Below are 72,089 nucleotides of genomic sequence, written 5' to 3' on the forward strand. Positions count from 1 at the left end.
AAATTCTATGCCCTGGGTTTTAGAACTAGTTCTATTGATACTAGCCATGGGATCTCATTCAAGTCATACTACATGACTTAATTTTTTCATCTATAAAAAAAATGGGAGTCAGATTAGATTTGCTCTAAGGTTTCATCTAAATCTAATATCCATCCTTTAGTTGTCCAAGATACCTAGAAACCCAATGAATATTTTATTCCCTTAAACAATCATATAACTATTTAATATTGCTGCCATTGTATACAGAAAGAATACTAAGAGGATTTAGACTGGTAAATTCCATAGGCCTGTCATTATTCACATATTTCATGTTAGGATTTATTGAAATGAATTATATTCAAGACAAAAGTAAAACAGAAGATTAACTGGAAATGTACTAAAATTAATTATGAGACTAGCAGAACCTTTGGTGTGCCAGGGTCATCCCCACAACAGCATGGGACATTAAAGTAGGATTTTAATAGAGATATAAAAAATAAGATAAATGCTTAAATAAATAAGATTTTTTTCTTTTTTGTCTGGGACCATAGAAATCCAATTCCTTCATTTTAGGAATTAAAACACTTGGCATATGTACCCTGAGAAATGTGAACTGTTCAAGATCACAGGACTATTAACTCATTTCTTAAATAATTCTCTCATTTTTTATTTCATTTTATATAACTTTTTCTAAAAAATATGCTCTGCTAAAGGTGTTTAAAACTTTCAGTCTAATAAATATGAAAGGTGAGCTCAAGTCTTAACTGTAAACAAGTATATATCTAATCTTGGGAATATGATGGCAGCTAAGTAAATTTTTGCACTGTTTAAAATTAGAAATAAAGCCAGCAGTTAATTCAAGAAAGTTGATTCTTTTCAGCAAGAATAAAAGGGGGAATTAGGGCTAAATTACAGTAGAATAGTAAAATATTTTACCTGATTATCGAAGGGGGAAACAATTTTTGTCACTGGGATTACTAGAAAATATTCTGTAGGTTCTCTCCCTAAGAGGAGAAACCACTTATCCAGAAGTGGGGAAATAAGTGAATCCCTGTCTAGAAAGTAGAAAAAAGATACATGTTCTCAACATTTGTCAGCTGGGAAAAACAATTCTTAACAAGAGTCAATAAATCTGAAGATGTATGCGGTGAAGGATTTAGGTCTTCGGGCCTTTATAGAATTTTTAAATGTAAAACTGGACCATGAAGGGCCGAACCAGCCAAACAGCAGAATTGCTTGAAGTTGCGAGGTCAAACAGAGATTTCTGAAGGCAATAATTTCCCAAAGGATTCAGGAAGGAAAGATTTCTGGGTAAAACTGAGAGCAGTTTCAGTAGTCATGAAAGTTTTAAGGACTAAAAAAGGAAGAGCCCATAGTTATTGGCACTTTGGAAAAACAGGATAGTTTTTCCCTAGCCATATCAAGTGAGTTAGGGATGAGGTATCCTAAGCTGGGTGATTATAGGAGAAAAGTGTTTGCTTGCCTAAACTATGCCACACCCCATAATTGAAAGGTAGAGAAGCAAATTATAGAGGGCTGAGAACAGCAGCCTTGACCAGCCAAGAAGGTTGCAAGGGGCAAAGAACTAAGTTAGTAACAATGTTAAGACCAGGAAAAAAGTGAACTGAGTCCAGAAATTACTAAAATAAACATCTTGGAGTTGATACTGAAGAAAAGGAATAACTATTAGGAATCTTTGTAATCTGTCAAACAATACTTGTTCTTATAACATTCACTACCACTGCTGCTGCCACTAAATCTGCTCTACATAGTTGCAGTAAGAATAAAATAAGATAATGTAAGGTGCTTTTTTAAATGTAAAGCTCTACGTAAATGTTAGATATGATCTTCCTTATAAAGTCCTTTTAGTAAGTCCTCTTTTAAATCATGTTTTGCTTTTGGAAAGAAAGAGAAGTAGAAGACAGAGGAAGTCCTTATGGTCTTTCCTGTGGAGGCTGACTACGGTTCAGTATATCCCAAAAAGCTAATGGAAATAGTGGCAGCTATAATCATCAGCTGAGACATCAATGAGCCAAAAGAAGAAAATAGGGTTATAGGATAAAGAATATTGCTATTGCCCCTATGACAATACAATTAGTCATTTTAAACAGTTGAAAATTAGTGAGAAAGATGACTCATATCCAAAGATCTATATTTCTTTTAAACTCTCTTCAATTGTAAATTTTATTTAAATATATTTGTTAATATTAGTTAATATTTATTTTTAGCTATTTTTAAATTTTAATAATATATAATAAGGTGAAAAAGCAAGCTAAATTTTCTCCCTCAGCTTATGCTATACAGAAGGCACCACAATCTACCTCTTCACACTTTGCTTGCTGGTGAGCTAAATAAACATTAAAGTGCCCCTCATTTTTTTCTGTAATTTACTTGCAAGTGACTTGGGGGGGAGGGAAATCATTTAATTCATATGCTTTTAAACCTGGGATCTGAAAACATTTAATAATATTTTTATAACTTTATTTCAATATAAATTGGCTTTCTTTATATTCTTATGTATCTCATACATTTAAAAACATTATTCTGAAAAAGATCTATGACACATAAAAGGCTTCCTGATCTAGCTCACTTCCCTCATTTTACAAATGAAAAAGTTGTAGCTCAATGAAGTTTAATCAAGGTCAAGAACCTGAACTGAATAGAAGAGACTAAATCTGGTAACAAGGGTCAAACTATACTTGAAGTACAAAGCCAAAAAAGGATCCACTTTATAGCACCTTTTTTCCCCAGGATCTCAGAGGGAAAAAAAATTACAAGTAACCCAAATGGCTCAAACTCCATGTACATTGGCTGCCCAAAAATTATCAACAATAACGAATATGATAGACTAGAGTTCCTGTTATAATGGAAGTTAGACTGTTTTCCTAAAATCCAAGGAAATTGTTCCCTAAGACTAAATTCCACTAGAAGGCCATGGTTCAAACTGCCTAACTATTGGCAGCTTTTTGGTATGTTCACTTCCAACTCATCTAAGGATATAAAAAGATCTATACAATTTGGTTAGCTATCCCTTATTTTTTTTTTTTTATTCTACTCTCACAGGCTATTTCTGTTCTAAAGAAAAACAGATGGGAGATAAGGATTTTTATTTGCCTGTCAAAAAGGTTACACATCCTAATTCCTCCTTCCAGGAAATGTGCCCTGTTTAGCAAACTAGATCAAATACTGGAATGAAGAAAATGATAAAATCAGTTAGATCTGGAAGAGACCTGAGAAGTCATCTAGTCTAAAACCCCTTCATTTGAGGAATTTTTTGGATTATTCCCCCAAAGTAACAAAGCTATTAAGGATTCAAATACAGAACTTCCTGACTTCAAGTCTATATCTATTCACAATATCATACTGCCTCTTCAAATAGTTTTAAAGCAAACTCTTTTTCAAAACCAAAAAATGACATAACTAGAAAGGAGGGTGATATATCCTATGAAATGGCTAAATTGGGGAAACTGAAGAAGAGGTGCTTTCCCCAGGTCATAAACTCCCATTTCTGCATCATTGGTGAAAAAAAAAAAAAATACTTCTCTGATCAGAAAGAGATATTGAGGTCATGACTCTAAGAAGTTATGTCAGGAATAAAGGAAGAGAGCAAAGGAACTCACAAGTATTGATGATCTCAGTCTTCTTAGAGAAATTAGAAGCTAAATTATTGAGAGTTTGAGCATGAGTACTTTTCAGAATAATGTTTTTAAATGCACGAGATACATAATATAAAAAAGCCAATTATATTGAAATAAAGTTATAAAAATATTATTAAATGTTTGCAGATCCCAGGTTTAAAAGCATATGAATTAAATGATTCCCCCCCCCCAAGTCACTTGCAAGTAAATTACAGAAAAAAATGAGGGGCACTTTGATGTTCCCCAGTGCAGCTGGGGAAAGGTCAAAAGGTTTGAATTACTACTTTTAGGAGTAAGCTAAATCTAGGGAGCTGAGTAGAGGGGTAAAGACTTGAGAATCAACAAAATAGCCCAGTTAATGTTATGTGACATGACTTTGCAATGGAAACTCTTATCAATGCTCCACAGTCCTGGTGTGAAAACAAGGAAATAACACAGTGCGGGTTACCTAAAGAAACTGCTTTGAATATCTGGAAACCGTTAGGTTAATAACTGATCAAACATTAAAAAGGCAGATTGTGGTTCTGGCTATATAAGGAGGCAAGGAAAATGAGAACTGGTCAAAATCTTTTTAATCCTGTATTCCTGATAGCTGATTCTTATCAAAAATACAAGTTATATATGTATGTGTGTGTGTGTGTGTGTATATACATGAATAAGCAAAAACCAAATGAATGTTAATCTGTATATTCACTAAAACAGCATGTTTTCAAGTTTAAAGACTAGCTCAAAAGACCTAAGAAATGTCATTTACTTAGAACATGGACAGAATGAATGGAACCTTAATTTTTACTGCTTTTACTTAATTTTATCTGCTTATCTATTAATATCCCCAGTAGTCCTCACTGCCCAAGTCTTCCATTCCAAAAGTTAAGGATATATATGTATATATAAAAACCATCTTTAAATCTAGAGGAGCAGGCTTTCATCTACATTTTCTGAGATCAGTCAGGAATTCAACCTTTCACTCCTTCCACCTTTTTCACATTCTAATTTCATTTGGCCCTTTACCCCACATTTTTGCTTTTAGGAATTACTAGAGTTTTAAAGAAAAGTCCTAACAGCACCAGTTGAGTAAATCTTCCAGAAAATTTTACTAACTTCTCCCAAAAGTTTTCACAAATAGAAGATAACTTCCAAATTACAGCCATCCCTTTTCCCATGCCCCATGTTGTCTTTCAATTAACTATAAAACATTTGGATAATAGGTATCCCAGACTCTTTTCTTTGGCTTATTAAACTCTCAGAGATCATCACTTTCCTTCTCTTTTCTCTTTTCTGAGACTGGAGTGAAAAAGGGGAAGAAAACCTGTCCATAAGCAAAAACTGATTCATTATGCTATCTTGTTCTATGTGTGTGTGCATATTACCTTAAATCTAATTGTTTTTCTTCTTTACTCCCTTTGAGAAAGGTCACTATAAATCTCCATTCAGGTGAGATCCTCCTTCCCTGAAGTGAACATATGCATATATAAGAATTTCTGTACTTATTCTCTTTTGAGACATCCTTGAGGAAAATTCTTCTATGTTTTTTTCTGACAAACTGAGTTGGTCCAAAGTGTAACAGAAAACCTATAAATACTGTTTATCTAAAAGAATGTTTTGGTAAAGATTACTCAAATAGGCATATACAAATTGAAAAAATTTGTATTGATGAACTTTTGAATTCTATATTCTCTAAATGCAATACATTTAGTTTTTTGTATTAGATGATATGTTTTTGTTTACATAAGTAAAGACAAGTGTATAGGAACAGAGATTAGATACATAGCTAGCTTTATACCTTGTGTGCTTCAGTGTCTATATCAGGGCTTTCCTGATTCCTACAATTGCTAGTGCCTTTTCCTCCTCCATTTAAAAAAAAAACATTTGTAATACACATACACACACATACAGATACATACAAAGGTGTAATATATGCATATATAGATATATGTGTGTATATCTACATAGGTGTTTTTCTCTTTTTTCCTCTGTTTTTTTTTAGCTCTTTGCAGTCTGACTTTCAACCTAATCATTCTATTTTTTTATATTTATTTGATACACAATTGCAAAATAAGAAAACAGAAAAATTACCAAAAAAAAAGAAAAAAAAGATGCCATGAGCCCTGCAGAACATCAGGGAGGATTCAAAATATATAAAAATAAATTTCCATTTCAAAAAAGCATAAATAATAATAAAAGATATTGTATTCATAACTGTACATCTTTGCTTCCTGGGAGGTTCTTTTGTTCTCTGCTCTGCGCTTTTTATTTTCTTTTTTTCCCCTTTCTTCCCTCCAATCTTATTCTAAATATCCCCTCCAAAGTTACCAAGGCTATCTTCTCTCTTCCCACTCTTACCATCTTTTAACCATGACTTAACTAATGATACTCTAAATGTTAATATTCTCATCCAAAGAATTAAGCAAACATTGGACACAGACTAGTACTAGAAGAATTGAATCATGAATCTTTATATACTCACTTCACTCTAAATGAATACAGAAGATAGAATGTAATTGTAGCAAATAAGTTTTACGAAGGAGGGGAGTGGGGAATTGAAACACAACTGCAAGGGTCAATAGTGAAAAAGTATCCTTGCATATGTTTTGAAAATAAAAAGTTTCAATTAAAAAAATAAAATATATAATAAAGTTAAATAAATAAAAAAGAAAAAACTAAAGACAAGCATCACACAGAGAGCAATGGAAAGAATACATGAGAGGTATGGGTAGGCTATAAACACATATAATTAACAAGAACTCTGAAGAACAGAAGCAAAGTAGATGAAATGAACAGAATCAAGAGGACATTATACACAGTAACAATAACATTACGTGATGCTCAGCTGTGATGGACTTGGCTCTTTTCAACAATGAGGTGATTCAAGAAAATTCCAATCCATTCATATCCAGAGAGAGAACTATGGAGACTGAACATGGATCAAAGGGTAGTATTTTTAACTTTTTATTGTTCTTTGTTTTTATCTTTCTCATGTGTCTTTTCCTTTTTGATCTTTCTTGCACAGCATGACAAATATGTAAATTTTTTTTAAACTGCATGTTTAACATATTTTGGATTGCTTATTATCTTGGGAGGTGGGGGGTGGGGGGAAAAAAGAGAAATAAAAATTTAGGACACAAGATTTTGCCAAGGTGAATGTTGAAAACTATCTTTGCAGCCTCATCTCCAAAATATATAGAGAATCGACTCTATAAGAAATCAAGCCATTTTTCAATTGATAAATGGTCAAAGAATATGGACAATTCTCAGATGAAGAAATTGAAACTATTTCTAGCTATATGAAAAGATGCTCCAAGTCATTATTAATCAGAGAAATGCAAATTGAGACAACTCTGAGATACCACTATACACCATTAGATTGGCTAGAATGACAGGGAAAGATAATGCAGAATGCTGGAGGGGATGTGGGAAAACAGGGACACTGATACATTGTTGGTGGAATTGTGAATACATCTAGCCATTCTAGAGAGCGATTTGGAACTATGCTCAAAAAGTTATCAAATTGTGCATACTCTTTGACCCTGCAGTGTTTCTATTGGGCTTATACCCCAAAGAGATTTTAAAGAAAGGAAAGGGGCTGGTATGTGCAAGAATATTTGTGGCAGCCCTCTTTGTGGTGGCCAGAAACTGGAAACTGAGTGGATGCCCATCAGTTGGAGAATGGCTGAATAAATTGTGGTTTATGAATATTATGGAATATTATTGTTCTGTAAGAAATGATCAGCAGGATGATTTCAGAAAGGCCTTTAGAGAATTACATAAACTAATGCTAAATGAAATGAGCAGCACCAGGAGATCATTATATACTTAAAGAACAATACTATATGATAATCAATTCTGATGGACGTGGCTCTCTTCACCAATGAAGATGAACCAAATCAGTTCCAATAGAGCAGTAATGAACTAAATCAGCTACACCCAGGGAAAGAACTCTGGAATATGACTATGAACCACTACATAGAATTCCCTATCCCTCTATTTTTGTCCGCCTGCATTTTTTATTTCCTTCACAGGCTAATTGTACTTTCAAAGTCTCTTTTTATACAGCAAATTAACTGTTTGGACATGTATACATATATTGTATTTAACTTATATTTTAACATATTTAACATGTATTGCTCAACCTGCCATCTGGGGGAAGAGGTGGAGGGAAGGAGGGGAAAAGTTGGAACAAAAGGATTTGTAATTGTCAATGCTGAAAATTTACCTATGCATATAACTTGTAAATAAAAAGCTATAAAAAAATATATTTTTAAAAAAATGACCTTTGCATGTATTTGGAAAAATAAAATATCAAATTTTCTTTTAAAAGAAAAAACAAAATAAAAAATGTAGAAATATCACTTCACAGATTATTTGGTCATCTCATATCATAGTGCTCACTGTATTTGCAAAAAAGATAATTGCAGCTTTGGACAGATTTCTTCATTATTTAAGCCTAAGATTTTTTATCTTTAAGATGGGGAAAAAGGAGGAAGAAATTGTACAAGACTTAGTAAGTTCTCCTAATTAAAAAAAAAAAAAATCAAATGAAGGTGGCCTAGCTGTACCAGATCTAAAACTGTATTATAAAGCAGTGGTCATCAAAACCATTTGGTACTGGCTAAGAAATAGACTAGTAGATCAGTGAACTAGGTAAGGCTCACAGGACAAAACAGTCAATAACTATAGCAATCTAGTGTTTGACAAACCCAAAGACCCCAACTTTTGGGGTAAGAATTTACTATTTGACAAAAACTGCTGGGAAAATTGGAAATTAGTATGGCAGAAACTAGGCATTGACCCACACCTAATACCATATTCCAAGATAAGGTCAAAATGGGTTCATGATCTAGACATAAAGAATAAGATTATAAATAAATTAGAACATAGACTAGTTTACCTCAGACCTATGGAGGAGGAAGGAATTTGTGACCAAAGAAGAACCAGAGTTCATTGTTGATCACAAAATAGATAATTTTGATTATATTAAGTTAAAAAGTTTTTATACAAACAAAACTAATGCAAACAGGATTAGAAGGGAAACTTTTTTTACATTCTGGGAATGTAACTGGGAAACTGGGAAAACATTTTTACATTCAAAAGTTCTGATAAAGCCCTCATTTCCAAATTATGTAGAGAAGGGACTCAAATTTATAAGAAATTAAGCCATTCTCCAATTGATAAATGGTCAAAGAATATGAACAATATTCAGATGAAGAAATTGAAACTATTTCTAGTCATATGAAAAGGTGCTCCCAATCATTATTGATCAGAGAAAGGCAAATTAAAACAACTCTGAGATACCACTACACACCTGTCAAATTGGCTAAGATAACAGGTAAAGATTATGATGAATGTTGGAGGGGTTGTGGGAAAACTTGATACTGATGCATTGTTGGTGAAACTGAACAGATCCAACAATTCTGGAGAGTAATTTGGAACTATGCTCAAAAACCCATCAAATTGTACATACCCTTTGATCCAGCGTTACTATTGGGCTTATATCCCAAAGAGATATTAAAGAAGGAAAAGGGACCTCAAAATGTTTGTGGCAGCCCTTTTTATAGTGGCTAGAAACTGGAAACTGAATGAATATGTCCATTAGTTGGAGAATGGCTGAATAAATTATGGTATATGAACATTATGGAATAGTATTGTTCTGTAAGAAATGACCAGCAGGATGATTTTAGAGAGGCCTTTAGAGAATTACATGAACTAATGCTAAGTGAAATGAGCAGAACCAGGAGATCATTATACATGGCTACAAGAAGACTATCTGATGATAAATTCTGATGAATGTGGTTCTTTTCAACAATTAAATAATTCAAACCAGTTCCAATTGTTTAGTAATGAAGAGAGTCAGCTACACCCAGAGAGAGAACTATGGGAAATGGACCACAACATAGCATTTCCACTCTTTTTGTTATTGTTTGCTAGCATTTTTGTTTTCCTTTTCAGTTTCTTTCTAGATCAGATTTTTCTTGTGCAGCAAGATAACTGTATAAATATGTATACATATATTAGATTTAACATATACTTTAACATATTCAACATATGTATTGGATTACCTGCCATCTAGGGGAGGAGGTTGGGGGGGAGGAGAAAAGTTGGAACAGAAGATTTTACAAGGGTCAATGTTGAAAAATTAGCCATGTATATGTTTTGTAAATAAAAAGCTATAATTAAAAAATATATATGTAAGTTCCCTTCCAATTCACACTTTCTGATTTAAAGTGAATTTTTATCTTTGCATATGAATCTGATTTTGTAATATACAGTACTTCAAATCAATTTATTTTGTCATAAATAATGAAATGACCAGTTTCAGAGGCAACTGAGAAGAACTGAAACAGGGCAAATGAATTGAAATAGAATAATTTGTACAATGATATTATAAAGGAAAACAGCTTTGAAAGATCTTAAAACTCTGATCAATGTAACTATAAATCATGAAAGTAGAAGACTAAAATGAAACAAGCCATTCACCTCCTGACAGAGGTGATAAACTTAAAAATAAAGATTGTAAACATGGCCAATGTGAGAATTTCTTTTGTTGAACTTTGTATACTTGTTTTGTTGTGGTTGTTCAATGGAGGGAGGAGAGAATGTGCAAATTATAGAGGCAGATTATAAACGCATTTAAAAATATAAAATTCCTATGTGCCAGCCATTGCATTGGGTAACAGGAAATCAAACCACCTCTGTCCCTTATAGAGCCATACTGGAAAAAAAGATAATGCATATAAGGTTTTCAATATTTTCAGTTTATGAATTGATGAAGAAATTCTCTTTAGAATTCAGTAAGAAATTCTAAAATATACATGTGTGTATATATGCATATATACATACATACACACATCTAAAACATATGTATTTTATCTATATCTATAGACATATGTACTTTGATACTCTTGTCTTAGATGCAATGGAACAGATGAGGATGAAATATGGCACAGGAATTAAGATAGTTCAAAGACTTGCAGCTATATAGATAACATCTCGTTATGAATACTATCTTTTGTTGAAGAATCAAAAGGCATGGGCTATTAAAAACATCACAAAAAATTAAATTAATTACATTTTAACAGAGGAAAAAATTACTGATATAAAAGTAACCAGTGACTTGTTAAAAGTCACACTTCAAAATTATCACAAATGTTAGAACAATTTTTTTTTAATTTGACATGTAAATAAAATAATTCCAAACTAGTTTAGTTAGTCAAGTTATTGACACAAAAAAAAGTCAAGTAAATAAGGAAAAGGATGTTAACACTGATTAAAATTTCATACAAATCTTTAACCTGTAAATCAGCAGCCACAGCAAGATCACTAAACCTAAAGTCTACCTTATTCAGCAAACATTTAATTTACTTTCCAAGTAGAAAAATATGACATCCAGGAATATGAGTTTAGAATAAAAGCTTATTTGTAAAATCTAATGGAGAAATATAGTGAAAATTTTTTAAATGTTATTACCTCATGAAACAGTGAAAGCAAAGAAGGAAAAAACCACAAAGTTCAGTTTAAGAATCAACTAAGCAAAATCATCCTGGGCACATTTAAGGATTAAATTGTAAAGACAATAAAGAGATGAAATATGGAAAAGTATGATGACCCCATTAGCACCCTGGATACCTTAGAATCAGCCGGAGTCAGGATAAGCAAAAGTTCTTGATCTTTATTCTTGGTCTTTAGAGGTAGGATTGAATTGGGTTGAAGCAGAATCTCTTCCACCTTCTTTTTTCATTTCCCATCCAGAAGTGACCCTCGCTAGTCTTACTCCACCCCCTAGTCCCTCCTACAATTCTCTGGCCCCAATTATCGAGCCAGCACAGGATAGTGGGACAGGCCATTTTCCAAGCATATACTAATAGAGTATTGTCCAATAAGTAATTAGCCTTAAGTGCTTGGCTGTCCAAGTGCATATGCTCAGTTTCAGCCCATTACAGAAAAGTTCTGTAAAAGATTATTTGTTCTTCTTAAATAACAAACTTTTCAGGAGTTATAACAAGAAACTGTGCTTAGACTCTAACATCAGTCCTTGATGTGATTATAGAATTAGTAATGGCACAAAAGAGAACAAAGAAGAGAAAACAAACTGGACCAGATCAACTGTACACAGGAGAAGTACTTATCCTTGCTAGAAGCAATATTATGAAGGTTTTAAAGGATTAATTCCCAAGCGTAAGGTGAGGATGAGACAAAATTGTCATCAAATTAATATAAAAATAAAATACCACATTATAAGTTGTAGATACATATGGATGTAAGATGTTTTGGTTAAAAAATATTTAATGGTGACCCTGCAGTGTACCAGAAGCTAACAGCCAGTCATCAACAAAAAAGATCTAAAATTTAATCATAAATACAAGTTCAAACATAATTTTAAAAAACTATACCTGCATCTTAAGTACAAATCAAAACAAGTTACAAATACTAATAAAATAAATCTTTTATTAAAATGAAAGTCTAGAAAATTTTTTTCATTTAAAACTAAGGTCACAACTAAAATAAACAACTTCAAAAAAAATTTCCATAACATGATTTAATTTTAAAACTATATAAATTTATAATACAAATGGTTTTATACTCAAACATTTTAATAACTTAACATTTTTGTTATCTAAGAAACTTAAGGATATATAAAATAATGAAATTTCATTACAAGAGATTATTTATTTTGGTCCTTTTGGAAAAACTAACTTGACATTGAAGTTTTGCGTTTTGTTTTGCGTTTTTTGCATGGCTCCAGGTATGAAACAGACTACAAGATGATAACTCCAACACATATAGCCACTGATTCTGTTTTAAAGTTCACTTTTTTCTTCCAATCCTTTTAAATGTCTCCAGTCATAATAGCAATGAATTCCTCCTGATTTACTGTGAAAGACAATACAACAATCAGAAGAATGATTAACTCATGACTTTTTAACAGGCTAAGAATAATATTATACAGATAAGTCAAAAAGCTATGTAATAAAGCTATGTAATATGCAAATTAAGAATAAAAATATTATTATTCTGTTAGCAAATCAAACACGCCTACTACCCCCCCCAAAAAAAAAATCCCGAGTATGAAATTCAAAATAAAATTTTGAGTCAAATGGATAAACAATAAAATCTCACTAGATATGCCCTATATAAATAGCAAGTATTATGTTTATTCAATTTAACTGGAGACAATTTACAAAAAGAATAAATTATAGGCTATATGAAAATCAATGAAGTTAAAGTAATAAAATATAGTAGAAATTAAACAAATGTTCAATAACTTACCTTTTAACAATGCTCTGCAATTTACAAGGCAGTTTCACATATATTACCTTATAATCAATGATCAGAGTTGGACCCAAGCTCATCAATTATCTATCTAAAACATGAATTCCCTTTAGGTAGGTAGGTGGTACAGTGAACTGAAGATTGGGCGTAAAAATCAGGAAGCCCTGAGTTGAAATCTAGTTGAACACACTTAACCTCTTTCAGCCTCAGTTTTCTCATCTGTAAAACAGGGATTAACAATACCATCTATTTCTCAGAGTTCTTGAGACTGGACAGTGCCTGCCATAGAGTAAATACTTAATATATGTTTTCTTTCTTCCCTTGTTCTTTACAATATCCCTCAATCCCAAGTGACTATATCCAGCTTCTGCTTGCATATGTCCAACAGTGAAAGAAAACTCTCTCCAGCTCATGATGTAATTCATTCCACTTTTGGCAGCTAAAATTGTTAATAACTTCATTCTTATACTGAAAAGCATTAGATTATAAAACTATTACATTATAAAACTCCTTGAAGTCAAGAGATAAGGATGATTTTTCACCTTGTAGTCCAAATTCCTAGTATACAGTAATTTTGCAAACCGTATGTGCTTACTAAGTTTGCTGAAATGAAATTTACCTACTTGTAATTTTTGGAAATAAAATTACATTGATATCATTTGTTTTTATAACATCATCATTTCCAAATTTATCTCCCAGGCATCTTCTATAACAAAAGGGAGAACATAACAAAAATCTAACCATTTATTACATATAGGGTTTCCACATCTATAACCTCCAATCTCTACAACAAAGAGCGGGGGATAGGGATGGGAGAGGAGAGAAGGTACTTCCTCATAGCTTTTTTTCAGAGTTGTTTGGTCTTTTTTTATAACATGACTAATTGTGGAATTATACATGACTAAACATGTATAAGCTATATGAAATTTCTTGCCTTCTCAATGGGGATGAGGTGGTAAGGAGGAGCGAGTTTAAAACTCAAAATGTTAAAAATAAATGTTAAAAATTGGTTTTACATGTAATGGGGGAGGGGAATCATAACTGAATAATTTTAAAAGAAAAGAAAAAAAGTCAAATGGTAGGCAAAATTTTAAAAAACCTTCTTTGGTTCCCTTTTAGTGTTGTTAATGTCCTAATAACTGTTTTTAATGATACAGCTTACTATTACTATATTACTATGCCCATTTTGAATATCTGTAGTATATAGAATAATATGTTGGTCTAAAACTCATTTCAACTGCATTATTTTCAAATTTCTCCAGTAATTCTTGTCAAATATTTAGTTCTTCAAGCATTTTGGAGTTTACTGAGCATTATGTAATTAAGTTCAATAAATTTTTATTCTTCCTTATCCACTTATTTTCCATCTTTTTTATTCAGTTTGCCTAGCACCTTAACAATTAAAGTCTGTTAAAATGAAAACTGCCTGTACCTGTAATTTTTAACCATTTTCCTTATTCTCTCATACTGCCTATGAAATAGAATATGCAGGTATTTGAAAATAAGGATTCAATTTCATAGGTAATGAAATAAAAATTAAGTAATTTGTTTCAAAGTTAAAGTGGGAGTACTAGTACTCTACTAAACCATGTTTCATTATCTGCTAGAAAAAAATACTGTTTTTAATAATTACACAAGAATTCATCTGTAATTAGTGCATTATATATATGTGAATATGCTAAAAGTGCTAAAATAATTCTGATTTCTTAAGAAAGCTTAATCATTCAATTTAAAATTTATGAATTATCATAATATTCAAACTATTCAGAGTTATATTGGAACCTATTGTGTATTTAGATTAGTGAGGTCCTAACTAATGAGATTTTTCCCTCCTAGATCACTAGATCCTAGGGTCTTCTCATGGCAAGGATTATACAACTCAATGAAACTCTCACCTATATCGTGACAGGCTACTCAAGATAGGTCATAGTAGAGAGTTTTGACAAAGCGCAATCCAAACGGTAAACCACTCCAGTACCTTAACCAAGAAAAACTCGTAGATAATAGTATTAAAATGATAAAAGACATGATACCAAAAGATGAGTCAGCCACTCAGGCAAAAAGTTGTCCAACAAGGGCAGCTAAGTGGTGCAATGAATAGAGTACTAGTCCTGAAGTCAGGAGGACTTGAGTTCAAATCTGGCCTCAGACATTTAACACTGCCCAGCTAGGTGACCCTGGGGCAAGTCACTTCACCTCAACTGCCTCAGAAAAAAAAAAAAAAAAGTTGTCCAACACATTACAGAGGAAGAATAAAGGATAACTACAAGTAACTCCAGTACTGATCAAAAGCTGGTCAAAGACAAAAAAGAGTTTCATTGAAGATGTGTCTGGTGACAAAATGATGTAAAGATCAATATTGCAGAGGAAGCAGGAATGTAATATGAATCAAGGTAAGTTGAATATGATCAAACAGAAGATGAAAAGATTAAACATCAACATCTCACAAATCAATGAACTTAGGATGGAAATGGGTGAATTTAAGAGACAACTATAGTAACAGGCAAGTTTGGCCTTGGAGTACAAAATGAAGCAAGCCAGAAACTAATAAGATTTTTTGTCAAGGTAACTTTGCTGGTCAGCCCTTTTTGCAGTGGTAAGGAACTAGATAGTAAGTGGATGCCCATCAGTTAGGAAATGGCTGAGTAAATTATATGATATATGAATGTAATGGAATACTATGAGCAGGCTGATTTTAGAAAATCTGGGGAAGTCTTCCATGAACTGATGCTAAGTAAAGTGAGCTCTCAGAGCTGACAGAACATTGTTCATAGCAACAATAAGATTATGTAATAATCAATTGTAATGAACCTGGCTTTTTTCAACAAGGAAGTGATTTAAGGCAATTCTAAAAGACTTGTGATGAAAAATGCCATCCAGAGAACTATGAAGACTGAATGTGGATGTATCAAAGCATAGCATTTTTACCTTTTTGTTGTTGCTTGCTTGGTTTTTTTTTTCTTTCTCATGTTTTTCCCCTTTTAATCTGATTTTTTCCTTTTTTGCACAGAATGATGAATATGGACATATGTTTAGAAGAACTACACATGTTTAACCTCTATCAGATTGCTTGCTATCTTAGGGAGGGGAAAGAAGGGAGGAGAGGAAGATAAATTTGAAACAAAGATTTGCAAAAGTGAATGTTCAAAACTATGTTTATATGTATTTGGAAAAATAAAATACTAATTTTTTTTAAAAATAGAAAGAGTTTAGTATTAGCTTAAATAAGCTTTACATCATAGATTAAGTTTTTGTTGGCTAGCTTAGGAACCAAAACATTTTATGGTCTTATTTGTATAAGATGTAATTTACATTCTAAACAAACAACTTAAACATTTGGAATATACACAAACAACAGAATAAGACACACAAACAAAAAGAATAATTTGATGGTCATAGCAAATACTCTTTTTCAACAACCCAAAAGGTAACTCCACACATAGATATCATCAGATGATCAATCTAGAAATCAGACTGATTATATATGCTTCATGACCAAAAGTATAAAAGCTCTAGACAATCAGATAAAAAAAGACCTGGAGCTAACTATAGCTCAAGAGCATAGGCTCCTTATTGCAAAATTCAGACTTAAATTGAAAAAAAAAAAAAAGTAAGGAAAACCATCAGTTCACATGGGTTTGATCTAATTAGCATTTTTTATGAACATGAAGATGGAGTGATAAATAGATTTAAAAGTATTAGATCTGGTAGAAACTATCCCTAAAGAACTCTAAACAGAGATTTGCAATATGTACAGGAGGCAGCAACTAAAAGCATTCCAAAGAAAAAGAAGAACAGGAAAGTAAAACAGTTATCTCATGAGGCTTTATAAAAGTGAAAGGCAAAGGAGAAAAAGAGATATCCAACTAAATGCAGAATTCCAAAGAGTATCAAAGAGAGATAAAGTTTCCTTAAATGAGCAATACAAAAAAAAAAAAAAAAAAAAAAACAGAAAATAACAGAATGGGAAAGACAAGAAATCTCTTCAGGAAAATCACAGACATCAAAGCAATGTTTCATGCAAAAATAGGCATGATAAAAAGCAAAAATGGTAGGGACTTAACAGAAGTAGAAACAATTAAGAACAGATGACAAAAATACACAAAAGAATTATACAAGAAAGATCTTAAGAGCAGTGATAATCACATTAATGTGATTACTGATCTAGAGCCAGATAGCCTAGAGAATGAAATCAAGGGGGTCTTAAAAGCAGAGTGCTAACAATAAGACAAGTGGAAGGGACAAAATCCAAATAAAGTATTTAAAATCCTGAAAGATGCTGCTGCTAAAGGGCTGTACTCAATATGCCACAAAATTTGGAAAACACAACAGTGACCACTGGGTTGGAAAAAACCAACTTATGCCCCAAAGATCTATATCAAAGAATGTTCAAATTGGCAAACAATTGAACTCATTTCACATGCGAGCAAAGTAATGCAACTCTGAGAGCCAGGCTTCAGCAATATGTGAATAGAGAATAATCAGCAGAATAGGCTGGTTTCCGAAGAAACAGAGGTACTAGAAACTAAACTGCAAGCACTTTTTGGATTATGCAGAAAGCAAAGAAGTTCCAGAAAAGCATCTACCTCTGCTTCACTGACTACACTAAAGCCTCTGACTATATGGATGACAACAAAATGTGGCTAGTCCTCAAAGAATCAAAGAAGTACCAGATCATCTTATTTCCTGGGGAACCTGTAGCAGGTCAAGAAAAATAGTTAGAACCAAACATGGAATAGTTGATTGATTGAAGACTGGAAAAGGAGTATTAAAAGGCTGTGTTGTGATATTATTTAACTTATATGCAGAATAGATTATGCAAAATGCCAAGGTAAATGAATCAAAAGCCTGAATTAAGGTTACTAGGGGAAAAATAGCCTCAGATAATATTACTCTGATGGCTGAAATGAAAATTTAAGAAACCTCTTGATGAGGGTGAAACAGGAGAATATAAAAACTGGCTTGAAATTTAACATTAAAAAAAAAAAAAAACTAAGATCTTGGCAACTAGTCCCATCACTTCCTGGCAAAGAGGGAGAAGAAATAGAAGCAGTGTCAGATTTTATATTCTTGGGCTCAAAGATGACTGCAGATGGCAACTACAGCCATGAAATTAAAAAATGCTTGCTCCTTGGAAGGAAAGCTATAGCAAATCTGGACAGCATACTAAAAAGCAGAGACATCACCTTGCCAACAAAGGTTCTTATAGTCAAAACTATGGTTTTTCCAGTAGCAATGTATGACAATGCAAGTTGAACTACAAGGAAAATTGAGTCCTGCAGAATCAATGCTTTCAAATTGTGGTGTTGGAAAATACTTTTGAGAGTCTCTTGGATGAAAGGAGATAAAATCAGTCAATGTTAAAAAAAAATTAATTCAGAATATTCACTAGAGGTCAATTCTGCAACTGAAGCTTACTCTGGTCACATAATGAGAAGACAGCATTCAATAGAAAAAACCCTGATGTTGGGAAAGTCTGAAGGCAAAAGAAAAGGAGATGGCAGAGACTGAGATGGATAGATGGTATTTTGGAAGCAATGAACATGAGCTTAAGCAGATTTTGTAAAATAATGGAGGATAAGAGAAGGGCCTGACATGTTATGATCCATAGGGTGAAGAAAAGTAGAACACAATTGAACAACAACAATTAATGAGATTTTATTATACTTTGTAAAAAACTGAATGATAGTATTGTTTGACAGGGATAGAAACAAGTGTTTTAATTAAAAAACTCTGGCCTTAACTAAAAACTAAGTTATTATAATCGAAAATTGAATAGAGAAATATAATAAAGTTATAATAGAAAAAAATAATAATGAGAAATGTAATAAAACAGAATACAGAAAAATAATTACAAAGTTTCCTGAATAACTAATCAGTTAACATTTTACTTGATTATCACAAAAGGCGGGTAGGTGGTGCAGTGGATAGAGCGCCAGTCCTGAAGTCAGGACCAGAGTTCAAGTCTGGCCTCAGACACTTAACACTTCCTAGCTTTGTGATCTTGGGCAAGTCATTTAACCCCAATTGCCTCAACAAAAAAAAAAAAAAAAAAAAGCAAAAAACCTGGAAAAGACTTCAGAATTCTAATCAATGCAACTGAACAGTCCTTACATCAGAGGAAAAAACCTCTCAGTTCTTGCAAAAAGGAGGCAGAATAGTGAGGAATGAAGTACATATTTTGAAAGATGGCCAATGAATTATTGGTATTGTTTGACCAAATTTATTTCTCATAAAGGAGGGTTCTAATAGGAGAGCATATATGAATAGTGACAATGATCTTAAAAAAAGGAACATCAATAAACTCAAAAAATTAATAACCACTGCAAAGATAATATAAAAATTAATCAAAGGCAATGTAAGTGAATCTATCTGTAAATAAAAATAAGACAACAATCTAGGAATAAGATGATAACAGCCTTACTAACTTTAACCAAAATTATCTGCTGTTAAAGAAAAATTCAGAAACAACCAATTTCATAGGATGTCAGAACTGAAAAGGACCTTTGAAATTATCTTTGTCCAATGTCTTCATTTACAAATAAGAAAACTAGTCCTGACCAATAAAATGATTTTCTCAAGATCACATAGTACAGTGGCAGAACCAGGAATAGAATCAATTCTTCTTTAAGACAAGTATTATTTCCAATACCCTACTGTCTATTTTTTTAAAAATCAGAAAAAGGAAGCCCATAAGAGTAAGATGGCAAATAAATTAAGTAGTTCATTCCCTATTGTTAGAATACTTGGTGTTTAATGAACCCTGAACAATAGGATGTAGTCTTTAAGGGCTTGCCACATCACAAATTATTCACAGCAATTATGGTATAGTAGAAACACAAGACCAGAGCCAAGAGACCCCCAGCCATAATCCCAGGATTAAGGAGAGAAGTAAAAACATCTAAAAGACATCATCCCTGAATTAAGGAACTAACAACCTAGTGGATGCCAACCTGGGTAGTATAAATTTAAACAGGGTAAAACAAACATTTAATGTGATGAAGAATATGATGAAAGTATTGTTTTACACTTCAAACAGATTTATGAATAATTTGTTCAGCAAATAAAAAGCAAAGCACAAATCCTTCCTTCCTCCTTTCAATTTTCCATAATTGAGAAATCTTAAGTATGTGGATTTTAAATCAGATTTAATATGGTAAGTTTTAAAATGATAAACATTTTCATAATGTGTTTAAAATATATTTTAAAGTGCATTTAAAACATTTTAACATATGAAGTGAACATAGGCAGCAAATTGGTAGTATGGTTGGAGCTTTTGATTCACAAAGACTTGAATCATACCTCAAGACTTACTAGCTGCGTGACCTTGGGTAAAGTCTGCCTCACGTTCCTTTTCTATTGAAATGGGATAAACAACAGTACCTACTTCAAATAATTATTTTGAGGAACATATAAAGATAATAAATGCAAAGCACTTTGAAAACATAAAGAGCAATATTTTAATTATATTTGCTAATGGCTGGCAAGATTTAGTGGTTTTCATTCCTCAGAGAAAACATACTTATTTCAAAATATCAAATATCAAAATATTAAAGATATTAAAGAAAAGTAACCCAAAAAGTAAATGCAATTTGATTACTACCAGAATCATCAATGTTATATTTATTTTTCTGATTTTATACCATTTTTATGTGAAAACTGCTTGCATTTCTAAATTTTCTTCCAACTTGCTAATATGCCAATGTTTCCCTTTTCTTTTAACTCGTTGCTAACCTACTAATGACTGATATTACTATTTTTCAGTGACCCAAAGCTTTATATAAATTCTAATTCGATCCTCACAACCATAATTAGAAAAAAAAATTAATAAGTGATGAAGAAATCCAAAATAGTTTAATGGATTGTAACTGAGTTACAGAATCTTCATTCTGTACTTTCATTTTATAGATAAGGATATTTTATTATGCCACAATTTTATTATGCCACAAATAATAACCAACAGTTACACCAAGAGACCTACTTGATTTCAACTTTAGTTTTTAAAAGATTAAATTCTCTTCAAGAGAAATGATACAGAAGCATGTTACACAATTTCCTGACAGAAGGATGAATGATGGACTCAAGCTGGAGAATTAAACGTATATTTTTGGACATGGCAAATGTGTGGATTTGTTTTCCTTGACTATGCTTATTTATTATAAGAAGTGTGTTTTTCTCTGTGTGGTGGGAGAGGCAAGCTAGCAACAAAGATACCTCCCTCAAAAGAAGAAAAGATGATCACTGAAGCAATTTTTTTAAATGCACAGAAGAAAAATGAAGTTCAAAAGGAAACAGAAACAAGGACAGCTTTAAAAATAACAGACTGCATTCATTATATACTTTTTAACAGCAAGCTTGAACATAAGAGATTTCTATTTTCACAAATAATCTTTTTCTATGTTGTTTTGCATATGGAAATGACTTTGGGGTGCATTCATTAAATTCAAAATATTTAAAAATAAAATTTTAAAAAGAATGACCTTTTCTATTTTATACAACTTTGGGGAGGGAGAAAGATTCTGTGTCAATATCATATATTTTATAATTATAACTTGCTACTATGTGCTAAAAACAGATTTTTTTGCTTTATTTCACTTAACTCCTCATTCACTATCTTCTTAACACCCTACAAAATAGGGGGAGAAACAACTATTTTTAAATTTCCCAATATGTTATACATTTTAAGAAATTTTTTAAGGATAGAGAAAATTGATGAAGAATATACAGAAAAACCAACAATTGATTTAAGTATTAGAAAATAAAATATGAGGAAAAATTTAAAAACTAGAATTTTACTTGCTAAAAAATGACTATCAACTTTATACACACACACACACACACACACACACACACACACACACACACGTATACATATGTACCATTATTACAAAAAGGATACTATCTAGATTTCTATCTACAAAAAAATGCACTAAATATACAATAAGAAAAATTCACATTAGATATTAAAAACCTGACTGTCGTCATGTCTGAAGATTTCTGAGAAGTAAACACACATATAAATTTGGATTCAGGTACCCATGTAAAAAGAAAGAACCAGACCATTCTCGTTCATGATGATATAAGTTCATTCTGGTAGGCAATAAGAATATATATCTAGCTGCCTTTTATGTTGTGACCAATGGCTTAGAAAAAGTAGAATTGATGCTATTTGGCTTTTAAGTCATACTAAATTCAAAGATTACAAGGGGCATGTTGGCAATTTAATTTTAAATATTTCATATAAAATCATAGCAGTCAAACCTACATTTAAAATTTTTAATGTTAACGCTGTCTTTTTTTTCCTAACCTTGCTGCAATTAAAGACTGAGTTGAAACTTGAGGCCATCTAATCTAACTTCTAACAACAAGAACACTAACTACAATATCCTACAAGCAGTCATTCAGAATTCACCTGAAGACTTCTAAAAAGGATATGGGAATGAGTGGGCAGGAAGATTCCTCCTCAAAATAACCCCACGCTCCATAAATAGACTGTTCCAATAATTAGAAAAGTTTTATACACATCAAATGAAAATCTGCCTCACTGCAAATTCCATCTACTATTTTTATTTTACCTTCTGAGTCCAAGCAAAGCAAGTCTCACCTACTTTGTACAATGAAAAACAGATAGCTCTCAATTCCTCATACCTCCACCAAGTCTCTTCTAGGCTAAAGAGACTTACAGAGTTCCTTCCACCAATTTTTGTAAGATATGGTCTCAAATAAATAAATGAATGTAGTTATGTAAAATAAAGTTCTAAATTATGTTTATGAAATTATATCTGTTAAAACATGACCAGTTTTAAAATCTAATTCAAGTGAGTCACTATCATTATATTTGAACCTTAAATAACTACTTTTTAATTTTAAAATTTGGTTTTTTTAATTCCATTGAAGAGTACAAGAATTGCATTTTATTTCCATTAAGGCCTGTGTACTGAAAACTAACATACTTTCAGAAGACAATGGCATGTGATTGAGAAATCTGAGTTTTTTCATGATGGGCATTATAGATGGGTTACAAAATAACCCAAATGAACATTAAGCAGCAAAGGCAAGATCACTAACAAAGCATATTGACTTCAAGCAATAAAGAAATGCTCCTCATGACAGCTCAGTTGGGTTGGACCTAAGCAAAGAATGGATGACAGCAGGATATCCAAGCAGCTGTTCTACAGTGAACTGAAATGAGATAATCACAAGCAGTGAGGGCAAAAGAAATGCTTCAAGGATGTACTGAAACAGCTTTAAGCAAAAAGAGCAGAGCTGTGACCTACTGTGAAGCAAAAGTAGGAGGCAGTGATAGAGAAGTCTAACATGCAGTTATGATATATAATGAAAGAAGCTGCTTTTCTTAAGCAAAAGCTTCAGATCAACTTGGAGTCTAAAAGGCAGTATCCCAATCATCAGGTTCTTCAAATAGCAAATGGAGTTACCAAGCAAAAATCATACTTCAAGTGCTCCTAGTGTTTAAAGAACTGTTTGTTACACATTCATCTTTTCAGTTACTGTTAGAAGTTTTGCCTCCGGAGGTATTTAAGGATGACACTAACATCATATCTCTTGGCCTAGTAATCAAGAAGAGTGGAAAAAAAAAAAAAAAAGACTGGAGGCATTGAATTACTGTAACACAAACGACAATTAGAATGAACATGTATACTCCATATGTTTTTAATGGTTAGCTTTGTCCTAAATTAAACATTTTATCTAATAAAGACCATTTGTGCTGAAAAATAATAAAATTATACTAAGTGAAGAGTGGGAGTCAAAATATTCTTTAAAATTATGGCTTTTCATAAAATATACCCTGAATTTTAAAACTTGAAGAAGCCTCAAATAAAAATCTTGTCTTTATTTTATAGATGAGGAAACTGAGGCCAAGATTACAAATCTACCTAAAACCCAAACTTTCTGATTCCAAGCCCATACTATGAGCTTTCTACTATGCCATATTACCTTTCCTACAGCATGATTTTTTAAGCAAACTATGGATAGTACAGTCCCTGTTAAGATACATTACTTCCACTTTTTATTCACATACTAGTTCACACTTATATAGTACTTTATCATGTATCATGCTTATTCTTCCAGTTTTGTAAGAGTGATATTGTTAATCCCATTTTACAGGAGGAGAAAATGAGGCACTGAGAAGTTAACTATTTGGACCAGAGTCAACAGCTTCTAAGGATCTAAGGCAGGATTCAATGGTAAAGATCAATAATCAGTGCCTTGAGTGCTTTGCTTTGTATCATTTATTGGCTTTATAATCATTTATCTTCATAGAATAATAAGTAACTATATGAATTATAGGAAGAATATAGACCCTGATAAAAATTTCTATTTAACCAAACTATGATGTAGTATCAGGGAAATTCTTGTGTTAATTAACCTTAAAAGTGCAGCTAAAGCAGTATAAAGTGTGTCTTAAGTATGTAACCATAATAATCACACCTGAATATTAATCTTTATGTTAAAATATTTTATTTATATTAAATATATATTTATATTAAAATTTGCTATTTTTCACAAGAGCCTGTTTGAGTAAAAAGGCATTGATCTGCACAATAGCAAATCCTTTTTCACTATACATGAATCAAGAGACCTATAAATAACTGTGAATTTTCTATCTTAGGGTCTCAGACATAATGGAAGATCTGTAGACTCCACCTTTGCTTCTTTTACTAAAGGTTGGTTTCTTTGCCCAGAAAGGCTTCCCACTTTCTTTCTTACATTATTAAGACTAACACTCTAAGCCCCACTATGCCACAATGCCTCATTTGCTGTTTAATGCATAAAATTCCTTGATCAAGTAAAATAAAATTTGAAATATTCCTCAGAGAAGGAAAATAATAAAATCCACCAAGGTATTATATATCAGATTCTCTAGAGAAGAGAAAGTCTTAATAAGAATGCACTAAAATCCTTAGAAAAGAGAAAGAAGACTACAAGGAAGGAAAGCTATAGCAATGGAAGGCTTTGGGAGGACAAAGACAAATTTAGTTAAATTCATACTTTTGCAAAGAATTAGCTCTTACTACCAAACATAACAACTAAGTAAGAACAGTTGGACAAAAAGCCACATATGAAATTATCAGCAATACTACTGAGATAAAATCTGACAACAGATTTTGCTCCAAACTTACTTTCTCCATCACCATCTTTATCAAATTCTTCTATCATGGCTCGAAGTTCTTCATCACTCATGTTTTCACCCAATTCTCGAGCAACCCGTCGCAAGTTTCTCAAGCTTATTTTGCCTGAATCATCATCATCAAATAATTTAAATGCTTTTAGTATTTCTTCCTGAGGATCTCTGTCCAAAATCCAGTCTGTCACTAAGGTTTAAAAAAAAATTTTAAAGAAATTTTTAAAACTTTTAAAATAATGAAGATATCCTACTATATTGTATATCAAATTTTACATGATCTTTTCTTTGTTCTCCATACAAATCGGTAAAATCAATTACAATCAATGACTTTATAGTTGAAAGATTAAAATTTAGATAGCTAATTTTAGAAAAATTATATATATGTATGTATATGTATGTATTTTTTCATAATAGATCCCATTATAAAATTAAACTATAAATTTGCTCTAAGAAATGAGAGATGGAAAAGAGTAGCATTAAATGAGGCTCAATTTTCATCAAGCACTCTGAAAATCAAGGAAATGAACACAAAAATGTAAGGCATGCTTCCTACCCTGAAAAAGTTTACACTCTAGTTTTAAAGATATAACAACCATAGAGCAATTCCAGATTGCTATATCTCAAAATTTTCTTAATTAAAAGTCCTGTTTATCTCATTAAATTAACGTATTTGACTCAACTTTTTTTTTCATTTAGATTACTAATATTTTTTCACTTTAACAAATTCTTTGCATATTTTTTTCATAACATTTTATTATATAATTAAACCAAATAGTTGCTCTAAGGAATGGAAGATGGGAAAGAGTACTTACTATTTACTGAGACTTGATTAATCATCAAGCACCTTGATAATCAATGTAATGAACATACAAGACATGCTTCCTGAACACTGGTTTTACACTCTAGTTAGCTTACATTCTGGTTTTAATAAAACGATTACAAAACAATTCTAGATATATGTTAAAAAGAGAGAGAACAAGAGAGCTATTTTTTATCTAAGAGTATTATTATATCTCAACATTTTCATAATTAAAAGTCCTATTTATCTAATTAAATTAATTGATCTAATTTTTTTTTTTACTTAGGCTCCTAATATTTTATTTTACTTTAACAGGTTCTTTGCATTGAGTGAATCAACCAGTGTCACCAGATTAAATTCACATACATATAGCCTGACTTAGACAACAACAGATGACTTCTTCCTATTGATGTCATTGTTGTGCTTACAAGAGCCACATGCTTTAAGAGACAGGAAAGGACTCTTCCCTCTTCCCCCACTTAATAGAAAATATAGCTCTGAATCCAAAATGAGGAATACAGTGATGGCAAAGACTTGCAGGAAGCTGAGAAAATAGAAAATATGTCTGTAACACACCCAAGTTGCTCAGGAAACAGGCTCTCCTAATTTATGTATATGTAAAACACCTAAGTTCATAAATTCTAAAACTATTTGTAAAATTGGATTAGTAGCTCATTTTAATTAACAATATGGTAACTCAAGAATATGACTAAAAATAAGTATGAATTTTTAAAAGTTTTAATCATTTTTATAATGGACAAATAATTTTTTTTTCAACTGGACCTATGATTTCATTGATATAGGCATTCCCAACAAAGATATTCCTACAAAGGCAGAATGGCACAGGCTCTACAACTTACTATCTTATAGTTATTTGGCACACTGCCATCTTAAAGTGGCTTACTCACTCTATGTCACAAATCCAGGTCTTCCTGACCTGCACCCTTCTCACTTCTGCTACATCCTACTGTTTCTTATGCCAAATTATATTAACTGCACAATTTAAACATGAATTTCAGCTCTCAAAGTGTTTTGCTGCTGCTGAGTTTCAGTTGTATCCAATACAAAAATTTAAAACAAAGTTTACATCTTATTGATTGTTTCATTTTTCACATTTGTCACTAATCAGAACTGAGATGAATTTGTGCTGTGAAAATATTTACTTCATATATAAAAATTTTTAATTATCAAAACAAACATCTCTAATTTCTATTTATTAATCTACATACTATATATATTTACACATACTAATATATGTATGTATGTGTGTATATATATATATATATATATATATATATATATATATGGGGGGCTACATACTTTAGACTTTTATTGTGCTATTAAAAATAATTCACTCTTGAGGGAATTTATAGAACCAATAAGGATGTGTAATTTTATAAGGAAGATACTGTGATGCTCAGTAAACAGGAAAAAATTAAAATTTGAGTGTCTCATGTTTTCATTATTGTTTTCCTGAATTTCTATCCATATTTAGTTTGATAAGCTTAAAAAAAAAAAGTACCTATTCATGTTAACATCTTACCACTTAAGCATTTACTAAAGTTTTCTTTTTCCGTCAATTTTTAAATCTTTTGTCCAACATGCCTTCCAAAAAACTAATTGAAGTACATTACTATAAATATGCAGAACACCAAGCTCATAAATATTCAATCAAAAAGAAGTTGGCATGTATACAACTAGAACACTAAAATAAAATTACACATTTAACTATGTGGCACATACTCAACTTTTTAAAAAAAAATTATTTCCAACAACAAGCAGAACAGGAAGAAAAGGAATGTTCTTGCCCAATTAAATAATTTACATGACAGGTGAATCAAAAAAGCAGCTTGCCAAAAGTAGTAATGTACTTAAAGAAGCAACAGGGTGATTTTGGGAACAGATGGGAATCCAAGATGTATAAATTCTTATCCCAAAGGAGCGTTAGTGATATAACTGTAAATTATTTAACATTTCTATATCCATATAATTCTTTTACAAATGTTCTGTTTTGAAGCATGCCCATACTTGATTAGGAATTGTTGCCTAAGTATATATGTTTATTTTATACAATTAACATTTTTAGGTGCATGATCCTAGGTGTTTGATTAATTTATAACTTAGCCCCTTCTACTACTAAACAAGATCTTAATTAAAATGATATGCTTATCAATGAAAATAAGATTACTACAAAGAATGGATTAAATATTACTGAAGCAAAAAAAAAAAAAAAAGACTATTTTCCCTAATCGGCAGGCTAATGTAATTTCATTTTTCATTATGTTACGATTGATTTCAAAATCAAAAATAGAAAATGGCATGACACATAGCCAAAATCTGGAAAACAAAGCAATAGAAACATAATAAGCCAGACTTTAAAATATTATTCAATTCAGCCCCTATTTATTGACTTCCTATGTACAGAAGACTTGGACATCGGGTGATACAAAAAATTCCTCTTCACTAATGGGACTTATAGTCTATTATTAATTATTATCATCCTCATCATTATTATTATTTCATATGCTACTGCCATGGATAGTATTGCTGCCCTAAGTCTAAACTAAAAAAGAAATTCCCTATTAATCTTAGGAAGAAAGAGGTGAGAATCTCTAAATGTTAACTATTGTCAGATGATAATTGTGCTGATTATACAACATACCCCAGACCATTCTAAGGGAGATCCATAATCACTCAAAAGAAGTTGATCTAACTACCCACAAAAAAAAAAAAAAAAAAAAAAACAAGCAGAAAAATCTATTTGTTGTCCAGATTGTAATATATAGCTGGATGAACAACATATACAACTCATCCATCAAAACATGTATCTTGGACAGTTCAAATATATAATGAGTAACTCAGAATTAGGAGGAAAAGAACGAACTAGATTTCCATATTACACATTTTTAAGTACCCCTACATTTCTCTCTGAAACAAAGGTTAATTTTTTTGAACACCAATATTCTGGTGAAAATATAAGTGGGTGTGAACCACGATATATTACAGTGTACAAAGAAATGAAGGTAAAGATCACTCAAAAAGCTACGGATATATGCAATTATCTCTTTAATAGACTAAAGCATATGACATCATACAGAAGTGAAGAGATGTCAGAGAACAACAAAAGGTAACATTTATATAGTATTTTAAAGTTCAAAAAGTTCTTTATATATTTTATCTCATTTGATTCTCCTAAAATCCCTGTGAGATTACAGATAGAAAACAGAGGCTGAAAGAGGCTAAGTAACTTATCCAGGACCACAGAGCCAGTAAATATCTCAAGTAAAGGTTCCAATTTAAGTCTTCTTTATTCCTAGGTTATCGATAAATTAGATAGATAACTATCTAATTTACCAACAGCATAGCCAAGAAAAGAAAAGAAAAAGGTGAATACATCACTTAACTAGAGTAAGGGATGACCACTGGACAGTCTACATGTTGTATCTATATCAGGAAAACATAAAGATGGCATCTGACATGTTCAGTGAATCATCTGCACAAAGTGAATGAGATGGCAAAAAGCAAAAATTACGTCCATACCACAGAAGTCATGCTTTTCCTTACTCTAAAATGTTAAACCACCTGACTTGTTAAATTACTATCTTTTTAAAGTCCAGGTGGTGCCTAGAGAACATACAGCCTGGAATCAGGAAAGACTGTTTTTCCAGAGTTCTAATCCAGTCTTCAGATACTTATTAGTTATGTGATCCTCAATATGTCACTTAACTGTTTGCCTCATTTTTCTCATCTTGTAAAATGAACTAGAGAAGGAAATAGAAACTACTGCAGTATCTTGACCAGGAAAATCCTAAATGGAGTTACAAAAAGTTAGACATGAATGAAAACAGTCCCAACTAAATTAGCACCTTTAGTAATTCCAAGAAGTCTTTTCATGAATCCTCCCTACTTAGTAATGACTTTCCTTTCCAAATAGTGCTCTGTTTATATTTTAATGTATAGAGTTAAGTATATGTGTAGAGGACAAAGAACAATACAATTTTTTCAAGCACTTAAGTACATAAGGAAAAAAATATAAAGGATGGAACTGTAAAATAATATAAGAAACACAAGTAATGTGATATAAATGGTAAGAGAATTAACTTTAGAAGAAACAGAACCAAACAAAAGAAGTGGCCTACAATGTCTTATACTACTGAATTCAAAAGCAATTACTAAAGAAACAATTTCTTTAGAATAATAGGTACAAAAAATCAGATAGTAAGGGACTGAACAAACAGTTCAACCATACTATTGATAAGGAATGAAGGCAAGGCAATTTTGTACCCTGTGGGAGTATACATTCCAATAAAAGTTAGTATTAATTTTCTAAATCTACATAAGAGAAGGTGATTTTAATATATTAATTACAATCTCATTTTTTTTTTTTAAACTTAAGCACAAAAGGGAAGTTGCCAAAAGGGGAAAGGACTATCCCACCTCCAAGCTCCAGCCACTCTCTATTTGTATCCTTTACAATTTCAATTCAATTCAATAAGCATTGATCAAGGGACTGCTACACCCCATGATCTGTGTAAGGGAATGCAAAAACAAAAATGTAAGCTTTCCCAACCCTCAAAGAGAGTACATTCAAAGAAAAGAAAAACCAGGTAGAATATATTTTACATGGAAACATAAATTAAATTCTAGGAGGAAATTACAACTAGAGAGAAGGAAGTTTATCTAATAGACACATTTCTCTGCAAAGTTTTCTCTTATTCTCTCTAAAAAGACTTCATCCTTAATGTGACTCTAACATCTGCTCTTTGTCCACAATGATTTTAATTTCTATTTCTCACATAACATTTTCTCTTTTTTCCACCTCTCACTGTTCTGTCTCTTACTTACTGAATATGCTTAAAACAAGGGATGCCTGTATATACAACAAATTTGTTCCCTACTTTAGAAAACGTGTAAATCCAAAAATGACTAAATGAATATGCTTAAAACATGAGACATCTGTAGTGATATGAAGTCAGTTTAGAAAAATGATCAATTTAATCTTAAGTGTTTATATAAAGTATCCACAATGTAAAGAGCTTATAGTCTCTGCTCTCTCAAAAAAATCAATGCTAATATTGATATATATGCTTAACAGCCTGCTTTTGTTATTGTTGCTGCTGTTCAGTTGTTTTAAGTCATAATCAACTCTTCCCAACCCCATTTGGGGTTTTCTTGGCAAAGATAATGAAGTAGTTTGCTATTTCCTTCTCCAGCTCATTTTAAAAATAAGAAACTGAGGCAAACAGGGATACATGACTTGCCTAGCGTCACATTGCTAATGTCTAAGGCCAAATTTGAATTCAGAAAGAAGAATCTTCCTGACACTGGGCCTAGCAATGCATCCACCATGCAACTTAATTGTCCCAAAACAACAAATAAATGGAAAACCAGCCTGTGAGAATCAATCTGAAGGAGGAAAGACTCTAATGTTGTAATCCCTCCACCCCTTTTCATACCTGTACTATTCTTGGCCATATTGCTGAAAAAACTCCACAGAAATTCTACTCAAAGTACTAGGATTCAATTTTATCTAATTATGGCAAGGCAGTGTGCTAAGTGATAGAGATAAAAGACAAAATTCAGTTCATTTAGTATGTTGTGAAAACTATAGTAGTACAAAAGCTGTCTCTTAGCCCTCACTGTTGCCATACTACAAGAATGCCTCCTTTTCTACCCACATACATTCTTAATATCTTTGATACTATTGTAGGCATTTCATTACTGTTAATACACTGAAGCCCGCATATTTCATCGTGCAACTTACCTCTGACCTTTGGGTCACATGTAATTTTGATTCTTATAAAATCATTATTCAGGCAAGTCTCATAGCTTAATATCATTACTGAGAGCTATTATTGCTTAAAAATATGGACAACACATAGTCAAAAACCCAATGAATTTTCCCAAATTTGATCCCTTTCAATCTTCTATTCAAAGCTGGGTTGGGCTCATTGTCCATTTCCAATACTTAAATATATAAAACCCACAGTGTCTACTGCACTTGGAAGTTATAAACTTTTTCTTTACTCCACCACTATCTTCCATTCTAAACAGAAAAACTTCTTAACTGAATGAGAGAAAAACCATTCACCATATGTTTTACTATAAGGATCTGGCCCTCACTAACAAATTATATCAAAACCACTACCTTTTTATTCCCATTAAAACCACCTCGGCAGGAAATTATGAAGTTATTTCTGGCAATCTGTCTAGTGTCTGTTCTTCCAGAATACATTCTTAAGGTGAGGTGTGAAGAAGATGCCCTAGTATAGGGTAAGACCTATATCTTACACAGATAACCAAACCCATGTATTTGTTGGTTTTAATTTAGAATGGTAAAATAGGTGATGACAGAATTTTGAAAAACAAAAAAGAGAGTTAAATGAAATTAATGTAAGGATTTTTAAAAAGTTTTCTCTATCTTGATCTCAAAATGAAAAGAATTTTAATTTATAAATTTCTAGATTAAGGTTTCCCAAACTAAGTTGCCCAAGACATTAGTGTTCCACATGATATAAATGAAAGTTCTGTAAGAATTTCAATATTGACAATATTTTCCCCCTCTATGATCTGTGGGAAAACTTGTATGAACAGTTCTTAGGTTGTGGTAAACAGAACCAAGAGAATAATACAATCACCACAATGATGTTTAAAAAAAAAAACACTTATTTCAGAATTCTATTCAATGTAATAACCAAACATTAACTTCAAAAAGCACATCTCCCAGCTCTCAGGGGTAGTGGTAGCCTAGAAATGAGAAATAAGGGATATGTTTTCAGATATGATCAAAGTATACTGATTTATTTTGCAAAATTTTAGTTGTTACAAAGGATTCATTAGAGTCTGTGGAAATTGACAAAATATGAGAAGTGATATAAAAAAAAATCACTAAAACATTAAAAATACAATAAAAATGTTAACACATTTATTTTGTAAGCCCTATTATTTGCATGCCTAAATTTTTCTGTGTGAAAATAGGGTTAACTTTCTCAGTCTCATGGTAAAATTTCCTCAACCTTTCTTTATCCTCAGAAGTGAGAGGATAATTCATAACATCACAACTCCCTGGACTAGGAGTTATGAGTTCTGTCAAAAATTTCAAGTTCAGAAATATTTCATGGTCAAATCAGTTTAGCAATTAACAAACAGCTCTCCTAAGTTATCAAGGTTGGATAGAAATGTAAACATTATTTCTAAATCATTTATCCATCTTGTTTTTTTTAAGTCAATGGTCTATGAACAATGTAAATATTACTGTGTTTGTGTACAACTGTGAATTATCATAGTCTAAATAAAAATATCCTTCCACTGTAATCTACATACTATATAGCATCTTTCACAATAGTCTGTGAGCTTTTTTTAAAAAATATGCAACATATTTCAGTAATTAGCTTCTCTGTAAACTATAAATCCTATGCTTAGTATATTGCCTCAAGTGCTGAGCATAGTACCTGACACAAAATCCTTTTAAAAAGTTTGTTCCCTTGACTAACACATTTAAAAATATTATTCTGAGAAGGGACCCATAAACTTCACCAGCCTTCCAAAAGATCTATGACACACAAATTAAGAATTTCTTTCTCCTTTGCTGATTTCTCTTCCTCTTCCCAACCCATAATCCTGAGTCTTCTTGGACTGAGCTTCAATCAAGCCTAAGGTTCCTCCATCTCTACTCTACCCTTGAGTGTTCACATGTTTTGACTCCTCCCATTCTCCAATCTTCTTCTATGAAGGTAATCTTGAATATATTTCTCTGGCTTTCTACCTCTACATTATACTGGACATTTTAGCTTCTTAATTCATTGACCTCTCAAATTCAACAAGTTCAAAAACAAACTCAGATAAGAATAGCAGAACTTGTTTTGTGTAAGTAAAACTGGTCAGTTTTCTTTTAAGAGAGCTGAAAAACTATTTGGCTTCCTTGCTACCTATGGAACAAAAAACCCAAACTTTGGAATTAAGTGTTCAACTGAGTATTAGTGCTAAGTTTTAGCAAAATTTCTACTTTTACAAGGAACTCCATTCTGACCCCATTCACCAAGGTAAATATAAACTATATCCTTTCCAAATTTTTTTTAAGTCATTTTTATCACATTGTATAGTTCCAAAATGTCTAGAGGCATGAATCACTATATTGGCCTGAATCAAGAATGACCCAGAATATCTCCCAAACTTATTGTCCTCTTAATGACACCATTCTACCTATTGTTCTAGTGGACATTTGCCTCTTCTCAGCTATTCCTCATCTATCATTCAGATGTCTTCTGCCCTTTTTCTTACTACTGTTTCAAATGCTAAAGGAGTCAGATTCTTTACCAAGGCTAACCCCTCTACTTGTTCAAATGATCTCCTTCCCTACTCCCTCCTTTAACACATTGATCCCTCTGTCATACCCACTTTCACTTATTTGTATTCTCTACCTTTCTAATGGCTTCCTATTGCCTAAAAATATGATTTTGTGTCCCCATCCTTAAAAAACCTTTCCTTGACCCATGTTCCATCTCTGCTTCCTATCTTTCAATATCTCTTTTACCCTTTGTAGCTAAACTCCTCAAAAAGGTCATTTACAATGTGCACCTACACTTTCTCTCCTCTCACTCTCTTCTTAATCCCTTCCACTGAAACCTCTCTCACCAAAGTTACTAATGATTTTCGTTGCCACATCCAACAACTGTTTCTCAATCCTTATTTTCCTTGACTTCTCTGCAGCCTTTGACACTGTTGATCAGTCTCTCCTTGATTCTCTTTTCTCTAGGTTTTCAAGATACCTCTCCTCTAGTTCTCCTTCTATCTGTGCTTGCTTTTCTAGATCTTCATTCCAAATACACTCACTAACTGAAGCTGTCCCTCAGGGTTCTGCTCAGGATCCTCTTCTCTTATGTCTCTATACTACTTTACTTGGTGATCTCTTTAGTTCACAAGGATTTAATTATTATCTCTAAACTGATGATTTTCAAAAATACCTTTCCTGTCCCAATCTCTCTCCTAATCTCCAGTTTTGCATTTCCAATTATCTTTCAGACATCTTGAACTCAATGTCCAGTAGACATCTTAAATTCAATATATCCAAGACATCTCAATATCATTCTCCCTACTGCTTCCCCCACTACCTTCCCTCTTACTGTGAAAGCAATACCATTCTCCCAGTCCTTCCGGCTTTCAACCATAAATGGATTTCTATCTCTTATCCCACCATACATAATCTGTTGTCAAGACCTGTCAATTGCATCTTTCGAACATCTCCCCAAAATATCCACTTCTATTCTGACACTGCCACCATTCTAGTACAGGGACGCTCATCACTTTACACCTTAATTACTAAATACCCAATGGTAAGCTGTTTGCCTCAAGTTGCTCCCCAATTCCAAACCATTCTGCATTCAGCCACTAGAGTGATTTTTCCCAAAACACAGGTCAGCTCATGTCATTCTTCCCCCATCTCCTGCTCAATAAATTCCAGTAACTTCTAATTGCCTTCAAGAGCAAATATAAAATACTTTGCTTAGCATTCAAGAACCTTCACAACCTAGCGTACTTCTATCTTTCCTGTCATTTTAACCTTTCTCCCCAACATGTGTTCTTCATTCCAGTGATACTCGCTTCTAGCTGTGCCATGAACAAAACATTTATTCCATCTCTTGGCTCAAAGCATCTGGAATGCTCCACTCAATGACCTCTGTGACTTTCTTTAAATTCTAACTAAAATCCCCAAGTTGTACAGGAAGCCTTCTCTAATCCCTCTTAAATCCATTGCTTTCTTTCTTTTCTTTCCTATTTATGTGACTTTTTTTGCATACTGTCTGTCTCATTATATTGTAAGTTCTTTGAGGACAGGCACTGCTCTTTGCTTATTTTTGTAACCTCAGTGCTTACTTAACATAATGCCTGGTACATAGTAGGTTCTTTAAAAATGTTGATTGATTTGATTTTTTTACTTTTCCTTCATCTACGCTGAAGCAGTCAAGTAGAAGTAATGATGCTTCTTTCAAAATGTCTCTTATTTTGCGTTTCTTCTCTAATCACCTTAAGACCACTGTAGTTTGGACCTTCATTCCTCCAAACATGGAACCAATTAAACATATACAATTGCTCTATTACTCTATTACTTAAAAATTTTCAGTGGCTCACATATATCTACATCAAAATCAGCAAAAGAAGAACAATTACATATTGGGCAGAAAAGTACAACTTGCTGTCCAAAGAATTAAAAAAGGTATTAGCCTTTCTCCCAATCTGAGGTGCTTGTAGTCAGCTGATAAAATCAAAGGCAATAGCCCAGGTTTCTGATCTTGTGTCTCCTAAAATGGCTCTTATGCAGCAAAGCTGACTGCTGAAAGGAGAACAAGGGAGCCAGATGGGACCTTTACAGCTGAACAGTTTAGCTCTGGAGTGTCTGATTACCTACATGGCTTTCCAGGGTGTCTATATTTGTATTTTTGTGTGTTATATGTTTCCCTGGAGACAGTATTATGCAGTGAGCTGTACTTTTTAAGTATTAAGGAGCAGCATACATTATAGAACTGGGAGTGATAATGCTATGTCACAAATATTTTTTATATCTTTAACACTTTCCAAGCCCTTCCTTATTCACACAGACACACCTATGTGCAAGTCAAAGAATCATGATACTTAAGAGACAAAGTTCAAACTTTTCAGTTTTGTTTTCAAGCTATGTTGCCTTTCCAACTTTACCTTCCATTACTTCTTTTTAGGTACATTTTACTCCAGTTATTTTTTTTCCTCATTTGGAATTTTCCAATCACATCATTTTTAATCTATATTCTTTCTCTATTGTTCATGTATCTACCCTTTCCTTGAAAATACTCTAGCTTCTCAGTTCATTTTAACTTTTATGACATGCTCTATTTTTAGCTTTCCACAGACATGGTGGCATCTACACTATCACATCAGCATCTAGATCTGTGCTACCCCCCATGATCTTCAAATGTGAAATTCCACTCTTTGATCTTACCTTTCAACCCTATTATCATTCCTCATATTTTCATCTCTGAAAAATAGATGCTTCTTTTCTTTGTAAAAATTAAACCTATTTTTACCCTCAATTCTATTGAACCCCATATATTTCCTCTCTCATTCTCAATCTCTCCTTATTCCTTAACTTCCTTTCCTGCTCACCTAAAAATATGCTTAGGTCTCTCCTACTTAAAAAAAAATAAATAAATAGTTACCATCCTGTATTTATCAATTTGATTTTACTTCAACAGTTAAGTTCCTATAAAGAGACATCTGCCCTCTTTTACTTCTATCACATCACTGTCAACTGATTTCTTGATCCCTGATTAAGATGCCAAATTGCAAATCTGGCATCCAACCCAAAGATTGTTTTCCCATTTTAAAATTTTCTTTGTCATGAATTTAATCACCAAAAATTGGAATTCTCAAATTATTTTTTAAGGGTTCCAAATCTCTCTTTACTAAATTGCTTTATGATCCTTTCTCATCCCTCATGCTAACTGACCTCTTTGAATCTTTTGACAGAGTCAACCCCTTTTTCCTTGCTTTGGTTTTAATGACATAACTATCTCCTGGTTCTATTACTGTCTTATTATTCCTTCTACAACTACTTTACTATATTTCCTCCTAAATTTAGGTTTACCAAGGAGGTAAACACTCTGAATCAGGTCATCTCTTTTGTTCATATATTCTCTCTTAGTATGTTCTTTTTCTCATCAGTTTTATCATCTCTACAGATGGCTCATTTTTATAAATCAAATTCTAATTTCTCTCCTGTTTTCCAGTCCCACATTACCAACTGTCTCCTAGACATTATTTTCTAGATGTGCCACTGGCATCTAAAATTCAACAAATCCAAAACACAACTTCTCTCTCCTTTTAAATCTACCCTTCTTAACTTCCATATTTATGTTGAAGGAACCATTACCTTCTAGTCATAAAATTGTTCTAGATATTAGGAGAAATCCTGTTTTCCAGAACTAAGACCCAAAAAGCAATATGTGCTCTCATCTTGGCATAACAATTCTTTATACTTACCCTTGGGATGACCTCAGCTACAACAAAATCTCAGAATTCCTTCACACTGGCATCAAGTGGTCTGAGCTTTAATACCTACAATACTCATGCTCTAGTCACGAAGCCCTGCTTTGAATCAAACTTGTCACATTGTTATTCACTGTCAGGACTATAGTTCATTGTGTAGCCACAGATAAAAAATATTGAGATCACATTGCCTCAGCGTGCTAGGAACAAGGTTCCAACACATGTGGTTTTGCTTAAAGGCTATTTCCTTCATTTTGAAATTACAGTTTTGTTTAATTCCTGACTCTCCAATCTCTGACCTACTGTGTCGTAGCTCTGTGTCACCCAGGATCTAATCTGGTTGATATTTAAATTGGTATCAGAAATGGTTATGGACAAAGAACCAGATCACTGGACTTTCCAGCACCAGTAGAAATAGACGAGGCACTACCTGAAAGTTCTCTAGAGTCCAATTCCTGCCACTCCTCCCACCCACCTGATGAGTCCTCTGTTCTTATTCCTAGCTCCAGTTCCAGGCTTGATTTTACCTTTCTTTGTAAGGAAAACTCCAAGGCTCCCTTGACCTGGGAAGGCTATCTTATCTGCACAGCAAATGCAATTAACTGGGTTCTATGTATATCTCTTGCTCCTTTACAGCATGCCCCTGATAAATTTGCCAGCTGTAAATCTCTTGTTGTGTACCCATTGAAATTAGCATTTTAATTATATGCCTTGGAAGGAAGGAAGGAAAGAAAGAAAGGAACCAGGGAAGGAAGGAAGGAAGGAAGGAAGGAAGGAAGGAAGAAGGAAGGAAGGAGGAAGGAAGGAAGGAAGGAAGGAAGGAAGAAAGGAGGGAAGGAAGGAAGGAAGGAAGGAAGAAAGGAGGGAAGGAAGGAAGGAAAGAAAGAAAGGAACCAGGGAAGGAAGGAAGGAGAGAATACAGGCAGTTAGAAAAACTGCCAAGGGCTGTGACCAGAAAGTTAAGAACACTGAGAAAGAATAATGAACTTTCATAGTTGAAGCAACTGTCCCCATAAACAGGACTTATCCCCACTTTAGGCTTTCTGTGGGAGATTAGATTACAAAGAAATGACAAAAATAAATAAATAAATAAGACATTTTTTTCCTGTTTTTTCAACTTTGGTTCTGTTATAATTACAAAAATAAAGTCAGATAATTAAAGTTTTTAGTAAAATTGCTAAAAACGCCTTAGTAGATTCTGGAGGATTGGAGATTAATCATTAAGGAGTTTGAAGATTTATTATTTTAAGATTGTAGGAGAGAACTCCTAAGACTTTGGATAATTCCAGGAACATACTACACTCCCTTCTTAGATCTTAGTTTTGGGGTACTACCATATAGAATTTGCTTTAAGGAAAAATTAGAATTAAATTACATAAAAATTCTGAAAGTAAACAGCAAGATTAATAGCTTCATTGTTCTAGGGAAATGAAGGAATGCAGCTAGTTTGGAAATAACCCCAAAGTGAACCAAGAAAAAAGTAGGTAAATGACTTGCACGTTATAGCAACTATTTGTTAATCCTTCATTGACATTAACAAAGACTATTTTGTTAATAATCTTCACCCATCTATCTCTAAACAATTTAAGCTGACTTCTTGGCAACATTATGACATTGGGTTCTTCCTCAATACCACAACATGACCGTCAGTCACTCTAGTGAAGGATGATGAAATTAGTAAGAAAAACTTGAGAGATGCTAAGAAGAAACTTTTCCTTGCAACAGCTCAAAGCCTCCTGCGACCCTCCTGCACTATCAGAAAAGTAAAGTATGATCTCTTTAATCAACAAGAAAATACCCCAGAAAGAAGAGAAGGAAGGAAGGAGAGAATACAGGCAGTTAGAAAAACTGCCAAGGGCTGTGACCAGAAAGTTAAGAACACTGAGAAAGAATAATGAACTTTCATAGTTGAAGCAACTGTCCCCATAAACAGGACTTATCCCCATTTTAGGCATTCTGTGGGAGATTAGATTACAAAGAAATGACAGAAAAAAAAAAGTACCCCAGAAAATAATAAAGAACTCTTTGTACCCTAATCATTCAGCAATAACACAACTCCAGGAAGGGATGGCAGAGGAGTAAAACAAGGGAGGGAATATTCAGACCATGCCCATTATCCCCATGACACCTGTTTGAGATGTCTCCTTGCTCACATAGGGAAAAGAGGTTTCCTCACTTGTGCATACCAGTGTCAAACTGTCAGTTTAAATATCTCTGCCTTTCCCTCTCCCCTCTCCAAGGGTCAAGTCTATCTCAATTGTGGGGATTGATAATAGCCCATGTTGCAATAGCCTACACCTCTGAAATGTACCCCATTCCTTTAGGGCTTCCCATCTCTTTGATAATCCCTCTAATCTCAGATTCTCAAATTAAGATGTTGAAAAAATGCTAGGAAAAAATACAAGTTAATTTGAATTACATTCTGCCCCACTTAGTAAAGGAGACAATAGCAGTTGTCATGAAGCCAATAACAGAAAATGGCATGTGTGCACCAGTCTGGAAACTTCTATGCTTAAGAAAAGTTTTGGGGATGATCTCAGACACAGTCTAGGTAGAATCCTCCTGACTCTTATCTCTTTTCTTTGTGCTATTGCCTTTCCAAAAAAGGAAAATTATCACCTGGTCAATTTATGAGTCTTAATCTGTGACTACATGATTGGCTTTCAGATAAGATTCATATCTGGAATCAAACGGAACTAAGGGAATTTTTTTCCCTCTGCAATAACACTGTTATAACTATGTCCCAATCTTTTCCTTTTATAGCAAATTTCTATAATTAAGTTTTCCAAGTACAACACTTAATCTATTAAATAATAGATTGATAATGGAACATCTCAGAGTTACTATAACAGAATGCAAGTGTGAACATCTTACAATTTAAACTATTTTTAGGTGGTCAAATTATAATATAAGGAGAATATTCTCCAAAGGGGTAAATTATTACATAATATAAGATAAATATATAATGTGAAAGTTTTCTAAGTAAATGGAATAGGAAATTTTGGGAAAAGCAACAAGATTAGATTCTTTTCTTTAAGAACTATATACATGTTTATGTAGATAGAGATAGAGAAAGATATATAGATATAGATATAGATAGATAGATAAAATTGTAAGCTTATACATATATAGAGAGTAAGCCTATACGTATATAGGCTTACAATTATATAGGCTTCCTTATCTATTATAGAAATTCAGACTTTGTGTATGTTTTAGTAATAAGTTTTCAAAATTAGATTAAGGATTTATTCATTAAGGATTAAGGAAGTTAAAAATAAATTGTACTGATAATGGTAAAGAAAGTTAAGTTATTTTCTCATTTTTAAAATATTTTTCTGATCATTTTAAAAGAACAGGCCTAAATGAACTTCCTAAGAAAAAAAAGCACAAGCACTAGACAGATTTACAAGTGAATTCTATCAAACATTTAAAGATCAACTAGTTCGAATATTAAATAAAATTATTTGAAATAATAAGCAAGGAAGAGACTCTACCATACACCTTTTGTGAAACAAATGTTAATACTGATACCTAAAACTAGGAAGAGTAAAATCAGAGAAAAGCAAATTATAGACCAATTCCATTAATGGATATGGTGCAAAAATAAATGGGCTTTTCCTTAAATTCATAAAAACCATGTTTCTCCAAAACTGTTAGCAAGCTTTATTGCAACAATGTTAAGCTAAAAGTGTTTCTAGTAATATCAGATGTGAAATTAATTTTGTATTGGAAACCCTAGTTATAGCAATAATAGAAGAAAAAGAAATAGAATCAAAATAGGTAATGAGATAATAAAAATCTTTTTGCAAATAATATAATACATTAGCATTTCTATATAACAAACAAAACTCAGCAAGAGATGTCCCATTTTAAAAAAACTCTAGACAGTATTAAATAACTGGAAGTACGTTTGCTGAAAGAAGCCGAGGAACTACAGCAGATTTAAATAACTGGAGAAACATGTTATTCAGGGGAATGCAGGGCCAATAAGAAAAATGAAGAACAAAAAGTTAAGAGTAGCTAATAAAATAAACTAACAAAAACAGTAAAAAGGAAAGAGGTTTAGCAATAACAGTTCTTAAACAATTTTATAAGGCAATCAAATCAAATAATTCCTATTATCAAAACTATCTACTACTGATTAGGAACTAAAAAAGTCAGTCAAATTTTTAAAAAGATTCTTATATCAGATATAGGATTTATGTAAGGATAGAAACAGCAAATAGTGTATACATTGAAATTCTCTCAAGTTTCAAGATTAGAGAATCATATTTAAGCGATTACACAAAATTTCTAATTTCGTAACCAGAGAAGCAAACCACTTTTTAGTGAGATCCTGAAAATAAGCCTATTGTCCAAGAAAAGATATCTAGGAATCAGATAACTATAAAACACATCTGGAATTCAAAATGTGTTGATTAAATGGATATATAGAATGAGGTATAGGGGCAGAAAGTACCAGATCTAGAGTCAGGAGAAACTGAGTTCAAATTCAGCTTCAGAAACTTAGCTATGTGATCTGGACAAGTCATTTAACCCCAACTGTCTCGTCAAAAAGAAAGGGAAAAAAAAAAAAGAATGGGTTACTAAAATACAAGGAGACATGATACCAGTTAATATTGGTGATAACTATTGTATTGCTTCGGTCTTTTGTTTCAAGACTTTTATATGTTTAAGTCTGTGTTACCTTGGTCACAGATAAATCTCCCTTTTCAGAACTAGTCCACTGTAAGCCCTCTGAATAATTTAATCTGTACCTGACTTAATGAGTTATGCAGTCAATTGTGAGAAAAATCTTATTATATTGTTTAAACCATGCCCTGTATAGATGGATCATCTCCATGTGTTTAAAGAGTCTTAACTAAGACCTATGTTATGCTGACCAGAAGCAGAAGACTTAAAAATTGATATAAGCAGTTTTCTTTAAGAGCCCCTAGCAGATCTTTCTGACAATTCCCACTGCTGCCAAATTTGTGGATATGTAATACTGTATAATATGAAGAAAGCCCCTGAATCCTCCAAGGAGATCAAAATGCAGAAACAGTTGATATCCAGATGAGACAGAACCAAGATTTGAGGCCCTTATTTAAGCTTATGTTGGCATTTCCTCCCTCTACATGTTTGGTTTATCCTGCCTTTCTTTTCTGCTTGCAAGCAAATGAAGACTATCATTAATACCTAGGACACACTATCCCTATGGGTTTCCTCAAGGAACTAACCCCCTCAGCTCCATTTCTTCCTGGCCCACCTAACCTCTTGTGGCACCTTGACTTATACCAGCCTCTCTTTTATTAGCCATAACCATAGGGGTTCTCTCAGACTCCCTCCTTTTGACCAAAAAAGGGGAATGTCAAGATTTTAGGAGATACCCCATTTTCCGAAGCTAAGGCCCAGCAGGCTGTGCCCTGAGCTTGCCAGCTCAATCCTTTGCACTCACCCTCTGGATGACCTGAGTCACAGCAAAATCCCAGAATTGTTTCACATCATCATTAGATGGTCTCTGACCTTGGACAAGCCCCTGCAGTATCCATGTTCCAGTCATGAAGTCTTGCTATGAATCAAACTTGTCACAAGGTTACCATCCACTGTCATTGTCAGGGCTTCAGATTACTGATTAGCCACAGGTATTGAGATCTCCCCACACCGCTGCAGCCCCCAGGCTCTCCCCAAAGTGCAGGCTCCAACACACAGGTCCTCATTTGCAAGCCATTTCTCTCACTTGTGAAATTAAACTTCTGTTTTGATTCTTAACTCACACACCTCTGTCCTGCTAGGTGCAGCTCTAGCCACCCTCACGTTAGAGGCCAGTTCTAGTCTGGTTGACAGGTTCATAATCCTGGAGTCATCCTCACATCTCTTTACACCTTCTATATCCAAATAGTTCTCATGTCATGTTTGTTGATTTTTATCTCTATAATACCTCTTTTGATAATCCTCTTTTTTCTTCATAACCTCTCATCTGATCTATAAGAGATTCTCTTAAATAGGCATCCCTATTTCTAGCTTTTCTCATCTCCAATCCAATCTGTATTAAATTGCCTAATTAGGTAATGACCAGGTAACAGAGCAGATGGTGTTCTGTCCTTGGACAAAGAAAGACCTACATTCAAATCTTACCTCAGACATTTATTGTATAATCCTGGGCAAGTTACTTAACCTGTCAGCCTCATTTCCTCATTTGTGAAATTAGATGATAATAATAGCACTTATTTCTCAGAGTGTAATGAGAATCAAGAGATAATATGTGTAAAGCACCACACAAATCTTAAAAGTGTTATTTAAATGCTAGCTATTATTAATATTTGATAAGGTAGGGAGAAAAATTTAAAACTCACAATCACACAAAAATGAATGTTGAAAACTATCTTTACATGAAATTGGAGAAATAAAAATGTATATATATGTTATGTGTGTGTATTTGCCCATGCCACTTCCTTGCTTACTCCTATGTGTAAAATATTAGGTGTAGAAAAAAAACTAACAACGCTTAAAATTTAGTTGCAGTGTCACTCATCAAAAGTAGAGGAATGAAAGATTTTTTCAAAAATAAAGAGCTCAGCAGCTCCTTACTGCCTCTAAGATAAAAAATTTTTGGAATTTAAAGTACTTTATCATCTAGTTCCAAGAAGCTAGACAGCACAGTAGACAGAGTGCTACTCCTAGAGTTAGGGACCTAAATTCAAATTCAACTTAAGACACTTGTATTAATTGTGTAACCTGGGCAAATCAACCTCCATTTGCATCAACTTAAAATGGAGAAAAAGTAAATGACAAAGAGAATGCCAAGAAAACCATACAGGGACACAAGCTACATACTATTTAAAAAAAAAAAAAAAAAAAAAACAATATAACTACAACAATCAAATAGCTCCACCTACCTTCCACAGAGTAATTTCAAATTGATTCTACATTTCAGCTAAAATACACTAATGTCCTGCTTGACATGCCATTTCTTATTTCTGGGCTTTTGCTATCTAGAATATTCTGTCTCTTCACTTTTGCCTCTTAAAATCTTAGTGTCCTTCAAAATACAGTTTACATACTATCTCAGGTGAGAAATAATTCTTAATCTCCTTCACTCCCAGCTATAAATGTTTGCTCAATCATCAAATTACCATATATTTACATAAATATGTAAATATCATAACCCCCTCTCAGAAGAATATAAACTAGTCAAGGGAGTGACAACTTTGTTTTTGTCTTTGTATCCTGAGCATCTGAAATACTGCCTTGCAGAGTAGGTACATCATGCCTGTTGCAATGATACTTTCCAAACATCCCTCTACCTAGTCAAATATTCAACAATTAGCCAATACTGAACATCTCAGTTCATCTATAAGCTCTCCCTAGTTAAATCAAACAAAAGTAGCCTTTTTCCTATAGTTTAAAGTATAAAACAATATATATATGATATAGAATGTATGTATTTATATATAATAAATAATATGTATAGTTATAAACAATAAAACAACTACTTATTTTAGCATGTAATTATATTCCATCTTGTACTGTTACTGAAAGTCAGTAGATATAAATCTTGTCTCTAATTTTAATTTTATGTTCTTCAATAGTACAGTTTGTCATTTATACTATTTCTTTAATCTCCTAGAGGGCTTTGGCAGTGTACATCTGTAGTGGATACAAATACTGGATTGATTAATAAAATGATTATTGTTATATTCAATATCACAATGCATTCTTGATGGGAAAGAGAGCAATTGCTAATAAAACTTCAAGGCAGTTTAGTGTTCAAAGTAAACTAGAATTTAATTGTGAAAAAATATTTCCATCAATTTTGGGATTCTATAACAAGAATCAAAGTAAACAGATTAAATATTTTACTCTTAGAGTTTTAAAAGAAGTTACTGTCATAGATCAAATGCTGATTGTTGTTTCTAAGTGTCAAAACTTAGTACTGAGTGTCAACAACTAGCCACCAAATCATCTGGAACAATTTTAAAAATCAAAAAACAATCTTTTCTTAGCATTATGTAGCTTTTGAAAAAAATTTTCTTTCTCCTACTTTTCACTGAGCTATATTACACCTAAACTTCTTTTAAACATTGTTGAGTTTTTTTTTTTTTTATCATCCTTAATATTTTACTCAAAAAACAATGGGCTTTTCCCCAAGCCAAATATCAACAGTGCTTCTTTAAAAGAAGAGGCTGGAAAAGACTCCTAGATTTTAAAGGCAATAAACTGTTAACAATAAAACTTTAAGAAAAGGAGGAAAAGGACAATATTTCTATTTTTAAATATTCTAAAAATTCAATGTGCTAATTTCAAAACCAAAGTATAACTATTTAATATATTTATGCATTATATAATTATGCAAAAAGGGATTTGTTTCTATGAATTTTGAGGTTTCACTCTGTATTAATTTTATTACGCTTTAGAATCTTCAGAACAGACCAAAATAATGATGACCCAGAAGAAAACTGTACACTATTCTCACAGAAAAAAAAAAAAAAAGAGTAATATCACTTCAATCCTCCATGAAATTACTGAAATTAAATATATATATAGCAATATTTCATAATAACAACAAAAAATTATCAAAAACTAGAAAAATAACAAAAGTTTATTTTTCCTAGTTCCCAAGCAGACTAATTTCCTAATCATTTCCGACTATAAAGAAAAAATTAAAATACATACCAACTTCATTAAAATCTTCAAAGGTGATTTTGCCTGTGGATTCTCGGTCATAATCTTTTAGAATCTTTAATACGTCTGCTTTTTTCACATCAAAGCCCAAGGCTCTCATTGCCACCTTTTGGAATAAAACAGAAATACAAACTACAAGCTACAAAAATGTAAAAGGCGTACATTTTTTTCTTCTCCACTCCATTAAAAAAAATAACGATTTCTAATTTTAAAAGACAAATATACCACATAGATGACCATCTGAAGAAAAATAAACAAAATATAAATGAACATACTTTCAATTTCAAGAAACTAATAAATTGTTTTAACAGCTCCTTCCACTGGTGAAGCCAAATGAAATCTCATGCTATGTAAGTTTCTCTATAACTCAATCAATAAATACTTATTGCCTAGCTATGTTCAAAACACTGTACTAGACATATATCTGCCCTCAAGGAGCTCACAAATTCGAGGCAAACATGATGAATTGAAAATTAAATTTTAAAAATAAATAATAATAAGACATATATGCCACAATTATTTATTTTAATTTTTTGTTATAAATATTTCAATTTTGAAGATGATACTGAAGTTTACAAAGGCTAAGTAATTTGTCTAGTGAGCATAAAAGCCAGGATATATTTCATAAAGTATTTAAATGGAGGGCAGAAAGATCTTAGTTGAGCAAGAGTGGGATAGGAAGGTATTTGAGGGTATCTGAGGTAAAGAGAAGAGAACAAGCAAAGGTAAACAGACAAAAGAGAACAAGGCTTATTTAGGAAATGAAAACATAAATATGCCTAAAGGGGAGAGTTTATATTGAAGGATAAGTGAAGGGGAGAAAAAAAGTTGAGAAAATAGGCTAGAATTAAAATGTGAAGAATTTTGAATGCAGGACTTTAAAGAATTAATCTACAATCCATTGGTACTTACTAAAGATTTTTTAGCAGAGCTAGTTTTAATAACTTAAATGTATAACATTTAGGAAAAGACCAACTTGAAGGCAGTAAACAGGGCAAATTATAAAGGAAATGTCATTATTAAAGCATTCTTCTCTTTATTAAGACAAGTTCTTCAAAGCCCAGAAAGGTTAAGGATAGATCTGTAAAAAGGTAACATGGTAACATAACTAGAATGAGAACACAGGTGTATTTAGCATTCAATTCAACTTTCTCTCATATTTCATTTCAAATGTTACAACTTTTCCCCACTAAAAATATGGAAAACTCCTTAATCTAATGAAAAAAATAACTGTCCTAAAAATGTTTTTGCAAAGATTTAGAACTTAAAGTAGTTTATAATTTTTATTTTTCTTTCCCAAAAGATTATTACAATAAGTACTCAATAAATGCCATTTTTCCATCTTTTTAAGGACAAGATCCTCCCCTGCCCCCCCACCCTCCCACACACAAATACATAATTCCATATGCCCTTCATATTTGTAAAATATGCTGGACAATAATTCAGGAAAATATGAATTTAAATGGTGCCTCTGAATCTTACTAGCTGTGTGATCCTTAACTCCTAAGTCTATTAAACGGGCATAATAATAGCACCTACTCCACAAGTTTATTGTAAGAATCTAATAAAATAATGTATATAAAATTCTTTGTAACCTTATAGTGGTATAAAATGCTATTATCAATTCATATTTAGATATTTCTTTCCATAAGCATTAATAATATCAATCAGATATTACATGTTCTTTACTAGAGAATGTGATGTTGAAACCATATACATGCATTTCACACTCCTCCAAACACAGCACATGTATACATGCAAGCAAAGCACACCAAAAGTCAGACTTCTAGAATCCCATATATATGAGATACCAGGTTCATGCTTGTATATGCCTTTGAGAATGTGTGTATGTTAGTCACTTTCACCCTTCAAAGGGAAAATATGCTAGAGTGTGGGCCTTATTAAGAGTAGAGACTTTGAAAGCAAAAACTCTTTAAATTTCCTTAAGAATACGTAAGTGCTAAATAAATTCTTGCAGTTTAATAGTTTAAAATCATCTAATATTATTATTTAAAATATTTACCTTTCATAGTAATTATTTTTATAATTTAAAATGCTGTTAATTTGTATGTTCTTAACATAGTGTCTGATCCATAACAGGTGTACTTAATGACTGATATCACTATATAAAAATTATTTCCTAAAAAAAGATGTGTTAAGATACCATGTGTTAGGATAGTAGTGCATTACTGCAAAAGTTTTATCATAGTGGTTCAGTTCCATAGATAAGCATAAAATTAATTAGAAAGTAGTTTTCAGGTCAATGCCAACAGTTACAAGCCAACTTTAAAATAACTTTTACCTTCAACTCATGATAGTCTATTGCTTCATCTTTGTCTGTATCGAATAATTCAAAAGCATCTTTTATTTCTTGCTTCTGTTCTTCAGACAGCTCTCGTCTTTTTTTCCTTTTTGTTTTGTCTATTACAAGTTCATTTCTGTGACATCAAAGAAAGAAAACAGAAAATCTTGTAGTCTACTTTAATTTTCTTTTGCAATCATCAATGCAAAAATAAGATGAGGGCAATGGGGGAAGTAACCAAATAAACATCAGGATGATTTTCCAAATTTCAGCAATTTATCTTGAGAGACAAAGATAGAACAAATTGCTTTTTTAGGACTTAATTGCCCACTCATGTCCTTTAATGTGAGATCCCTGCCATTAACTAACTTCACTTCCCAAAACTGAAAGAGCCAAGAAAACTGTAGAGATAACATACTAAAAGAAAATGCTATTTTATTTCTTTCCTTTAACAATGGTACGAATAGTGATGCTTGAGAGCTCATATGATACAGTAGATTTTGAAGCAACATAAAATTTTTTTCAAATTTAAACTCATCAAAGTCTTCTGTAGCATTTCTATCAGTATAAAACAGTATAAAATTGTAAAGGTAATTAAAAGTAACAGGTTTTGACTCACTTTTGTTTACAGCTAAAATTAACTTCTACATTATTTAAGCAACATAATCTAAAGAGATCCATGACAACTAAAACTAAATTATTTTAGCATACTAGCCTATAGTTAGTTATACATCTTAAACGTGTTTTCCCCCTACCAAAAATCAACTAAAATTATATTAATCTTTTAAAAAGTTCATGTTACACATATAAAATGCAAATAAAACCTATGACATTCAATTGAAAGAATAATGTCTTCTTCTGGAAAAGCAGATATAATTAAATTTATTCTGCATGAAAATAAAGTGTCAAAAAGCCTAAACTTTTTAAGTTGTCATTTAAATCTTCTAAAATTCCAAAGAAATTCAACTGTGGCATTATTACAACAAGCAAGTTTTTGAAGGGCAAAGAATTTAATAAAAACTCTAATATAGCTAAATTAGTACAGCCTTTAATCCTATAAGATAATTTTGTTATGACTTCTACAATTTAAGTATGACTACAATGAGATCTCCCAGGAAGATCATAGATTTATGGATCTGATAGTGTTACCTTCAAAATTAGGGCCTGAAAATTTCTTCTTAAAGAGGTCAAGGTCATAGTTCTATTTGACTACTGGTATCCTATCAAAGGGTTTCTGACTACTGCTCTGCAGAACAGTTGATAAAACCAGTGGAAATCTTTGGGGATGGAGGAAAGGAAGGGAGGGGGGAAAAGACAGATGGAATATGATCATAAAGATATTAGGGGAAACATTCTTTTTAATAAAAGAATAGAGAAATAGAATTTGTAAAGTACATGATGTAAAGGGAGTCTGTCACTTTTTTAAAAAGCATCCTTTTTAATTCTAGGGCCTTGCATATAGAAGGTTATTATCAAGAATCCTAGATTTTTAATGAAAAGACTTAAAACTCCCTTGGCTACTAATGCATGAGTGAAATCACTTCACCCCTCTAGATTTTTCATCTTCAGAGTTAAAAGGATAAACTAGGTTATTTCTAACATAACTTTTAACAAAAGAATTCTTTCATAACCTGGGGGGGAAATGGGGAGAGGACATGAATTTGCTTATTTTTTTAACTTGTTTCAATATTATTGGTTTTCTTTGTGAATTATTACGTCCTTTATTTTATGCCTTTACAAACATTATTCTGAAGGGATCCACAGGTTTCACCAGATTACCCTCTGGGCACATAATTCACTCCCCCTCATCTCCAAATAAAATGGAACCTGTTTTAACGTCTAACATTTATGGAACATGTTAAGGTTCACGAATCATTTCTTCCGCGGTGATCCTTCGCTTTACAATGCTATTAACTGAATGGGAAGAGGGGGGAGGCGGGGGAGGCCAGAGAAGGTCAAAAGGGAAAAAAAAAAAATATATATATATATATATGTATCAGTCAAGGGAAAAAACCAAGATGGAGAAATCCAGGCGACGTCGGTTCTGCCCAAGATAGGGGCGTTTTTGTTTGGTTTTGGTTTTTAAAGGTAAGGTGGACAGATGTGAAGGAAACTGGAGGAAGACTAATGGGATGAGCTGGGGAGGCCAAGGCGTTTTAACAGCCCCGGGACCCCATGCTCTCGCGATACTTCGCTCCACTCCCCAGTTCGGGGTGGTATCCACGGTCTCAGTCCTGGACGCTTCGGCCAGAAGCTAAGGGCCTCCTGCACCACCTGCAGCTTCTCCTCACCCAGTTCAGGAAAAAGGGCGGTCTAACCGCAGGGGGCCTGGCCGCAGGTTTCCCAGCTTCCTCAGGATGCTTGTCTTCCCGCCTCCTCGCTCCCCGCCTCCCTTCCTCCTACACCGCACTCCCCCAAGCCCGCCGGTGGGACCCCGCTCCGGGGCGTAGGGGGGAGGGACGGAGCAAGGCCGCCCCCTCTTTACCGACCTCAGAGCTAAACTCATTTTCTCCTCGGACAGAGGCGTTTGCCACGGACGAAATCAACCCCCCCGCCCCTGGCAGCGTCGCTTTCTCCAGCCCTTCCACACAACACCAAGCGCCCTCTTCGAAACGCGACAGTCTCTGGGAGGTCGCCACAAACACCACCCTCGCCCCCGATTGGTTAAAATCCCTTTCTCTCAGGTCTACTTGAAGAGACCCAAGCTAAATTCTAGTATTCATTGGGCACAGTCGTGTGTCAATCCTAAGGATTTCCCTACTTTCCTATCCGCACCCGCCTCCCTTCCTTTTTAGATTGGTTGGATCACTGGCCGGATGTGTTTTCCCAAAACTCTTTGCGGGGGCGGTCCGAATGGGGAGGTGGGGGGTGGGAAGCAGTTACGGTTGGAGGGACAGAAAGGTGCGGGGGAGGAGGGGACGGGCTACTCTACACCACCCCAAGGAGAATGCGCGAGGCTGCTCTCGCTGGCGCGGTGCAGAACGTGTGTGATTTAAAAATTCGTCTGCTACACAATTCCATCAGCAGACTAATAAAGAGAGCTGCTGAGCGCGCCGTCGGCCCCAGAGTGCAACGGAGCCTCCAACTTTTCAGGAAGAGAGCTGAAGGTTCAAGAAGAGGCTGCCACTCAGCGGAAGCACTTCGTCGAGGGTGCCATTTAGTGGAGTCTTTTGACCTTGTCTGGCCTCCCCCAGCCTCCCCACCCCCCATATCTTCTTTGCTAAGCAAACCGTTGCCCAAGTGACTTTTATTGAGTCACTTTTCAGTCGTGTCTGACTCGATGATCCCATTTGGATTCTTGGCACAGATACTGGATGTTTTGCCATTTACTTAGGGATCCATTTTGTCAGGGAATCAGAGATTAAATGACTTATTCAGGGTCGCACAAAGAGGAAGTGTCTAAGACTGGATTCGAACTTAGGTCTTCCTGACTCTAGGCCCTATACCGGTTGCCTCCCAGATGACAATTCATGGCTAGTCCACGCATTAAACTATTCTTGGGCATGAAGAAAAATACTGAGCAGGAGTCTCAGACAATAAACATTAAGCTCTGGGCATATAAAGAGACAGAAGATAGTCCCAGCATACCTTTGTTAATTGTACATCTTGGCTGATCAAAAATAATTGAGCTTCCCAATAGATATATTTCCTTATAAATTACGTGCAAGTGCTGCTGTACTAACGTAACAATATAAAGCTGAGACAGGCTTTTTAACTTAATTTTGTTGAGGGTTTTTATTTTTATTAGGTCAGGAGATCTATTTCACAACTTGAGTTTTACAGAAATATTTTGCCTAACTTCACATGTGGGTGGATGGGGATAAGAGAATCTAGAACTCAAAACTTAAAAAAATGTAAAAAATGTTTTGAATTTATCTGAGGGAAAATATTAATTTTTTAAATGAAAATTAAAAAGTAAAAATATTAGAGGATGATAGATGACCTAGAGACATTAAGAAGCCACGGTAGCTTATTGAGTAGAAAAGTGACATGAGCTTTAGGGAAAGTATTGGGAAGATGGAGGGGAATGATATGGTGCAGCTCCTAGGGAATTAAACCTCCGACAGGGAAAGACCTAAAGGGAGGAGGGGGAAATTAGAAGGCTATTGTGATAGTCTATAAAAGGTGCTGAGAGTCTGAACTAGAGTGGTTACAGTAGATAGATTTGGAATAAGAGATTTGGAGATAGGACTAAACTAAAAGATTGGTTGAAGGAACTGATTATGTTTAGCCTGGATAAAAGAAAACTCTGGAGTGATAAGATAGCTGGCTTCAAATATTTGAAAAGTTATCATGGATAGGAGATTAGATCTTGAGTCTTTTTCTTATTTGTGTCCCCATCACATAGCAGAGTGTCGTATCATGGTGGTTGTCCTTTTCAAAGAAGACCAAAATAATATCACTATGTTAGGATCAAGTTACAATGTGTTCAACTGTAGATGAACAGACCAATATGAACTTGGAATGCTTTACCACAGGTCAGGAACAAATAGTTTATGTGAACATTTGGAGTGTATTCTCTAAATTTGCACATCTCATTTCTTTTGCGCTGTTTCAATTCCCTTTTGCTCATAACTCACATCACCACCTTTGATGAGGACATGCCATGCTGGTGTGGGACTCCCTTGAGTCCTTTGTCACCTAAAGAAGGCAGAAAACCTGGACTGGCCAAGCAGAGAAAATGATGTGAGCTCTTCTGGATTGGGCATACCAACAATCCTCTGTGATGCTCTCTGAGTAAGCTTGAAATCCTGCTGAGTCAGCAACTACATGACCAGATGAAGCTTGCATAGACATCCTGAATCTGGGATACTTCCTTGCTTTATGGAAACCCTAATCTTAGTTGACAATAGAACAGACAGCCTGAGTCAAAGGCATTTCCTCAATTTATGACTTTATAATCCCTCTCACCTAATTCTTTTGAGCGAATTCAGTTCAATTTACATCTCCACATGCATGCCACCAGCTTCAGAAAAATAAAGCATACATACAATCTAATTCTGGCCACCATGTGCATGCTTACCTTGCATGAGTTTTCCATAAAATCATCTTTGAAGCAAGCATACATTTGGCATTTGAACAATAGAGCCAACTCATTGAAGTTGTGCTCTCTACAGTAGAGTTTGAATGTTTAGCAATTTAGTTTGAGAAAAGATCTCAGTGTCCTATCAGGGATTTTCAGAATCTTCCTAAAACAACTCAAATGGGAGCAATTCAATTTCTGGCATAGTGCTGGTATACTTTCCGATTTTCACAGGTATACAACAATGAGGTCAGCACAACTCCAAGACCTTCAGTTTGGTAGGCAGTCTAATACCTGATCTCTCTCACACACCTTTGGACCCTCCCAAATACTGAACTAGCTCTGGCAATGGATGTATCAACCACATTATCACTGTGTACATTCCAGGAAAATTTACTGACAAGGTAAGGGAACTTATCCACAGAATTCAAAACTTCTCCATTTGCTGTAACTGATGATTACATGTGGATGGTGTGCTGGCAGGTGGAATGCCTGTTTTCTTGTTGTAAAACAAGCAACAGAGAATCAATCATACTTTGTTGTATCTCAGCTTCAGAGGGTGCATTGAATGCATAATCATCTGCAAACAAAAAAATCATCTACCAATTCTCCCTCCACTTTAATCTTGGCTGTAGCCTTTTCAAGTTGAATAATTAAAAAAATTAAAAAAAAAAAGTTGAATAATTTACCATCAGTGTTTGTCCTCATTGAAAGCATTTGACAACATTGCTGAAAAGTATAGGAATGCATGCAGCCTTGTTTCTCTCCAATGGTGGCTATGAAAACAAGAGAATAGCATTCATTATTCAGAGCCTGGGCAAACGCCATCATGAAATTGATTCCACAATACTGATAAACTTATCGGGGCAGCCAAATTTTGACAAAATTTTCCATAAGCCCTCGTGACTGACAATATCAAAAGGCCTTAATCAGATTCATGAAAGTTGTATACAGACCTCTGTTCTGCTCCTGGCATTTCTCCTGGAGTTGTAAGGCAGCAAACACCACATAAACCATTCCCTAGTCCTTTATGAAGCTATGTTGGCTCTCAGATAACCACTATTCAGAAGAAGGATCAGCCTATTAAAGAGGTCTCTGGCAAGAATCTTGCTAACAATGACATAAGAGAGCCTCTCACCTACTTCCCGCTCTTACTTATTCTCCTGATAATCACAAGATAATCTATTTACCTTTATAGAAATGGATGATTGGAGGATCCTTGAACTCCCAGGGGATAACCTCCTCTTGCCATATAACCAGAAAAATTTCAGTCAGTTTTTGTATGAGCAATGTATCCTCACCTCAATCCCACCTTGTAAATCTCAGCTGGAATATGCCCTATTGGCATTCAAAACATCTGTAGTTGGAATTTTTTTCTTAGAGAGGGATTGACTTCAACCTAAGGTAAAAGGTCAGTGGCTTCAGCAATTGATGAGTATCTGTTGAGTGTTCAGTAGATCTCTCCAGGATCATGTTCTTATCACTAATCAATGTGACTCCATCAGCTCTGAAGAGCTGAGGTACACCATATGTCTTTGACCCATAAATAGCTTTCAGAGCACCATAAAAGTGATTTGGATTGTTACTATCAAGCATAAAATTGAATTTCATATGCATTTTTACTGTCAAGAATCCTGCATCTCTCTCAGCTTTGCTTGTTCTTTGCTTTTGATGGAGTCAAATACCACCTACTTAGAGAAGGATGAACTATCCTCTAGTAAATTCTGTGGACTTCTTGTTTTTCCTTTAGCACTTCTGAATTTCCATATCCTTTTCATCCAACCAGTCATGTTTGTGAATGTTCTGACCCAATTGAGTAAATGCACTACTGTATACCAAATCTCTGAAAGCTATCCAATCCTTTTCTGTTTTACTTGTTAGCCACATGTTGGCTCAATTTTCCCTCCAAGTTTGTAACAAACTATTCCAGCACAGAAAAGTGCTCTAATACAGCTCACAATAGGTCCTTATTAAATGACTATAGGCCACAGACTTTCACTCTCTAATGTATGCTCTCCAATTTATAAATGAACTTCATAAACTATGAAGCCCAGAATTTAATATGATATTCCAGATAATGAATGTCAGGAAGAAGTACAATGAAACTATCATCTCCCTATTCTTGAAAACTATGTCTTTCTTAATGTAAACTAGTCCTACGTAAGTTTTTTGAGCTATCTCATCACAATGCTGAATCATACTGAGCTTTCAGTACACTAAAACCCCATATCTTTTTCAGAACTATCTCATTGCATCTTTCTCTTCTTATGCTGGTGGAGTTGATTGTTTTGTACCAAAGTATAAGACTTTACACTTATACCTATTGAATTTTATTTGAAGAGATTCAGGCATGTTCTGCTGGCTATGGGAAGAAAGGTAGGGAGTTGTGGGGAAGGCAGCCATATTTTAACATAAATTGACATTAATAAAAATAATTCAGTTCCTAAAACAAGGAACTTTTAATGGGAGTTCTAAAAAAAAAAAAAAAAATATTAGTTCTCTGCAGTGTAGACTCTGGTGGCCAAGAGATGTCAGGGCACCATTTTCTCCAATGTTTAAAAAACAAAACAAACAAAAATATTTCATGAAACTTCAATTCATTAGTACATTTAATGTTGAAAATAGAACTCAAAAGAAACTTTGGTGAAAATTTTCTTTATCTGGGGATAATCTGATAACTGTCATTATAAATACTTGATTAATTCTTAATTAATACTAGTATCAAAAAGTATAAGAAAATAAATGATGGAACCTTTTCATCTAGCCAGGTTTTATAATCTATTAAGGTCAAGCAAGTTTTATAACTGTTATGTCAGGTCCCAAAACAGCTTCACAGCGTCTCCTTGAAATTATAAAGTGTTTCTCCTACCAACAATCAGGAATGGAAATTTTTTTATTATTTTTTGATGAATTCTTATTAGTAATGAGGCACTAAACATGTGAGTGAATACAATATAGAAATGAATTTTAATCAGGTTATTTTTAGTAACCACCCACATACTATAGGCAGTCAAAATCAAGAGCAAGAGAGAAATAATGATTCTTTTAGTTTAATAAATCATAATGTATTTAAAAATCTTCTCACTCCTGCCAAAATTGGGGTCTCTAATTATCTAAAGTGATTACTATTACAACAGCTTAGGCATGAAAAGAAAAGTTAAAAAAGAAAAAGGAGGCCATAAAACAGAAAAGATGAAAAGGAAAGTATAATTTTAAATACTAAGGACAGAAAAATATAAAATAAGTAGCAACATGAATATATAGCTCAGTTTTTCTTTTCTTCCCCCCAACATATGTGGACCCACTGCTACTCAAAGTTGAAAGCATTAAAAAAAATCTTGAAGACATACTTTGGGCAGAGATTCCAAACATGCTAGCCATGTGAGGATCCTCTGTCCACTGGACCCTCTGTCCAGTGCCCTCCTTATCTCTATCTTCACCTATCTCCTTACTTCCAAACCCAATAATAAACCTCTTTTATCAATCTAAAAAAAAAAAGACATACTTTGGATCAGCAACCTCTTAGAATTGAGTTCCCATGGAACTTCTTTTGCCAGATGAATCAGAAAACAATTCTGTATTTCCTTTGTATACTAAGGATCAGAGAATTTAAATGTAGAGGCTCCACTGCTATTGATGGAGAAAAGAGTTTATTTTAGAAAATTCAATCAAACTTGTCTGTTTTCCATATGGTTTTTCTTCATTTTTACTTTTCATGCACTATCTAGCAGCCAAAATAAAATTATGGCATAAGTCTGATCATGGCATTCTCTTCCTTAAACCATCCTAATGGGTCTAGAATGAAATACAAACTATTCTATCCAATATATATAAAACTATCCACAATCTGGTTCAAATATTCTTTTCCAGGATTATTTCATATGATTCTCTTTATATGAACTATATTCAAGTCAATCTGAAGTATCTCTTCCCTTCATTCAGCAAGCCATCTTCTACATCTTTGTAGTTAGGCAAACTATCCCTCACACTAAAGATACATTCTCTGTGCATTCCTGCCTCCCAAAATCCTCATCTTCTTTCTAGGATCAACTCAGATGCTGCCTCCTCTATGAAACTATATCCAAGTTTTAACAAAGAAGAAAGGAAGGAAGAAAAGAAGGAAGAAAAGAAGGAAGGAAGGAAGGAAGGAAGGAAGGAAGGAAGGAAGGAAGGAAGGAAGGAAGGAAAGAAAGAAGAAAGGAAAGAAGGAAGTAAGGAGGGAGAGAGGAAGGAAGGAAGATGAGGACGAATGTTGATAGGAAAGGATAATAACGAATGTTGGAGGGGATGTAGGAAAATGGAACACTAATATAGTGTTGGTGGAGTTGTGAACTGATCCAACCATTCTGGAGAGCAATTTGAAACTATGCCCAAAAGGCTATCAAACTGTGCATATCCTTTGGTCCAGCACTATTTCTACTGAGCTTGCATCCCAAAGAGATCATAAAGGAAGGAAAGGGATCCACATGTGCAAAAATGTTTGTGGCAGCCCTTTTCATAGTGGCAAGAAACTGAAAACTGAGTGAATGCCTATCAATTGAAGGATGGCTAATGTAATTTATGTTATATGAATGTTGTGGAATATTATTGTTTTATAAGAAATGGTCAGCAGGATGATTTCAGAAATGCCTAGAGAAACTTACATTAACTAATGCTAAATAAAATGAGTAGAACCAACAAAACATTGTACATAACATCAGCAAGATTATACAATCATCAATTCTGATGTTTGTAGCTCTTTTCAACAATGAGATGATTCAGGCCAGTTCCAATGGTCTTGTGATGAAGAGAACCATCTGTACCCAAAGAGAGGACTGTGGGAACTGAGTGTGAATCACAACATAGTATTTTCACTTTTTTGTTGTTGTTTGCTTGCATTTTGTTTTCTTTCTCATTTTTTTCTTTTTTGATTTGATTTTTCTTATGCAGCATGATATATGGGGAAATATTATAGAAGAATTGCACATGTTTCACATATATTGGATTACTTGCCATCTGGGAAGATGGTGGGAGAAGGGAGGGAAAAATTTAGAACACAAGGTTTTGCAAGGGTGAATGCTGAAAATTATCCATGCATATGTTTTGAAAAGAAAAAGCTTTAATAATAAAAAAAAAAGAAAAAGAAAATAGGTAGCTATATTAATGTACTGTTGATTAAACTGTGAAATAGTCCAACTATTCTGGAAAGCAATTTGGAACTATGCCCAAAATCACTACTAGATCTGTACCCCTAAAGAGAAAGAGGAAAGGGGCTTATATGTATCAAAAATGTTTATAGCATCTCTTTTTATAATGGCAAAGAATTGGAAAAGGAGGGGATATCAATCAACTGGGTAATTACTGAACAAGTTATAGTATGTGAATTCAATACTACTTTGCTTATAAAAATGATAAAGGAGTGGATTTTAGTATGCCAAATGACTCAGAGAACAATTTATACAATAATCAGCATTATTTATTTTAAAGGTTATCAGCTTTGAAAAATTAATAATTGTGATCAATTCAATTACCAACCACAAGCATTCATGAAGAAATGTGCTATCTACTTTCAAATAGAGAGCTGATGGACTCGGTACAAATAGAAACAGAGCCATGTAAGTGGTTGATCAATGAAATAAGGAAATAGCTAATGAACTAGCCAGTTCAATCAATAAATCAATCAGTCAATAAATAAGCTCCTACGTTGTGTCAGTCACTATGTTAAATGCTGGAGCACAAAAGGCTGAATCAGAAGGCTTGACAAGGGAAATCCAGATAATTAGGAAGTAAACAGGAACAAAGTTTTTACAACAGTTCCAAAGGGTGAAAGAAAGGGGAGGGGGGGGGGGGGAGGTGGAACTGAACCCATAAGCAGCTATGCTTCAAAGAAAATAATTAATATTCAAGCAGAAAGGATTAAAATAAATCATACTTAACACGTGTTTCATTTGCTTGGGAAATGAGTCTCCCAAAATAGAAGTTGGACTTGCAGTTTCAGTTTGCAATAAATAATAATCAAGAACAATTAAGGGTAGCACAGTGTTTGACCTGGAGTCAGGAAGACCTGAGTTCAAATCTAGTCTCAGATATTTACTGTTTGTATCATCCTGGGCAAATTACTTAAACCCCTTTGACTTCAGTTTCCTCATCAATAAAAAAAGGATAATAACATCTTCCTCAAAGGATTATTGTGAAGATAAAATGACTTAATATTTAAAAAGTGCTTTACAGACTTTGAAGCATTATATAAATGATGCTATCATGATGATGATGATGATGATGATATCTTGATTCATCATTTAGTCTTAGATCTACAAGTAGAACTCAATTGCATCTCAAGCTTTAATAGGTTCCAGTTATCAAAATAGGGCACTGGCTAATGAAAAAAAAGCTACCCTGTACACTTCTCATATGACAACCATGCTAAGTTACACTTTTATTGCTTCTGACTTAAATGACTGAAAAAGAATATTTGTCCTTTGTGTATTTAGCCTTTTCCATCCTCAACCAATATTCCAAACAGCCCCCAACTTACTATTCCTAAAGTAAAATTTAACCATGTCACTTCCTGCTTCAAGATGTTTCAATGTCTTCTTATTACCTCTCAGATAAAACATAGACTCTCTAGTTTGGCATTTAAAGCCCTTCCTAGTTTTGAAGTCAATTCATAATCCCAGGTTCATTTCAAATTATTACCTCTCATGCCTTCTATGTGCCAATTTTAGCTAGTCTACTTGCTGTCTTATACATATTTCCGTCTCCTATCTCTTTGCATTCCTTATTCTGGAAATTCTCTTCCACTTCTTAGAATTTAGAATTTAAATGTAGGTGTTTAACTTTATTAACTTTGTATTTATGTCTCATTTATTCTTATGTGTACTTGTTTCCTTCATTCATATGTAAGATTTTAAGAGAAGAGATTATACTTGCATTCTTAGTACCTGGCATATATAGTGCCTGGTACTCTAGGGGCACCTAATAAATGCTTGTTGATTAAGTGCTTTTCTTCACATTTCCTGATTCCTCCCGTTCTTAGCCCTTCCCCCTTCCTCACAATTACTTTATTCTTATTTTTTTTGGTTAACTTATGTGGTACCACCTCTCCACTTCCTCAAATAGAATGAAAGGTCCATGAGGTCAGGGATTATTTTCTTTTTGTCTTTGTACAGCCAATATCGATGACAGTACTTGTCTGGTGCTTGTTGATTAGAATCTAATGTTGGGAGGGGAGATGCTGCTGTGAAAAAGCTCATCTTAGGAACTGACAAAGGAACACAGCTTTTCTTAGTTGCCAGTTATTTAAGAAGTGACAGAAGCTATTCTACTCTCTGGTACTTAAAGGAGGCATGGGGACAGAAACTAGACCTAGATGTACAGAAGAAAATAGAATGTGTTAATTAAAGGAAATAAAGTAAAGAGAGAAACAAAAAGAAAAAGACAGAGAAAGACAAAGACAGAGAGAGAGAGAGAGAGAGAGAGAGAGAGAGAGAGAGAGAGAGAGAGAGAGAGAGAGAGAGAGAGAGAGAGAATAGGAGTAAGACAGAAACAGAGATGGAAAGAATATTTAATATAGTGCTTACTGCTTTCCAATTATCTCATTTGATCCTCACAACCCTTCAAGGTAGGTATCATTATCACCATTTTACAAATAAAGTTATTTGGGACTTAGTTCTCTTTTACTTTGAATTCTTTGAGGGAAATATGTGAACAAAGAGGAACTTATGGATATAATTGATTGAGGTAGTACTAATTGAAAAGAGTAACTGGTGATTGAATTTAAATGTCCAAATCATTCAAGGACCTCAGAAAGAACATCCCCTTCTGCTTGGTGTTCAGATATTGAGTTCAGTGTAGTGACATGTCCAACAAAGAGCAGGCCCAATGAACTCAGTGAAATAATAGGTCCATCAGAAATTAGGCCCAGTGAGACCAGAACAACATGGCCAGATAGATAATGGCACACAACAAGAGGCAGTTCGATGATGCCATAAAATGATATCAGGGCCCAATAACTTCATACTCTCTGGTATATGATTTGCCCCTTCTACTACATTCCTTAATCATGCATAATTCCTACTCTTCTGTCTCCCTATTCATAACTTCTATGTGTGTCCATATTCTCTGATGATCCTAAATGTACTTCTAAAGGAGAATGTCCAGGTTTATAGAGTTGATTGTTGCTACTTTCATTACCATATCTTAAATGCCTTTGCTTTGAATTAATTATGTTCTTTTACTTTTTTTCTTTTTCTTTTTTTTTAAATAAGCATTGCAGTATGGAAGGGGAGAGAATGTTAAGCTATATATAACTATGACCGAAATATTATGGAGATGAGAGATGCTTCTCCAGAATTCAACACTGACACTGACAGATTGTAATTTTCTCCGGTTTGGTTTTCTTGGGGTCTCTGGGAGCAGCTCTCATTTCAGTTCAGTAATCACCACAAGAACAGCCAGGTGTTAGAGTCCAAATCCTTTATTGTCTCCTTCAAAGTCCTATCTCCTGCTTGGGGCTGGGCTAGTTTTCTGGAGTTCTTCCAGAGTCTTGATTTCAGTGGAGAAGCAAAGAAGGAGAGCCTGCCATCAAGGCGGTGTGAGATGAAGTGAATGAATCTCTCTGAGTCCAAAGGTTTGTGCTTCAGCCTCCAGCCACCACAAAGATGGACGATGGAATGAATCTGTCTCAGCCTTTGCTGGCTGTTATATACTCCATTATCATAGGTGTGAGTCTTGTGGGACTATATTAAGTACTAACAACATGTTCTGAAGTAGAGGACTATTAAGTCAATTCCACTGACTTAACACCTTGTAAGAATCCTTTGTTTCAAGTTCAGAGTTCTGGCCCATAAGAAGAGATTATGGAATTTTGCTCAGAAAATATAGAGAGAAAGATGCCAGAAGGAGAAGAGTTAAGAAATAGATTCAGAGTTTGTCTGCCCCTTTCCACCTTGATGCCATGTAGAAAAAAAGTGAAAAACATTCTCCATCTTCCACTCAGATCTTCTCTATAGAGAGACTATGGCAAACATACTCTGAAATTATTGAGAATGTTTCTATACTGAACAATTATTGATGAATGACATCTTTCCCCACCCCCAGATTTTACTCTGCTCCTCTGTCTCTGAGTCAGGGAAAAGTGTTACTGTTCTAAATGTGAAAGTCCTCAAAGGTCTATTTCTCACTCCTACCCACAAGAGGGAAGCAATGTAAGCACAAAAGCCTTTTTTTTTTTTTTTTCCTTTTCCTTTTCCTTTTCCTTTTTTTAACTCCTGTGATCAGAAGTGTCTGGTGCTGACCACTGTATATCCAAAGAGTTACATCTCTTTTCCCTTTTGCTTTTATGTAGCATTCACTAATCCTTGTGTCATCTGTGCTAATTTAGCAGAAGAAACTGGTCAATCTGAAAACTGGGAGAATTATATCTTAACCCCTAGCCAGAGGCATAGCTAGAGAGTAAGGCAGGTTAATGATTTCTCTTCTAGCATCACAAACTTTTCCTGTTATTCTGTGATCTTATCCATTGGCCTGATCAAAGTTGATTTATATGAGACTGTAAAAAGACAGAGATTAGTTATCTTAATTGAATTTAAATCCCCTAAAGAGTGAAGTTAGGGGGCAGCTAATTACTACAGTGAATATAGTACTTAGCTTGGAGTCAGAAATCCTTAATTCAAATCTTATTCTAGCTAGTGACCTGAACAAGTCCCTTAATATCTCAGATTTAACTATCTCATTTGTGAAATGATTGCTTTAGACAATATAGTCTATAAGGTTTAGCTCTAAATTTTTTTTCTATAATTCTATGATAAAATAATTCCTTCAAGATAAATGTGAGCCAGCCAGGGAGATAGAGATTTTAGTGAGGTTAAGATCTATAGCATCTTGAATCAAGAATAATCATCTTTCAGAGACCTTAACAAAGTATAAGGGAGATACTCTATGGAGATATGCATATGTGCACATATTACATATACAAAAATACACACATATATACATATACATGTATAAAAATGCACACACATCTAGAGGCTTCAAAGATGAAAGAAATTTACAAAAAGTAGAAAGACAAGTGGTTAGAGAGAGGGAATATCCTTTAAAATCTCAAGACTTAGTAAGCATTTTACTATAAGCCTGAGGAACACTATCTGTATTCTGGAGAAGGAATAAAACAAATGGGACTGGCTCATTAGGTATATAAAATATACTTATTCAGGTAATTCACAGAAGTCGGTTCTTCAGCTACTTAAGCAGACCCTTTGAGTATGGTGGTCAAAAGAATAAAGGTAATCTTGTCTGGAGGCCTGGTTCTGAGTTGGTTGAGAACAAACACAGGAGGCAGCTACTAGACAGTGAGTTTCATGTGCAAGGTAATGAGCAGTGTCTCCTGGAAACAAAGCAGAATTGTAAGAGCAGCAAAATGAACTGAGGAGAACAAAGGGCAGTGGTGCTAGGAGCTAAGTTATAAGAAGCAGAACTACAGGGAATATTGAAACAGCTTTGAAACTACTGGCTGCTGGGAGCTAAAGAGAATCCCTGGAGACCAAGAGAAGAAAGAAATGGGGAGAAACAAATTGTGGCCTAATATCTTGCTGGAGCCCTACCTAGGGCAGTGTTATAAATCAAGGATATTATACAGAGGGAAGGATGAATTTTCTCATGAAGGGAAGATTGTTGATGTTCTAAAATCAAGTTAAAATACATTCTATATCCTTAATTTATAACTGAAACTGTTATGTTTTAAGGCAGCTATATTTGAGGCAGCTAGGTAATAGAACAGAAATAACATTAGATTGGGTCGGGAAGACCTGAGTTCAAATTCACCCTCAGATTCTTAATAGCTATATCACTTAATCTCCGCATGCCTCAGTTTCCTCATCTATAAAATGAGAATTAAAAAATTGCACCAATTGCAAAGGTTTGTTATAAGGATCAAATATGATAAAATTTATAAGGTACTTTTCAAACCATAAATTTTTATATAAATGCTGGTTGTTCATATTATTATTATTATGAACTTTGTAAACCTATAGGCTTAGGAAAACTATAGCTAATCACAGGGAGAAAGAAGTGCTGCCACAAAGCATCATTCCCATTTTCCAAATGGATAAGAATAATGATCCAAAGAAGTGGATATCCCTGATGTAAATATAGCTAGATCTTTCATGTGAGAAAGAATATTTGAGATGGGGTTGTATGTAAATTTCACCTACTAGTCTGATTTGAAAGTAATAATCACTAGAGAAAGATAAGCTTTAGTTATAATTCCTCTTATAGAAATGTGTCATATTAATGATTTTATTAATGTCCAGCATAATGGTCACTTGTGGTGACATACATTTTAGTCATCACCCTCAAGTTATTTCAAAACATTTTAACTTCATATGTTTCCACAATGTATTTATATTTATACTAAATATGCTATTTATGCACTTACCACATTTTAGCTAATCTCTGATCTGCTTTTTATCAGAATCCTATAGAGAATCAGATAGAATGGCATGCAGGAGTTAACCCTCAAATCAGTGTCAGGCAGATGGTAGTGCTTAACACGTGCTCATTGATTAACTTATTAATTGGAAGTATCAGTATCTTGTATAGCCTAGTGTCTAAGTCCTCTCCCTTGATAATCTGCATTTCAAGTCTTCTTTTCTTTTGTTTTTTTAAGTATGAACCATGGTGCTTTTCTTTTAGTCTTCCTGACTCTTCATGGAACTGTTGTTTAATGAAAAGGGCACTGTACCTGACATCACAAAGCCTCAGTTTACATTGAAATTCTAACTCTATATTTAGTCATATACATAGCCATGGACAGAAAAAATATTTTGTCTTTTCAGATTTCAGTTTATTCATTTCTAAAATGGGAAAGGATGCTTGATTTAGAGCATTGTTTGGGGAGTTTAGTTGGTTTGGGGTGGGGGAGTAAAGATACTGGAGTGGATTGCCATTTCCTTCTCGAGGTGAAGAAACTGGGGCAAACAGTGACTCACTACTAAGTGACTGGGACTGGATTTGAACTCAGAAAGAAGTGTCTTCTTAACTCAGCACTTTATGCACTGTGCTACCTCCCCTCAAAATCAAAGGACGTTCATTCATTATAACTTGTGTTACCCTTTGGCAAATTACTGAATCCCTCAGTTTCCTCAATTGTAAAGTGAGGGGGCTGAACCAGACAATCCCAAAAGCCCATCCAGCTATACATCTATTATCTTATGATCCTAGTACTTGGACTACCTACCTCAAATGGCTGTTGTAAGAAAAGGGCTTTGTAAGCCCCAAAGCTCTCTAGAAACATGAGCAATCATTATTATTACCATCATATGTTCCTGACCTTACCTTAGCAACCTGATTCAAGCCTCCTGTTTTACCAGCTGTGTTTCTGGTCTGCTGCCTCTGCTTCACCTCAGATATAGATAATCCTGAAGGCTCTTCTCTTAATCATCTGGTGTGAGCATCCTTGACCCTGGACTGCACCCAACTATGATTAACTCAGATCTTGGGGCTTAGCAAGAGGGGCCTGAGCTGCTGCTTCTGAAAGCCTACTTCAAAAGACATGCTGGGAATAAGAATCTCTGCAACATCTTCCTCAGTGAAGCCCAGGAGAAGTTATTTATTAAGCCTTTCTACTATCTCCTTTCTATTCCTGAACACAGTCTCTGCACCTTGATCATAGAGTGGCTCCCACTGATTCTTTATCTCTTGCCTTTCTTTAAAAGATTTAAAGAAACTCTTTGTGTTATTGCATTGGAACCTCTTATAAAGCTCTTTGCAGGGATCCAATGAATGAACTGAGTATAGAATTGAAACTTTACATATAGCCAGCCAGAAAAGATATTGGAATGGAATACAGAGCAAATGTAACATTATTTTTGTAGAAGTTTACAATGTGCTTGTGTACGTACAAATAAAATGGAAACCTTTTTTGTCATACTTATCTCTATTAAGTAAACTCTCTTTGGTTCACAGTCACAATAAAGGCATTGGCTCCTCAAAGTGAAATAAAATTCCTAAAGAAGGCAGTGTGGTAAAAACAAAATTTCTCTAGAACCAGAAAATCTGATTCAAACTACCTGTTTCTGACTACCTGTGGCTTTAGACAAGTCATTTTACCTCCCAGACCTCAATTTTAGCTTTTGTAAAATGGCACATTCCAGTTCAAGAAATTCCAGCATTAGGGTATAAAATATAAAGCACATCAAAGTAAAAGTACAAAAAAATTATTTTGACCTATATCTCATAGACCAGATATCTGCAAGACATAGAATTCGAGTGACTGCAACTGCTGTGCTTATTTCTTAGAGAAGTTGAATAACAGAGCAGATAGAGAGCTAACTCAAAGTCAGAACGACCTGTACTCAAGAGCTGCCTCTGATATCTACTGCAAGATATGGTGACCTGATCAAGTCCTAGGTACTGACCTTTGAAAAAGAGATAAGAAAATGTACTTCACTCTCTTCTTCAAGACACTGAAAACTATGAAGATGGATCAATTCATGATAAGAAAAAGGTAAGATTGCCAACAGGCATCATCTTCTGTAAGATGTTTTTCTTGAGAAGATCAATGAATTGGGCTTGCAACTTAAAAAACTAGAAAAAGACCAAATTAACCCCCCCCAATCAATACTAAACTTGAAATTCTAAAATTAAAAAGAGAAATTAATAAAATTATAAGTAAAAAAAAAACTATTGAATTAATAAATAAAACTAAGAGTTGGTTCTATGAAAAAACTAATAAAATAGATAAACCTTTGGTAAATCTGATTAGAAAAGGAAAGAGGAAAATCAAATTGTTAGCCTTAAAAATGAAAAGAGAGCCCTTTCCACCAATGAAGAGGAAATTAGACCAATAATAAGGAGTTACTTTGCCCAACTTTATGCCAATAAATTTGATAACCTAAGTGAAATGGATGACTATCTTCAAAAATATATGTTTTCCAGATTAACAGAGGAAGAAGTACATTAGTTAAATAGTCCCATTTTAGAAAAAGAAATAGAACAAGCTACTAATCAACTCCCTAAGAAAAAATCCCCAGGACCAGATGGATTTACATGTGAATTCTACCAAACATTTAAAGAACAATTAACTCCAGTGCTATATAAACTATTTGAAAAAATAGGGAATGAAGGACTCCTACCAAATTCCTTTTATAACACAGACATGGTACTGATACCTAAACCAGGTAGGTTGAAAACAGAGAAAGAAAATTATAGATCAATCTCCCTAATGAATATTGATGCTAAAATCTTAAATAAAATATTAGCAAAAAGATTACAGAAAATCATCCCCAGGATAATACATTATGACCAAATAGGATTTATACCAGGAATGCAGGGCTGGTTCAATATTAGGAAAACTATTAGTATAATTAATCATATCAATAACCAAATTAACAAAAACCATATGATCATCTCAACAGATGCAGAAAAAACATTTGATAAAATCCAACATCCATTCCTATTAAAAACACTCAAGAGTATAGGAATAAATGGACTTTTCCTTAAAATAATCAATAGCATCTATTTAAAACCATCAGTAAGCATCATATGTAATGGGGATAAACTGAAACAATTCCCAGTAAGATCAGGAGTGAAACAAGGTTGCCCACTATTCAATATTGTATTAGAAACATTAGCCTTGGCAATAAGAGCTGAGAAAGAGATTAAAGGAATTAGAGTAGATTGAGTAAACCAAATTATCACTCTTTGCTGATGATATGATGATATAGTTAGAGAACCCCAGAAATTGTACTAAAATTCTATTAGAAATAATCCCCACCTTTAGCAAAGTTGCAGGATACAAAATAAACCCATATAAGTCATCAGCATTCTTTTATATCACTAACAAAATCCAACAGTTAGAGTTACAAAGAGAAACTCCATTTAAAGCAACTACTGATAGTATAAAATATTTGGGAATCTATCTGCCAAGGGAAAATTAGGAACTATATGAGCAAAACTACAAAACACTTTCTATACAAATAAAGTCAGATCTAACCAATTGGAAAAACATTAAGTGCTTCAGTAGGGCAAACAGAATAAAGATATACCTAAATTAGTCTATTTATTTAGTGCTATACCGATCAGACTCCCAAAAACCTATTTTAATGACCTAGAAAAAATAACAACAAAATTCATCTGGAAGAACAAAAGGTCAAGACTTTCAAGGGAACTAATGAAAAAAAAAATCAAATGAAGATGGCCTAGCTATACAAAATCTAAAATTATATTATAAAGCAGCAGTTACCAAAACTATTTGGTATTGGCTAAGAAATAGACTAGTTGATCAGTGGAATAGGTTCAATTGAAAAGCTTTTGTACAAACAAAACTAATGCAGACAAGATTAGAAGGGAAGCAATAGACTGGGAAAAATATTTTTACAATCAAAGGTTCTGATAAAGGCCTCATTTCCAAAATATATAGAGAATTGACTCTATAAGAAATCAAGCCATTCTCCAATTTCTAAATGGTCAAAGGATATGAGCAAACAATTTTCAGATGAAGACATTGAAACTATTTCTGGCCATATGAAAAGATGCTCCAAATCATTATTAATCAGGAAATGTAAGTTAAGACAACCCTGAGATACCACTACACACCTATTAGATTGGCTAGGATGACAGGAAAAGATAATGCTGAATGTTGGAGGGGATGTGGGAAAAGTGGGACACTGATACATTGTTGGTGGAATTGTCAATGCATCCAATCATTCTGGAAAGCAATTTTGAACTATGCTCAAAAAGTTATCAAACTGTGCATACCCTTTGATCCAGCAGTGTTACTACTGGGCTTATATCCCAAAGAGATCTTAAAGAAGGGAAAGGGACCTGTATGTGCAAGAATGTTTGTGGCAGCCTGTGAATTAGCACTCAGGGTATTTTAAAATCAGCCGGAGTCAGGATAAGTGAAAGTCCTTGATCTTTATTCTTTGTGGAGGTGAAGGGGAATGGCGATATGAAGTGAGAGCAATCATGACACAAATCCGGCCAGCAGTGTGTCTGGCTCTCACACTCCACCTACTAAATCTTCCACCCAATCTCCTATATGACACATCAAACTTGCACAGAGAGTGGACGGGGCCATTCTTTCTCCAAGCATATATTAATAAAGTATTGTCCAATTGATAATTAGCCACAAGTGCTCAGACTGGACCTCAGTGCATCTGCTCAGTTTCAGCCTATTACAGCAGCCTTCTTTGTAGTGGCCAGAAACTGGAAACTGAGTGGATCCCCATGATTAGAGAATGGCTGAATAAATTGTGGTATATAAATATTATGGAATATTATTGTTCAGTAAGAAATGACAAACAGGATGATTTCAGAAAGGCCTGGAAAGACTTATATGAAGTGGTGCTGAATGAAATGAGCAGGACCAGGAGATTATTATGTACTTCAACAACAATACTACATGATAAACAATTCTGATGAACATGGCCCTCTTCAACATGGAGATGAACTAAATCAGTTCCATTTGTTCAATAATGATTAGAAGCAGTTACACCCAGGGAAAGAACTCTGGGAAATGAGTGTGAACCACTACATAGCATTCCCAATCCCTCTATTTTTGTCTGCCTGCATTTTTTATTTCCTTCCCAGGCTAATTGTACATTATTTCAAAGTCCAATTCTTCTTGTGCAGCAAAAGAACTGTATGTATACATATATTGTGTTTAACATTTACTTTAACATATATAACATGTATTGGTCTACCTGCCATCTGGGGGAGAGGATGGAGGGAAGGAGGGAAAAATTGGAACAAAAGGTTTTGCAATTGTCAATGCATATATGCATATCTCTTGTAAATAAAAAGCTATAATAAAACAAAAACAAAAACAAAAAAAGACACTTTTCTTGAAAAGGGAGCCACAAGCAAAAATGTTTGTGGCAGCCATTTTTGTAGTGGCAAGAAACTGTAAACTGAATGGAAGCCCATCAGTTGGAGAATAACTGAATAAGTTATGGTATATGATTGTTATGGAATATTATTGTTCTATAAGAAATGATTTGGAGAATGATTTCAGAGAGGTCTGGAAAAACTTACATGAACTGATACTAAGTGAAATGAGCAGGACCAGAAGATCATTATGTACTTCAATAACAGTACTATATGATGATCATTTCTGATGGATGTGGCTCTTTTCAGCCATGACATGATTCAGACCAGTTCCAATGGTCTTGTGATAAAGAGAGCCATGTATACTCAGAGAGAGGACCGTGGGAACTGAATGTATATCATAACATAGCATTTTCACTATTTTTGTTGCTGTTTGCTTGCATTTTATTTTCTTTCTAATTTTTTTCTCTGTTTGATTTGATTTTTCTTGTGCATCAAGATAATTATAAAAACATTTACTCATTTATTGGATTTAATATGTATTTCTACTATATTTAACTTATATTGGATTACTTGCCATTTAGGAGAGGGGGTGGGGGAAATGGGAGAAAATTGAAACACAAGCTTTTATAAGGATTAATGTTGGAAAATTATCCATGCATATGTTTTAAAAATAAAAGGCTTTAATTTAAAAAAAAGAAAAGAAAAAATAAGATGCCTTTCCTGATCTCCTCCAATTTACCAGTTATCCTCTTTACAAACATACCTTTCTCCTTGTATTTATTGTGTATATATATGTGTGTGTTTGTGTGTGCTTGTATTCACACATATATATACAAACATATATATATACATACAAACATATATATAAAGTTATTTTTTATTTTATCATGCATATGTTTTCTTGGTTCCTAGTTAGTAGATTTTTTTCATTATCAAGGGATAGTGGTAATTTATAGTCCAAATATTCTTTTAAAAAAAATCCCTGATTCATAAATACACCTATTTATTATATAAATTTCCCTTTGTTATGACCTATATAAAACTTCTTTAAAATCTATTATTATTTATCCTTCAATTTTGAATATATTATTTGATTTAGGCTATTAGAATATTTGGTATTTTTCTTAGAGAAACTCCCTCTTTTATTAATCCTTTTTTCAATAATGAAGATATAGTTGTGCATCCTAATTTACATCTTACTGAGAATATTAGAATGAAAAAAATTACCTGGGAAGATGATGGTAAAGTGAGAAACACTTAATTGGAAATAATTAATTATGAAGCATTTCTCTTAAAAAAAAAAAAAGGTAGGGGAGAACAAGATTTAAATTCAAGTTCAAAGAAACTTAAAAGGACTTTTGGGAGAAAAATAATTGTCGTTGACAATGAATGTACTCAATTAAACCACCAGATGGCACTGTCTTTGTTAACTGTTAATTAGT

General features: G+C 33.6%; 1 protein-coding gene across 2 annotated transcripts; it reads right to left on the bottom strand.

Annotated features, from left to right (window-relative positions):
- Positions 1-11,879: 11,879 nt before the first annotated feature.
- Positions 11,880-51,469, bottom strand: CETN3 (centrin 3). 2 transcript variants are annotated; one of them, XM_051993473.1, is made up of 5 exons: positions 51,305-51,462; positions 48,816-48,951; positions 46,505-46,619; positions 25,028-25,219; positions 11,880-12,485 (listed from the first exon to the last, which is right to left on the bottom strand). In XM_051993473.1, exons 1-5 carry the CDS (start codon positions 51,319-51,321, stop codon positions 12,442-12,444), a joined length of 504 nt encoding a protein of 167 aa, XP_051849433.1. In that variant the 5' UTR covers positions 51,322-51,462; the 3' UTR covers positions 11,880-12,441. The 2 variants fall into 2 exon arrangements, with proteins under 2 accessions (XP_051849433.1, XP_051849442.1); XM_051993482.1 differs by lacking the exon at positions 11,880-12,485 and adding an exon at positions 12,619-13,103 and having other exon boundaries at positions 51,305-51,469.
- Positions 51,470-72,089: the final 20,620 nt, after the last annotated feature.

Source organism: Antechinus flavipes, chromosome 1 (genome assembly GCF_016432865.1).
Source record: "Antechinus flavipes isolate AdamAnt ecotype Samford, QLD, Australia chromosome 1, AdamAnt_v2, whole genome shotgun sequence".
Classification (NCBI taxonomy): domain Eukaryota; kingdom Metazoa; phylum Chordata; class Mammalia; order Dasyuromorphia; family Dasyuridae; genus Antechinus; species Antechinus flavipes.

Excerpts from the sequence above, each read along its gene's own strand:
- CETN3 (XM_051993473.1), bottom strand. Across the intron at positions 25,220-46,504 it reads TGAAGATTTTAATGAAGTTG|TGACAGACTGGATTTTGGAC; the intron begins GTATGTATTTTA and ends TTTAAACCTTAG. Across the intron at positions 12,486-25,027 it reads TAAAGATGGTGATGGAGAAA|TAAATCAGGAGGAATTCATT; the intron begins GTAAGTTTGGAG and ends TGTCTTTCACAG.